Source organism: Diutina rugosa (assembly GCF_008704595.1).
Source record: "Diutina rugosa strain CBS 613 chromosome Unknown scaffold39_size132508, whole genome shotgun sequence".
Taxonomy (NCBI): domain Eukaryota; kingdom Fungi; phylum Ascomycota; class Pichiomycetes; order Serinales; family Debaryomycetaceae; genus Diutina; species Diutina rugosa.
The window spans coordinates 70,028-132,734 of NW_022995058.1; the positions used below are offsets into that span (position 1 = coordinate 70,028).

General features: G+C 48.6%; 19 protein-coding genes across 19 annotated transcripts; 4 read left to right on the plus strand and 15 right to left on the minus strand. All coding sequences in view use genetic code 12, as the record gives it.

Moving 5' to 3' along the window:
• Positions 1 to 716: 716 nt before the first annotated feature.
• DIURU_000200 (uncharacterized protein) lies at positions 717 to 2,393 on the minus strand (the record flags this gene model as incomplete). The annotated part of the gene is made up of 1 exon (XM_034154604.1): positions 717 to 2,393. One exon carries the CDS (start codon positions 2,391 to 2,393, stop codon positions 717 to 719), a length of 1,677 nt encoding a protein of 558 aa, XP_034015011.1.
• A 7,788-nt stretch (positions 2,394 to 10,181) lies between these two features.
• On the minus strand, positions 10,182 to 12,245 carry DIURU_000201 (fungal specific transcription factor domain-containing protein; the record flags this gene model as incomplete). Its single annotated transcript, XM_034154615.1, has 1 exon — positions 10,182 to 12,245. One exon carries the CDS (start codon positions 12,243 to 12,245, stop codon positions 10,182 to 10,184), a length of 2,064 nt encoding a protein of 687 aa, XP_034015012.1.
• Positions 12,246 to 15,129: 2,884 nt separating this feature from the next.
• On the minus strand, positions 15,130 to 17,643 carry DIURU_000202 (RNA-binding ribosome biosynthesis protein; the record flags this gene model as incomplete). The annotated part of the gene is made up of 1 exon (XM_034154626.1): positions 15,130 to 17,643. One exon carries the CDS (start codon positions 17,641 to 17,643, stop codon positions 15,130 to 15,132), a length of 2,514 nt encoding a protein of 837 aa, XP_034015013.1.
• Positions 17,644 to 18,239: 596 nt separating this feature from the next.
• Positions 18,240 to 18,851, minus strand: DIURU_000203 (uncharacterized protein; the record flags this gene model as incomplete). The annotated part of the gene is made up of 1 exon (XM_034154637.1): positions 18,240 to 18,851. One exon carries the CDS (start codon positions 18,849 to 18,851, stop codon positions 18,240 to 18,242), a length of 612 nt encoding a protein of 203 aa, XP_034015014.1.
• Positions 18,852 to 20,615: 1,764 nt separating this feature from the next.
• Positions 20,616 to 21,374, minus strand: DIURU_000204 (uncharacterized protein; the record flags this gene model as incomplete). The annotated part of the gene is made up of 1 exon (XM_034154648.1): positions 20,616 to 21,374. One exon carries the CDS (start codon positions 21,372 to 21,374, stop codon positions 20,616 to 20,618), a length of 759 nt encoding a protein of 252 aa, XP_034015015.1.
• A 922-nt stretch (positions 21,375 to 22,296) lies between these two features.
• COQ5 (2-hexaprenyl-6-methoxy-1,4-benzoquinone methyltransferase) lies at positions 22,297 to 23,223 on the plus strand (the record flags this gene model as incomplete). The annotated part of the gene is made up of 1 exon (XM_034154659.1): positions 22,297 to 23,223. One exon carries the CDS (start codon positions 22,297 to 22,299, stop codon positions 23,221 to 23,223), a length of 927 nt encoding a protein of 308 aa, XP_034015016.1.
• A 1,928-nt stretch (positions 23,224 to 25,151) lies between these two features.
• DIURU_000206 (PPN1 endopolyphosphatase family protein) lies at positions 25,152 to 27,248 on the minus strand (the record flags this gene model as incomplete). The annotated part of the gene is made up of 1 exon (XM_034154670.1): positions 25,152 to 27,248. One exon carries the CDS (start codon positions 27,246 to 27,248, stop codon positions 25,152 to 25,154), a length of 2,097 nt encoding a protein of 698 aa, XP_034015017.1.
• Positions 27,249 to 28,633: 1,385 nt separating this feature from the next.
• Positions 28,634 to 29,389, minus strand: RFA2 (Rfa2p; the record flags this gene model as incomplete). The annotated part of the gene is made up of 1 exon (XM_034154681.1): positions 28,634 to 29,389. The coding sequence occupies one exon, from the start codon at positions 29,387 to 29,389 to the stop codon at positions 28,634 to 28,636; it is 756 nt and encodes a 251-aa protein (XP_034015018.1).
• Positions 29,390 to 31,410: 2,021 nt separating this feature from the next.
• Positions 31,411 to 32,883, plus strand: DIURU_000208 (uncharacterized protein; the record flags this gene model as incomplete). The annotated part of the gene is made up of 1 exon (XM_034154692.1): positions 31,411 to 32,883. The coding sequence occupies one exon, from the start codon at positions 31,411 to 31,413 to the stop codon at positions 32,881 to 32,883; it is 1,473 nt and encodes a 490-aa protein (XP_034015019.1).
• A 231-nt stretch (positions 32,884 to 33,114) lies between these two features.
• DIURU_000209 (uncharacterized protein) lies at positions 33,115 to 33,636 on the minus strand (the record flags this gene model as incomplete). The annotated part of the gene is made up of 1 exon (XM_034154703.1): positions 33,115 to 33,636. The coding sequence occupies one exon, from the start codon at positions 33,634 to 33,636 to the stop codon at positions 33,115 to 33,117; it is 522 nt and encodes a 173-aa protein (XP_034015020.1).
• A 912-nt stretch (positions 33,637 to 34,548) lies between these two features.
• On the minus strand, positions 34,549 to 35,985 carry DIURU_000210 (uncharacterized protein; the record flags this gene model as incomplete). The annotated part of the gene is made up of 1 exon (XM_034154715.1): positions 34,549 to 35,985. The coding sequence occupies one exon, from the start codon at positions 35,983 to 35,985 to the stop codon at positions 34,549 to 34,551; it is 1,437 nt and encodes a 478-aa protein (XP_034015021.1).
• A 640-nt stretch (positions 35,986 to 36,625) lies between these two features.
• DIURU_000211 (glucose-induced degradation complex subunit) lies at positions 36,626 to 38,077 on the plus strand (the record flags this gene model as incomplete). Its single annotated transcript, XM_034154726.1, has 1 exon — positions 36,626 to 38,077. The coding sequence occupies one exon, from the start codon at positions 36,626 to 36,628 to the stop codon at positions 38,075 to 38,077; it is 1,452 nt and encodes a 483-aa protein (XP_034015022.1).
• Positions 38,078 to 38,082: 5 nt separating this feature from the next.
• DIURU_000212 (25S rRNA (uracil2634-N3)-methyltransferase) lies at positions 38,083 to 38,901 on the minus strand (the record flags this gene model as incomplete). Its single annotated transcript, XM_034154737.1, has 1 exon — positions 38,083 to 38,901. One exon carries the CDS (start codon positions 38,899 to 38,901, stop codon positions 38,083 to 38,085), a length of 819 nt encoding a protein of 272 aa, XP_034015023.1.
• Positions 38,902 to 41,344: 2,443 nt separating this feature from the next.
• DIURU_000213 (mitochondrial 37S ribosomal protein mS43) lies at positions 41,345 to 42,310 on the plus strand (the record flags this gene model as incomplete). The annotated part of the gene is made up of 1 exon (XM_034154748.1): positions 41,345 to 42,310. The coding sequence occupies one exon, from the start codon at positions 41,345 to 41,347 to the stop codon at positions 42,308 to 42,310; it is 966 nt and encodes a 321-aa protein (XP_034015024.1).
• Positions 42,311 to 42,810: 500 nt separating this feature from the next.
• CMD1 (calmodulin) lies at positions 42,811 to 43,324 on the minus strand (the record flags this gene model as incomplete). The annotated part of the gene is made up of 2 exons (XM_034154759.1): positions 42,811 to 43,257; positions 43,322 to 43,324. The coding sequence occupies 2 exons, from the start codon at positions 43,322 to 43,324 to the stop codon at positions 42,811 to 42,813; spliced, it is 450 nt and encodes a 149-aa protein (XP_034015025.1).
• Positions 43,325 to 44,083: 759 nt separating this feature from the next.
• Positions 44,084 to 45,922, minus strand: DIURU_000215 (apyrase; the record flags this gene model as incomplete). Its single annotated transcript, XM_034154770.1, has 1 exon — positions 44,084 to 45,922. One exon carries the CDS (start codon positions 45,920 to 45,922, stop codon positions 44,084 to 44,086), a length of 1,839 nt encoding a protein of 612 aa, XP_034015026.1.
• A 1,167-nt stretch (positions 45,923 to 47,089) lies between these two features.
• On the minus strand, positions 47,090 to 48,253 carry DIURU_000216 (uncharacterized protein; the record flags this gene model as incomplete). The annotated part of the gene is made up of 1 exon (XM_034154781.1): positions 47,090 to 48,253. The coding sequence occupies one exon, from the start codon at positions 48,251 to 48,253 to the stop codon at positions 47,090 to 47,092; it is 1,164 nt and encodes a 387-aa protein (XP_034015027.1).
• Positions 48,254 to 50,959: 2,706 nt separating this feature from the next.
• DIURU_000217 (uncharacterized protein) lies at positions 50,960 to 52,342 on the minus strand (the record flags this gene model as incomplete). The annotated part of the gene is made up of 1 exon (XM_034154792.1): positions 50,960 to 52,342. The coding sequence occupies one exon, from the start codon at positions 52,340 to 52,342 to the stop codon at positions 50,960 to 50,962; it is 1,383 nt and encodes a 460-aa protein (XP_034015028.1).
• Positions 52,343 to 53,227: 885 nt separating this feature from the next.
• MPH1 (3'-5' DNA helicase) lies at positions 53,228 to 56,179 on the minus strand (the record flags this gene model as incomplete). The annotated part of the gene is made up of 1 exon (XM_034154803.1): positions 53,228 to 56,179. The coding sequence occupies one exon, from the start codon at positions 56,177 to 56,179 to the stop codon at positions 53,228 to 53,230; it is 2,952 nt and encodes a 983-aa protein (XP_034015029.1).
• Between the last annotated feature and the right edge of the window lie 6,528 nt (positions 56,180 to 62,707).

Genomic DNA, 62,707 nt, shown 5'->3' on the forward strand with positions numbered 1-62,707 from the left:
TTTTTTTTTTTTTTTGATTTTTTGGGTCACGGCTCTTTAATCTCTCTTTTCTCTTTGATCTCTGTAACGTCTCGGGGGTCAGCTCATCGAAAGGGAAGAAGGCAGGTGAGTACGCTCTATACCCTTCGGTCAATATCTCAATATCTGGCAACGCTTCCAGCTAGTTGTAGTAACAGCCGTGTAGTAGTAGCGCTGCCGCCACGACGTGGGTTGGTGCTCGGGACACACGCTCAGCTAGTTGTAATAACAGCCGTGCAGTGTTCGCGCTGCAGCCACGGCGCGCATCTGATTGCATGGCGCCGACCCCGAAAAAATATCTCACTGTGACTCTCTTTTTTTTTTGATTTTTGAATTTGAATGGCTCTGTTGGCTCTTTTTTTTTTTTTTTTTTTGATTTTTTGGGTCACGGCTCTTTAATCTCTCTTATCTCTTTGATCTCTGTAACTTGTCGGGGGTCGGCTCATCGATAGGAAAGCAGGTGGTTCGGGTCCTCTTTACCAATCGGGTAATAGTGGGCAACGCGTTCGGCTGTTTGTAGTAACGGCCGTGTAGTAGTGGCGTCGCTGACACAGCGCGGACCGGCATTGGGCAACGCGATCGGCTAGTTGTAGTAACAGCCATGGAGTATCGCGCTGCCGACACGGTGCGCAGCTGGTCAAGGGTTGCAGTAGCTCTCGAGACTTTTACACTTGTCTGAGGCAAAAGTGCAGGCGGCTTCAGGTGGTGGCACCCCCAAGCTGGAGGGCGCGCGGCTCGAACGAGTAGTTGGTGCGGTTTCTGGCCAGGAGTCGGAACGGAATCGGCACGAACGAGTAGTCGGCGCAGGGTCTGGCCTGAAGACGGAACGGACGCGGCGCAAACGAGTAGTCGGCACGGGGTCTGGCCTGAAGGCGGAAACGGATCGGCACGAACGAGTAGTTGGTGCGGTTTCTGGCCAGGAGTCGGAACGGAATCGGCACGAACGAGTAGTCGGCGCGGGGTCTGGCCTGAAGATGGAACGGACGCGGCGCAAACGAGTAGTCGGCACGGGGTCTGGCCTGAAGGCGGAAACGGATCGGCACGAACGAGTAGTTGGTGCGGTTTCTGGCCAGGAGTCGGAACGGAATCGGCACGAACGAGTAGTCGGCGCGGGGTCTGGCCTGAAGACGGAAACGGATCGGCACGAACGAGTAGTCGGCACGGGGTCTGGCCTGAAGACGGAAACGGATCGGCACGAACGAGTAGTTGGTGCGGTTTCTGGCCAGGAGTCGGAACGGACGCGGCACAAACTCGCAGTCGATGTATCCAGCATTGGTCTGCAAGTGGAACGCGCGCGGCACAAACGAGTCATCAAAATAAACACCGATGGAAGCAAGGTACATCATCTTGGCCTGCAGCACAACTGCAAGGTACAAAATGGTCTTGAACCAGGCACTGTTGTCGTCGTCGGTCTCCACAAAGATCCCACAGTCCGCAAGCTTGGCAAAAAGCAGTTCAAAAACCTTGTACACCATCGAAGCGTCAACACCGGGGATGGGAATCTCCAGAGTACGAACCAAGTCCCAGAGTTCCCGTCCACACTGCCAAGCAACGCTGACCCTTTGGCTGTCGCCAATCACAAGGGCGTTGTCCAGTTGCACGGCACGGCGCTCAATAACACGCTGCATGAGGTTGATAGAGATGTCATACCGTACCACCCGGCAGCGTTGGCGTTCGGATTCTTCCTCTGGCTCAGCAACGTCCGCCTTGCCAAAGATCCATCTGCCAGCCGAGTAAACAAAAGGGGCAGCGATTAGAACCACCGCGTACCCAACAAAGTATCCAGTAACGTGAACAGCGGTGCCCGCGAGCTTAATCACCCACGCGGCCACCAGAACAACCGGAAGAATCATGGCCCCGATGCGGTCGAGTCCGCAAATAAGCATGGCCCACACTTGGTAGAGCCAGCCCAACAAACGCGGCGACACATAGCGGTAGCACTTGGAACCAAAGTTCGAAACAATAACAAAAGGTGGCTTCACCGTAGTGTAGATAGCCTTCACAGCCAATGCACACCCGTCCACACAGTCCTCGCAGAAGTGTCTGAGCTTGCGCTGCTGAGCACACCACTGGAAGTACCACAGGTTGATTTTCTCGTTGCGCTGAAGCCTGCGTTCAGCGTATTCGGTAAAGAGAACAGTGCAATTGTTCTGCTTCTTCATCCACCAGATCATGAGTCCATCGTACACGTCTTCAATGAAAAGATAGAAACGAAGCACGAGTTTGGGGATCACCCAGACAAGACTAACAATAGCGTAAACCACGAGTAAAAGGTAACGGAGAGAGTGCAGGAAAACGAACAACAACATGGCCCATTGCAAGAGCCCGCCCGCGGGGAGCGCTTTGTTCAAAGACGGCAAGAATTCGGAGAACATAAAGACGTCGATAGTGTGTTGACAAGGGTGCAATTTTTTGAGAAATGGGCGGGAGACCAGGGGGTGGGCGAGCGTCACGTGCCTGTAGACGACGAAGCTTCATGGGGGGGAAATATTTTTCTCTGCGAGCTAAGATCTCTCAAGCACCGCGCAACTTGCGCAGAAATTATCTGGCCAGTGCGCAGTTTTCTGCAGTTACTGAGTGCGTAGGTCTACGATAAGAGACGAGCGGAAACCCATCGCCGCTGAGGATGATAATCGCTGGGGGCGGTTTTGGATGCCATGTGTTGTGTAGTGAGCCTATATAGCCATAGATATCACTGCAAGCTGGAGTCGAAAGTAGTTGAGCCACGCCAATAACACAAGCAGCCACAACAACACCGTGGTGTACTTTGCAAGCGTAACGACCGCTGACTTGAAGCTCACTGCCTCGCACATGTTTGGTAAGGGAGAAAGCCGAGGCCGGCAGATATTGCTGAAAGAGTGCGCCCTCCAGAGAGCGACCCAGGGCTCGCCATGCCCGAAATAGCGTCGTTGGTCGACAGAACGGCGCTAGCTGAGCGGCATCCTGAGTAGTGCTCAAAGTGCAGGATGGCTTGTATCATAAGTTCACATCATTGCCACCATAAGCGTTAAATTCAGATATATGGGAACCCTTCAGTTAGGCTGTCTCGGTGAATGAAGTGGTCGTCAAATGTGGTAAAATTTGAGGTAAGCTAGAATTGCGTCTCAGAAGTCTCCTTGGTGTTTGTAGCAAAGAGTGGCATTATTTACTTCGTCTATAAGTTCCTAATCATTATCTATCACCGCTTCGGCTTGTCGCCTTTGGCCCACGACCGTGCAGTGTAGCCCAACTCCTGCTTCTCGCAAGCCACTGTTGCGGGATCGCCAGTGTTGTTGCCAATATTAACGCTGATTTTGACGGCACGGTTGCCGTTGGCTTCGCTAAGCTTAATCACAATATTCATCGGCTTCAGGTTGTTGAATTCGATAGAGAAATAGGTGCCGATTTCGAACAGTGTGAGCAACGCTGAGGAGTCGGCTTTCGTTTTGTGTTGCTTGCACTTCACCACCGTCAACGAGTCTGAAAAGCACACGGTCTTAATGCTTTCAGGGTAGCCAAGTTGCTGAAAGTGAGGGGCAATCTTTGCACGTAAAGTTCAGGGTCACCCGAGTGTTGTCTCACCCCAGTGTAGTATTCAGTATGAGGGCGAACAAACAGCTACGTAGCGGTAAGCACAAGACCGGCGTAATTGGGGCCAAATGTCTGAAGCCACAAGTCAATGGCATTGCGGTTAGTGTGGACGTTCTCTTGTGTGATGGCAGCCACTCCCATGAAACACTCGTGAGCCACTATACCGATGAAAGCAAGATCAAACATCTTCGCGAGTAGACGTCGATGAACCTCGAAGAACAGTTGTAATACTGATTGCAGTTGATTTACCCTCTTTCTTGCCAGAGCACCACTAGTCCATCAGAATGGTGGAGTATAGCAGTGCTTGATGAAAGACAAAGAGACAATCATCCCCAAGGTTCCCACTGCTGAATACAACTGTGCCAAGTTCTTGTTAAGGCTGCGGCTCTCCATTCACCTACACTGGGCGTCTCTGCCGCAATGGAAAGTAGTGCTAGCGGCAGTGCCAGCCAAGAGCCGCCATCGTCACCAAATTGTGATAGACGCTGATTATCACCACCACTGGAATCACATAGGCAGTGGTACCACCGCTGATAGCATTCGTAACTGGAGTGAGGCGTGGGGGTTAAACGCCGACGGTCAGCGAGCGAGGCTAGCGCCGCTCACGCCAAGTAAGACTGAGTATTGACGTGGTGGTACTGTAAAGAGGGTCATCGGTTGAAGCAAGCACTCCGGGGAACACCAATTAATCCATTGGACTGAGCTGTTGTGGTTGTTGTTGTGGTTGTTGTGGGGTGTGGGGTGTGCGGTGGCGGTCATCTGCGGGGCAGGTGGTGTGATACCATGTTTCAGCAGACCACAAGGGGAAATCCATAACATCTTGGAGGTAACAGAACATGTTAACGGATGGCGAAATGCCATGGTAATCGTTGGAATAGCTCTTACGATTCATTGAGGCAGTTTCTTCCGATCCAATTGAGCTTCTTGTTCGACTATTCCCATGATACCATGGTGGGTGTTTCAGAACAGGTTTCGGGTGTGTCTGGTATCAAACTGTAAGTGAAACATGATTCTACCAAGCTTACAGCGCCGGCCAACATCAACCAACACCTGCCATATCCAACAGTCTCCTATATCACATACAATGAGTCGCCTTCCGCCTTCCGCCTCAGGGCGCTCCAACACATCGGTCCCTGGAAGGCTACTGACCACAGCCGTTCGGCTATCCAAGGGGTTTACAAGGTACCAGCTTATTTGACTGCCGTTTACGTTGGAGCCTGCCTTGACACAATTTCATAACTAGGGTGAGACTGATGGACCATGATCTCAACCAAGTTATGGTGGAGTGCTTGAGGCTGTTGTCTGTCAGAATACACATCACTGTGAACGTGTCACCAGAGGGTCATACCAATTGTATGGGGGAAAGTCTTGAGTCCAAGACGAATATATCACCCACGCCTATTCCATCAGCGTCACTGATATCATATCCCACACCCAGCTGAGGTGGGGTAACTCTGGCCTACTTCAATTTCACGTGGAGGTGTGTAATGAACGTTAACTGTCGTTATATCCATCAATTTGTTTGTGGTGCCTTTGTTGAGTTGTGCCGTACGCGTGCCTTCTGGAAAACCTCAGGGCAATACTACCTCCAATGCCAACACTACTGCTGCCAAATAATAGGTCACCGATATCAGCAATTATACTAGGCTGTGAGCAATGATTATTGTCATTGTCAATTACAATAACCGCGGACTCTGGATTTTATTGCCGCCAACGGTCCTCAGTCCACTAGCGAATTAAACGAGCATATCACTATCAATCCACCCTGTCTTTGAGTAAATCAAAGCACAGAAAGATCCACATACAAAAAGAGCCTTAACTTACGCTTTCTGCGCTGTTTGCGATTAGCAATGGGAATACAAAAACTAGCGGTTACTGACATAAGCCAAACTTACGCCCAGAAATGCAAAAACAAAACAGCTGATATCATATATATATTAATAGAGTGTGGTTTTGTCTGTTTTTGAAATTTTTTCATCTAACTATATGTGTCCCATCGAAAGGTTAGGTTCTTACACTTTGAGCTGTTGGCCATGCACGTGACGTAATCACGCATATTACCATCCTGATAACCAAAGGTTTCTCCAATGAGCGATAACGCACTCTATGCAGATTATTTTTTATGGCCAGGCGTGCATGCTTCGATACATACGCATAAGCTACACTCTGTTTATTCCCTTCGTCTGGACAACCCATGCGGAAACAACACCACATTTTTCAACCCTCGTAGTGAACAAGTTTCTTGAAAACTTGCCAAAGGTCGTTATGTTCAGTTTACTTTAATGCCGTTTTGTTACCCCGCCATAATAGTTTACTTGACCGCAGACACTCAAGCAAGATCCATGCAAGATATTATCGGGCTTATCGCGGAAGAGCGATCGTCTATTTTGTACGTACAGCGCGTCCAGGGAATGTTAACCGGCGACAATCCTGAATGACCCCAAGGCGTGCCCCGTCGGGACGAGCAACGGCATCACATGAAAAGAGCACCAAACAAGGTACCAAATCAAACCCACCACCTCAGCACCCTTGCCATTGACTTGGTTGGGTTCATAGAGTCTACGTATTGAAGATAATCGCCTACTGGCCACTAAACAGTGGTTTACTATTTGCTTCGCCAATATGTCGCACCTCCTGGAGTTTTTTTCGTCTAACTACGAAAATTTTTAAGTTTACACGAGCCTACAAAGCCCCCTTAGACAATGTGTTCCGTTTTGAACTCTGGGGGAGCTTGGAAGGGCTTGGGGGGCAGGCAATCGAGGGTAATGCCCCTGTAGAAGATTATGGAATATCGATGGGGGCTCGGGGTGGTTTTCGGCCAGTGCTTCATAACAGGGACGAACGGGGAACGTTGTGAGTAACAAACAGCCCTCAATATGACGAATCGCGTTAACCTATGGGTATGATGTCATGGGGGGCCGCCAGTGCAGGGTTGACACATGTTGTTTGACACTTAACGCTGAACTTGCCGTTCATATCGTGTGCCAACATTGCTTTTGTGATATAATTTTTCCACTGGGCGCTGGCCACTCCCCTCATTTGATAACTGCACGCCCCGCCTTTGACCCGATGAATAATGACGTCGAGATTGTGTTTTCCAAGCCTAACACGCCAAAAAACGATCGAATTTTGCTGGGAAAACCGGGAGCGTATTCACCTCGACACGGAGTACATTTTGTGCCTTTCACCTGGTGCGAATACAGCCTAAACGCTTTACCTGGCTTGGAGGCGTGGGGGAGATCCTGGCTTAAGGGCGAGGTGTGGAGGAGATGCCGGCAGGGGCGATGGCTGGCTTGAAGGCAGGGGGCGGGTGTCTTCCAGGGCTCAATATCGATCTGGTTAAAAAGCCAATTTTTTCCTCACAGGTTTTTCTCCTCAACACGGGTTGGGACTAGGTGAACGACAAGACTCCGAATTGGCCTGGCTTTGCCTGGCGGTGTCATGACTACCATCTTCACGGGTGGAGCGTGTACGCATCGTGTTCGTCGAGACGGAGATCGACTTTAGTAGCTAGACCCAGGCGGGCGAAGACGCTCTGGTTTGATCAGAGTTTACTCTGGCGGTGTCATGACTACCATCTTAACGGGTGGGGCGTGTACGCATCGTGTTCTTCAGACTGGGGGGCTGCCTTCGTTCGTGTGGCGACGGTACTACCTAAGGCCAATACGGGCAGTAGATCGACGTCAATCTGTGTTCACCTTAGGTTATCACTGGATGGTTCTAGTGCTAATGTAAGGAAAACATTAAATTATAAGCAGGCACTAACCGTTGACTGTAATCTAGTATACACATATAGTTGTAGTTCATCGGTTCTAGCGCCTACGGTTCCACCACCTACGGTCCTTGGTAAATAAAATTTCCCACTTACCGCCTCGCGCAAAGCAGGTCATTTTTCCGACACTCCCGATGCCGCAACCACTTCCGCCAACTCCAGCAATTTCCGCGGTGCGATGAGGAAATTCGAGGCCTGTCGTACGATATTTAACGTGGCCCCTCTCAATTTTTGTCAGCCTTCCTCAATTAGACGAAGGGGCTTTGAAAAAATCACCCTCACAAGAACTCTGCCTTTTATAGACTCGTCAAGTCATATTCTTCGAGAGTTCCCGAGACCCAACCATAGAGAGATTGGCTATTGGTTGATCTCGAAGATCGACTCATCAAAAGAGATAATCTTTTTAAAATCGATTCGGATAAACTCCCAATTGCTCTCAGGTAGATGTATATATATGATTTCGAGTTCAATTGCCATGTCATCGACCCTCATCATATGGCTTATAATCTCTACTTATGGATAACACCATAATCCCCATGCCGGCGCCTGTAAAAACGCAACCACCAAAATCCATGGTCACTATTCATAGTAAAAACTAAATCATGAGTTATAAACCATATCTAATCTTATTTGCTTCTAATTTGTGGCTTTATGTCGTCAACTATAAGCGCCGATTTTGAAATCGCGCAAGCTTAACCCGGCAATCGACGCCAATTCCTTCAAAACAGGACAAAGTGATGTTGTTATTGGCCTTGGCAGTTGTATTAGAGCTGGCTTGGCAAGACAAGTTACCTAACAATTCGGGAACCATGATATTATCAAAGTAGCTCCCTGCTGAAAGATAAGTGAAAAAACCCCATCGACCAGTCAAGATCGAGTAGTAAATGACGTAACTTTTGCCAAAGAGCTTTTCAAAAGCCTCAGGCTTCCCCAACAAAGCCAGCACGGCTCTTACCACTAATTCGTCGCTGTTTCCACCTGAACCCGTCAGCAACACTACAGCATCGTTGAGCTTGAGTTTAACTGTCCACTAAAGCTCCAGAACCATGCTTGGTTAACAATTAAGCGTCCGATTAAAGCGCTCTTCACAGAAAACATTGAAGAGGTCCAACTATTCAACAATAGGGTAAATTTTGGTCCCAATTGCATAAACAGTTGCCAGCGAGTGTTTTGTGAACTTCAGCGACCCTTCGAGACCACGTTTTCTCAACAAAGTTTGGGCAGCTCGGATCATGGCATCTTATCGGGTACACGCTCTAGCCACAGCTCCACTATATCATCAACAAGATATTTAGCAATCCGTGGGTTCCAGTAGTCGCCTTGACCAATCAATTTAAAAATGACGCGGTTCAACAGGTAGCCCTTAAGCGTCAATGCAGTGTCGGGGCCAAGCGGTGTGTACTCCTCTTTGCGAACCATCTGTCCCATCAACTGGCGAAGCTGCCAACGACTGCAGTGTCGTCGGAGCCGCCGTTTGCGCCGTTGTTGGCGTGGTTTCTGTCATCTCCCTTACTCCTCCATTGGCCGCCAGCGGCTGAGAATGAAGAGATGCTGGACGGGGCACCAGCGGTCGCGGGCGTCGCAGACTGATGATGATATTAGTCGGAGGTCGTCTGGACAGAGGACGCGATGCTGTAGTCGAGGGATTCAGCGTAGGATTTGCAGAGCGGGCCTCCAGTGGCATTGGGCTATTCAGAGTAGTTGAGTCGGTGGTTCGTGCCCTAGCGGGTGGCGGGGTGCGGCTGGGGGTCGGGGAAACTCCAGTCCTTCCGGTTGCTTCGAGGAACGGTGGGTTGGTGCTATGTCTAGCTTGATGCTTGACCACATTGCTGTGACCTTCACATTCCACTAGACGAATGCAGTGCGTTCATCGTCCGGAAGAAGCTTAGATGGCAAGTCGTACTTTCTTAGGATCAAGGCAAAAGTTTTATCAGACATGATGTGCCGACGCATGCTGGCGAGAACGGCAGTTCCACTTTAACGGCGCAAAATTCAAATCAATGAGGACACCGCATTTTTAGGCGGATTGGCCGTTTTAAATAGCCTGCTCATCAGTGAGAGGGTGGTTGGAAACCAGACGACAGCATGGAATAATCGGGCAGTGGAGGAATCACTAAAGGTAGGAGGCTGCTCGAGGTGGCAACAAGATGGGGCACAGCTTGTTCTGGTTGGCGTCTGTCGTTCGCCAGTGTAGCCGAACGCAAACTTTTCACACGGGTTTCCACCAATTAGAAAGTTTGAAGGCTGTCAATGGTTGGTTTACACCCAAGACAGCTAGTTGATTTCTCGATTTGAAGTGTGGTAGGGAAAGATGTTACTCTCGCACTTTTCCTCGAGGATCACTACACTATGAATGCCAGTGCTACCCAGTGCTACAAATATGAGTTGTACTAGTGGGGAATGAATCAAACTGGACGATGTGTCTAGTTTGGGTTAAACTGGCTGTTATTCATTTGACGCTGAAAAATTTAAATATTAAGCATAGCGTTACTCTCCACTTTTAGCAATGTTATTCGCAATCACCTCAGCAATCTTGCTAACGAGGCAAGGCGACGAGCATCATTTGGCCAACCCCAGTTTACCGATAACTGTACCTACAATGGCCCATAGAATTAGGTTGAAGCATAAAGTAAGACCGCTCAAAACATTTCGCCCGAATAATTTGATTTGTCTATGTATTAACTCTGAAGAAACTTATAATCAAATGGTGCCGTATGACTTCGTCACGGCCCATTTCCATACTCGTTAGTCCCACCAGTTATCTCTTCGACAATGGTTTCAAAATCATAGGTCATCTATCAATGCCACCAGCTAATTTCCTTCAGAGCCCCCCGTTGTAAAAGAAGGGCCCGCCCAACGGGCCCAGAGTATCGTACAACAAGCTCAACAACATGTTCTGGTCCATCTCCTTCTGCTGGCCGCTTGTCGTCGCCATCCCCACCTTCTCGCCCATCACTTCAAGCACGCGGATACACTTCTCGGCGCTCTGGCTGTGGCGGCGGTAGCGGTCGAGAAGGTCAAGCCCCATGTTCCACGCCTCGTCGAGCTCCTCCGAGCTCACCGTAGCCATTATCCCCGGCTGGAGCTTCGCTGCCAAAAGTACGGTGTTTGCCGTGTACACGTAGAAGATGTTATACCAGTGGGCCGGAAGCAGCGACGCCCCGTTATCGGCGTCATTAACGTGGCCGCCAATATATTTAACCACGCGAATAGCGGTGATCACACACTGACCCGCTACCGCCGTTTGCGCCAGTCCCAATAAGTCGTTCAGCACCAGCTTCGCTGGCACGAGCACTGACCGGTAAAGCATCATTTTCAAGTGTAAGTAGCGGAGACGAAGCACGTTAGCCTGGCGGGCCCAGCGGGGCTCGATCATCGCCGCATCGGGTCTGATGAACTCAGGCACGCCGTCGCGGAACCGGTTCAATTTCTTCTCAAACTCAAACACTTGCACTAATATATCGTCGATCAGCAGCGGGGCAGTGGCGGTGTAAAACGTCTGGAGCACTTCCCCTAAGATGTGGTACAATTTGATCGTCTGCTCAAAGAAACAGAGCTCCAGGCGGTGTTGTTCTTGGGGGACATTAATCCCTTCATCGGTAACATACTCGTCATCAACAGGCTCGACTTCTGTAGGCAGCCAGTCAGTAACCATAAGCGGACGGCCAAACGTCAACAGCACGATCCTGTCCATCACCACACAGCCGGCCCAAACTCTCCGCCTCATCTCCCGGTAGATGCACAGCAGTTTGTGTTTCCCCATTGGCAGCGTTGGCTGTGGCTTATCCAGCAGCAGCGGCAGGCGGGGGCACGGTTCCTGGTCGTGTAGGCCCAATCCCTGAGCCATACGGATCGCTAAACCAATATAGTTCCAGCACCCGGCTGATTGAGGCGTCGCCTGTAAGTACTGGCCCGTTAGGAGTAATGCCTGGACTCCTAATAACGAGCCTTGATCCATCATATCCACTCTTAAAAGGTGTTGGCTGCGGCGAAAGAACACTTGCGAAGTGGCCATCTTCTCGTCTAAGTCCACCAGCGGCAGTAAAAGCGAGCCAATGGCCATAGTCAAGTTCAAAATGCAATAAAACAACGTGTTTTGAACCCCGTGCCCGTCCCAAATCTTTCTATAGGTAGCCATAAATGTGGGGCGGTGAACAAACGGGTATAACGTCCATGCGTAGGTGAAATAGTCGTCGACAAATTTTTCCGCCACTGCCGGCGCCGGAAGTGCGACATCGTCCAAATTGTCGCTGCCATAACCCATCAGGTACACCTCCAGTTCGGGCTCAAAGGGCACGGCGTTGGCGGGGATCTCGCCGTCGACTTGGGCGGATAATTGGTTCAAAAACAGCGCCACCGCCAGCCGCCCGTAGTAGTCGTCGGGGCGCCCCGCGCCCATGCCGTCGGTGTCGGCGCCGGTAGTGCCGGAGTTTGCCGGCAGCGCCGTTATCGGCACCGCGACCGGCGCCAGCGCCGCCAGCGCCATCAGCGCCAGGGTGACGAGGGGCGCCGCCGTCGCGCTGGCACTGGCAAGCGCCCGGAGTCCGCCAGCGGAGTGAGTCGAGTGGACGCTGCCGCGCCCGCTGTCGTGGCCGCTGCCGTTAGGGAGCGGGAGCGGGAGCGGCTCGGTGGGGGGAGCGCTCATCGGCACGCCCGTGGTGGTGTTATCCGCAGTGGTAGTGGCGGCGGCGCCGTTGCCAGCGCCCACCGTCGCGCTGGGCGCCACCGCCGCCGTCGCCGCGGCGCTCAGGGCGCCGAGGATCGGGTCGAACCCCACGGTGGGCGTCAACGGGTCCGTCCACGCTGGCGCTGGCAGCGGCGGCCGCGGCTCTTGGTCATCGTCGCGCCCGTCGTCGCGCCCGTCGTCGTCGTCGTCGCCCGCCATCGCCTCCAGCGGGCGCCGGCGGCGGTCGATGCCCAACTTCGCTTCCAACTGGCGCACGTAGTCCTCACTGACGTGGCTGCGCGAGTAGCGCTTGCCGTAGACACACTCGGCGCCCCGCGCTGAGCACGAACCGCACTCGGGGCGGGCGCCGTCGCACTTTTGTTTGCGGCGGCGACAGCGGTCGCAGGCGGCGTCGATGCGGGCGCGCTTGGTGGTGGGTTTGGTTGGGGTCGGCATCGCCTCGCGAAACCACGTCGGAGCTACTGGCCATATATATATCATCGGAGTGCGGTTCCGACGCGCGCGAATTTGTGGGGTAACTACGATCACGGTGCGGTTCAAGGTGGTGATGAGATCAGGGCTCGAAATTGGTAACAATGATCAACAAAGCCAAGCACAAATTACCAAGAAAATTAGCAATCAACTAATACTTTTGTAAATATCATTACTTTTATTGTCAATGTATGCTTTTTTTTGCCCTTGAAAGAGCTGGTAGCGCTGTTTCCAAAGGGAAATAATGTCCGGACTTATGAGCCCCGGCACGGTGCAATTTGTGTCCGAGTGACGGTGTGACGAGCACTCTCCGAGACGGGTAATTTCGCCTCTCACGCAAAAAAAAACGACCGCATTCGCTTATCCGAAACAATACCCGCCCCACCATGGTTTCATAAATTATTGGTTTGTGAGTAGGGTTAACCCTTGCCCACCCTCACTGACGACGAATACGATCCTTCATCTCAATGATCTCCACCAGACTACTCTCTTCATCAGTCAATTGGTTGTCACAAGTTGACTTTGAAACCTGAGGTGAAACATTGGCTGGAACGGGTATCACCTGATGGTCAACCAAACCAAAATAATTCGGACGACAGTGAACCTGATCGAAGCTCACCTATCCAGTGGAATCCGACTATCTACGCCAGCCAATTGGAATTTGACTCGCTTGCTAGTGTATCAACTTGATGTGTTGTTCTGTACAGGAAAAGGCTGTCTCCTAATTAGTTTGATCTTTATCTCCTTGATTAATTTCTCCATTGGCAAATACCACTGTTACGGTTTTACATACTGTCATACTATCACCCCAAATTCCTTTAATAATTGACTACTCGTTTGCTGGTTGACTTCTGTACGTGACATGATTGCTGTTTTGAGACTCCGTTACAATTATATCGCTTCCCGATGATTGAGCAATTACTGCGCCCAGAAATTAACTATTACTGAGCCATTGCTATGTTGTTTGAAGTCGAGTATTCATTAAAAACTGCCACTCCATGTGAAGGTAATCCACGTCGTATCTTGTCAGATTACTCATTGCCATCGCTATTCCGCTGGTTCCTTTGAAAACACTATGTAATGAGCCATGTCTGCCTTTAATGCCCTTCGTCGACAATTTTCAAGAGGATAGCCTCGTGTGGCTACTATTTGAAACAGAAGACGTAATATCAACGTTATATGGGGAACTGAACAAGGAATTTTGCCCATATGTTTTTGCTGTTATCAACAATACGAATATGTTGCGCAAGTTCCGTTACTCTTTAATTTCATCGTCTTGGGAGATTTGCTGATTATAATATTCCCCCAGTGGGTTATTAATTATTGAACAGTAAAAACAACTTAGTGATGCTGGTTCGGTTGTTAAGGCACTTCTTAGTCAACGCCTGCGACTATGAATGAGGTAATGCTCCGCCTACTAATGAAGGAGAATATTATACCACCACAACGGCCACAATACTCCTCGACAATTCGTTGTTATTTCCATCTCAATTTTCAAGTGCTGCTACTTCTAAGTCTATTAATTCGTTGTGACTGCCTCCCATTCGCTCGGTGGAGGGCTGAGCTCTTGGGTACAAAGACGCTGGCCACATTGATGTTCAAGACTTTTGAAAGAGCTACTTGTTTCATGATGTGTTTGTCTGATATGCTACATCCACCATGGACATTCAACTTGATGCAGACGTTCCTCAGACTTAATTGCTGTCCAATTTCTACGCGAGTTCAAATCGAATTCGTCGAGTCGGTATTCGTCGATAACAACTATACTGCTAATATTGGTGATGAGCTTCTAGACGGCCGGACGCTTAAGTTTTGATTACACCAAGGTATTAATAGCTACCAAGTGCCACCGGCGCAATATATATTACCAAACGGTTCCACCATCAGGCACTGGCTACAGTCTTTTACCAACTATTTGCTGTGACCGTTGTGTGTGAACGCGTTGTTGTTTGTAAGAGACTGGGAATAATCACCCTGGCAATTGTTACCATGAGAATTTTAACTTTGAGCATTATCACCGTGAGAAACTATACCATGAGGTTATTACATCTTGATTGAAGTCCATCATCTATATCAATCCAAGTCTGTCACGCTGTGAACATACTCGTAGCTACCAAATAGTGTATAGTAAGAGATTGAGACCTCCATACTTGAAACCCAAGGCAATGAGAAAGATTTGTGGAATCAGGCATTTTCGAACTCTTCGTTGAGTGTCATCAGTCTTGATCACCTAAAGACGACACCGATGTTTGTGGTTGGAGATGGCATGCCTACAACCATTAACTAATGGGGTTTCCTACATTCACCTTCGGGACTTATTTGTCTTGCCATTTTGAGGGGATGGAAGTAGCCCCACCGTATCGCCATAAACGGAAGTCAAAGGGGATAGCCTCTTCCAACTTGAAGCACCAGTGGAAGCAAGCAAAGATATGGAAGAAACAGCCAAGAAGTCATTCTCATATGAGTAAACACTTGCTTGATTTTATTATGGGCTTCAAATGTGACGGTATTTCCCAATCATCGTGATATCTTTATGTCGCAGCTAAAAGAGGCAGTCTAGAGAGTACCATAATTTGAATGCATTACCTTATAAATATAAATACTCATAAACCTAGGCGAGTTCGTCGTCGTTATCTTCTTCCAACTGGGTCTTCCCTTTACCCATCCCTCTCATTTCTGCCAATTGTCTTGTCCCTTGTTGCTTCTGTGCTTTAGCCATCATCTTCTCGATTTCCTCTTCCGGATTAGCCAGGTCAGCTTCGGCATATTGCATCACTAATCTCCGCCCTAACAAGTGGACCCCCTTCAATTGGTCCATCGCTGCTTCAGCTTCTTTAGCCAAAGCAAATTCCACGAAAGCAAACCCTCTCGCCAGCTTATCAAACTTCTTAGGCACTCTACACAGCTTCAATTGGCCAAAAGCACCCAAAAGCTCAACCACGTCCTTACGTGTCGCCTCAAACGGTAAGTTCTTAATGATGATTTTAGCCGACCCCTTTTTCTTCAGTTTCAGCTTAGTTTCATCGTTTGTGTCAGTTTGAGTTCCAGGGCGGTGGGAGAGTTTCAATTGGATACGGTGTCCCTGAAGCACGTACCCGTCCAATGTTTTAATCGCGGTTTCAGCCTGGTCCTTAGTACGGAACTCAACGAAACCATACCCCATCAGTAACGGTTTTGACGTATCTTTAGGGTTAGGCTTGGTTTTAACCACACCGACAACAAACCCAGGAAGACCATCAAACACGGCGCTAAGCTGAGCCAGCGTTGTTTCAAAGTTTAAGTTCTTTACAAATACTGAAACCGTAGGGCCTGAAACAACATCATCGTCGTCATCAATCTCATTGGTTTCGATGGCATCTTCAGCAGTGGTCTTAGCTTCGACGACGGGCTCGGACGACACAGCGCCAGCGGCCTGTTTTTCAGCATCGGTTGCAGCACGAGTGAAGATCCCCTTGGGACCCTTTTCAAGGTACAAGATCCCCTGTTTAAACTTCCGATACAGTAACTTTGAAAACGCCAGTCGCGCCAGTGGCGCGTCGCGGAATTCCACAATGGCGATGGTGGCGGCCTGGGGAGGCATTAGAATCCGGTCAATAGCACCGTAAGGAGCGAATAACTCACCAATCTCGGATGAGGACGTGCCGTGGGGGAAGTTCTTCACTAAGATGATACGGTCATCTTTTTCCTTAGCCGTTTCAAACAGGACAAGGTCGACGCCGTGGCTCTCAAAATAGCGTCTCACTTCGCCGATGACGTCGGCCTCAGCCAAGGCCTGTTTCACCGCCAGCAGCGACAGCGTCGGGTCAAGCAACTCGCGTTTGGAAACCCCCAACTTCTGCGCTACCAGTTCGAGCACGGCGTCTTGACTCATGTATAATGAGTTCCACTGGAACTGTTGTTTCGCCGCCAGCTGTTTCCGTTTCAATTCACGCTGTTTCTTTAACGGCATGTTTTTCAAATCAAACTCGTCCAACGTGTGGTCTTTTTTGGCTTTAGCTGGTAAAATGTGAAGCAATCTCCCTTGGAAGATGGTTTTATCGAGGGCCTGAAACAGTTTCACCGCGTTCTCCGGGTTTGAGAATTGAATGTAAACAAACCCCTTCAGCTTACCGGTACGGGTGTCGACAGCCACGTGTACTTCTTCAAGGTCGCCAAACTTTTCGAATAGTTTACGGAAATCGTCTTCGGTAGCGGTATAAAGGATATTGCGGATGAAAAGACGTCCCGTAGCGCGGATGGTATCCTCGGGTGTGGGTTCAGGTTCCACCGGTGGTTGTTTCAGTACTGGTTTCAGCTGTTGTTTCAGTTGTTGTTTCAGATTATCATCATCATCATTTGTTTGTTTATCTTCTTCATTCTCGTCATTATTGGCTTCGGCCATACGCTTACGCCGCTGGATCAACCAGTCCAAATCAGAAACGTTCTCGTCCCGAGCAAGCCCATCGTCCTCAACCTTCTCTTCAACATTGTCCTCATTGGTTTCATCATTATTGGTCAATGGGATCATCATTTCCTCGTCTTCTTCATCCTCCTGGTTTTTAGCGCCAAAGTCCTGGTATTCGTTATCCAGATCATTTTCCTCAATTCTGGCGGTTTCAGCTTCCTGTTCAGCCATTTTCCGCTCAAATTCAGCCGCCAGCGGAGCCCCCAGCCCGTCGGCGTGGTCGTTATCCGCCCACAGCCGCTTATCGTTCAAGGCGTTAATGTACTCCTTTAACTCCGGGTTGGCGTTAATTTCGTCGTCAATCGTATGTTTCCTCGCCCGTTTCAGCTCCTGGTAACGTGCTTCTCTCGCGGCGAGTCTCTGTTCCTTTTCCTCAAGCATTTGCCGTTTCCGTTTCTGACGTTCTTTCATCGAAAGCGGGACGTTTTCGTCACCAAACAGTTTGGCAATCTCAACCGAAATTCGGGCAGTGTCGATAAACGACATATTGAAATATTTGACCGCAGCAGCGGCGTCGTCGTCGGAACGGAACCCCACAAACCCGAAGCGGCGGGACTCGCCCAGCCGTTTCCGCATGAGTTTCACGTCGGTGACGGCGTAGGCGCCGTCGTGGGCAAAGTGCAGCCGGAGCTTGGCCTCGTCGAAGTAGGGAGGAAGCCCCTTGACGATGACACGAGACATGGTGGGTATGCTAGTAAGATGCTAGTTAAGGGTGATGCGATGAGCCGCGTTATCGCATCGGTCACGTGAGGGGTTAAGGGGATGAGATGGGGAAGGAAGCTTTACCACGAAAAGGAAACTACCATCAAAGTTGAAAAAAAATGAATTGATTATGGATTTGAATTCTTTGGTGAAATTGACTACCATGATTTGGATGTCGGCGCTACCATCTGAGGTCTGATTGAATACAACCTGAACTGATCGGTCATGTGTGCCACAATCACTGAAATCAGTTGTTGGTCAAGGGATTTTGCGTTTACTGTCCCACCATCAATTGATGTTTATTGATTTCTTCGACAATGATCCCACCATCAATTACTGGTTACGCCATGGCTATGAGAATAATACCAACCATGATCAAAGTGCTACTAAAGTGTTACCAATTATGTTTCGACAACATCAACCATGATTTTCAATGCTGATACCTTTGATTAATCCCTTTGGTTGATCCTACGTTGGTGTTGCTCTAGTGTCAGCGCTACCATCAAAGCTCTATTCACGAACTAACCAATGGTGTTCCCGTTTGTGTATCCTGCTATAAAGCTAACCCATACCAATTACTTAACCCAGGTGTTGATTGCTAGCGCAAGCACCGTGGCCCGTTGCCGTTCATCCAGAAGCGAATCGTCAATGATGAGCATGTTACCGCTGAATTTAGCCATTTCCACGCCCTCAACTGTCACTACGCCGCGATCACTGGTGCCAAACACCAGGTTAATCATGCGTACCCAGTGGTTTGGGTCTCGGATCCGCGTCAGCAACTGCCAACCTGATATCCTCCGTTTCGCTTTACCTAACCGTTTAAGCACTAGAGCATCGGCTAGATCATAACCAGGTAAACTTATGGCAACTTCCCGCCCCATCGACCGCTCAATATAGCCAATGGCCTCGTTATGGCGTACAAGCTTCAAGTTCGGAGTTACCTTGACCGGAGTCATTATCGCCAGCGGCTCCGCCACCTCCACCGTTGCCAAAACCTGGCCGTCATCATTAACTATCAGCTTGGACAGTGAATCCCAGTGGATTACCGCTTCGTCAATCACATCAAGCAACTCCTCAACAAAATAAAAACCCGTCAGTGGGCGGCTATAGCACTGCTGGTGGACGACGGTGGCGTCCAATTTGTCAGTGGCAGCAGTATCGTCAGCGCAATGGGTGTATTCAATCATCTATGCTAAGAAAAAAAAGGTGGGCGTGGTTGCTCTTTTATGGCCCTCAGCCCCCGTCATGCTTGAGGAATATTATGTGGAGGCTTTGATGTTCCAGGCACTTTCGGGAGTGAAAGGCAAGGGATCATAATCGGCAGTGACTCACTGCAATCCATCGCTGCAAACATCGCTGCAAACATCTTTTCGGTTATGAGCGGCAGATCTCTTGAATCCAGCATTAAGCATCGTTTACAAGGTAAAGAGCGTGGGGCATTATGACTGACTTAATTGAGGCTCCCAGTGAGACCAATGGTTGCAAGAGAAATGCGATAATTGATCGAATCTATGAATTGTTGATTGGCTTCGTTGGCGTCTTGGCAATGGAAGCAAAAATACGTTTTGTCAATGAGTTTTGCCGCATATACGTTGAGTATAAACAGGCGCTGCGATGAGGGGGGTGACACTCCGAAGCGGCACCTACTTAATCTGGTAACCGTAAGGCGATTACGTCAGCAAAACATCTAACGGTGAATCCGATGATCGGAGTATCACCAAATATTACCGACAAAATGTTTCACAAATGTCACTGACGTCGAAACCGTTAAGGTGGTGAAGCTATTGTTATCGCCAAAATTGCCAACCTTGATCGCCCTCGTGGGTATATTGCGCTGGGAGCGGAAGTTGGTCGGCATCTACCAAATGCGGTAACCGTTTATCGCTTACGTACGCAACCATCTTCGAGCTTTGCCTCCACTAAGGGAACGCTTAATACGGTAACCGTTTCTCGCTTACGTAAAGCGTACCATGTCGTCGCTCAATAATGGAATCAGTTAGTCGCTTACGTATGCTCTTTACCCCTACTCCATCGAGTAAACGTTGGTCGATTACGTACGCAGACTATCACTGCCAGCTCAATCAATTAGCACTCTCAATCAGGTTGAGGTCATGGAGAAAGTCTTGGCTCGGGAACGGCCGAGATTCAAGCCAAACTAGCCCCGATCTCGTAAATGATCACAAAGGGGGTATATTCTTGGTGAACTCGATTTTCTTGGTCAATGCTACGTATACACTGAGAGAATGGGTGAACCAAACTTTGACGGAGACTGACTATTTTACGCTAATGAGGAGAAATGTCACTGAAAATCCACGTGATGCGAGCTCTCACCAAACCCTCCTTGAATGCTCAAGAAGTCAACATTGGCCTCAGTCAACTTCATCTTCGAAAACTTCAGAAAATTCCCTACTTTAATCACCAGTGAGACTCATCCTGACTCTACAACACGTGGATTCATTCGTCACATTTCACTGATATTTACAATACTAAATTAGTCACCACCAGCCGCACATAAAGAGAGCTACCTGTGACTCGGGTTGGCCTTGTGGTTGACTCTGAAGACCCACGTATACCATCGATAGTCTATATCGATTACGGTGAGGACACGACACCTACCATCGACGATGCCCTAGTTCCGTTTATCCGCGTTTGTGACTCGACACCCCCCCAGGTCTCGCTTAAGCTCCTTTGTATTTGACTCTCGCCTCCCACGCGATGCAATGCACATAATCTTATGTCCTCCCCGGACGGCAGGTGGACACGAGATGACCTTCCAGCCACTCACATTCCACACGTGCTGCCGGCTATTTAAGGTTCCAACAATCCCCCCCTGCGAGTAATTTGCCCCTTCCTGGCGATATGATTTGCAGACGATCTCTACAGCATTCCATCCTCTACTACGACCATGTCACGAGTACTCTCTATTGTCTATAAACTTCACGGTGTCAAAACTAGGCATTTCTGGGGTCCAAGTAGTCGATGTTCAAGCAGGCGGCAGTCGCCACCAAAATCACCCTGTGGTCGGGCGTGAGTCTCTGGTCGAACCAGAGCACCGATGAGTGCTTTAACGGTACTCCCAGCGGCGCCGCGTCGACCCAGGCGACGTCGTCACCGACACCGTACCTCCGAGTAGCGCTGGATACGGTAAACCGCTGTTGGCGTGGGGTGGCCAGCACCTCACCAAACAGATGGTACTTGAGCAATTTGCGGTCTTCAAGCGTTGCAAGTTGATATTGTCGATGAATATAGGAGAAGGACTGAGTACAGTGGCCCAATTCCAAGTATTTTCGCTTATTGGTCAGAGAACACCAACCTGGAAGGTACACTTTCGTCTCACCATTTATAAGATGGCGGGGCCGTTTGATCACAAGCATGACGTCGTCAGTCTGTGGATGGCGTACCTCAATCCGAAACAGACGGTCGACTCCGGTATCGTCATTATCCATAGTTTCCGGACTTTGGTCATGAATGGTGGCAAGCACTATCCCCTGGCCATCGAGCAATTGGCCTGAAACCAGCCTTCTATGGAGCTTACGCCAAATGACAAGGTCTCTATCCACAAGGCTAAAGATCTCATAATTGTATTGCGTCTTGGTGGTGATGGTTGTCGTTGAAGCCGACACTTCCGTGGCCTCGGTGGCCTGGGTTTCCTGGGACTCTCGACTCAGACGTGACGAGTGGGACAGTCTCAGGAGCCGTTTCATCAGCATTAGCAGGATCCGTCTTGATTTTGAGGGCAGGGACTGAGAGGAAGTCATTGTGGGAGGTGTATTGGCAGTGGCAGGGATGGCTTCCCCCACAGGGGATAATAAAGTAGGCGACGACAAAACGAGGATGGTAGCAACAAAAGTGGCAGGGATTGGGGACGGGTAACCTTTATATTGAAGGGCCAAATATTTTTTCAAATGCCAGACACCGAGATGCTGTCACGGGGAGGGGGGTGGACGCCTATCTTTATGGGCAGCAAACGGAGATTGTTAAGCATATTATTTCGCAGCTCAGGGGCAGGGTGCGTAGCGCATGGCGGGAGACACCCACAGTTGCGTGCGCCGGGCTTTGGCTACTAGGGTGCCAGCAAGGGCGGGCCAAAGCAAGCCAGCAGCTCGACCCGAGACGGCGAGAGTCGAGTGAGAAGTCTAGAATTAGCCAGCACGGTCGTAGCTCTTTGATAGCATTAGAGGATGGTTTATCGTCGTTTGGGATGGCAATGAGGGGAAGGCATCAATGGCCATTATCAGTTGTCAACGCGAACCACACTATAAATTGCCATCAAAAGGAGACTGTTAGGAGATGAACTTTAACGGATAAGATACCAAACAGACGCTTGGACGTTTTAGTCTACTCTGGGGAAAAAACGTATGTTCTATTTAGTCACAGCTCGGTGTCAGTTCCTACTAATACCAGCACCGCGCTTTACCCTACTCTCAATTGTCTTGTCAACGGTTAGGTCTCGGCATTCTTGTCACCACACAATAAACACCAAATAGCACCCCGCTACTCCACCACTACTCCAATCACCTAAACACAATGTGAAACAATTGAAACAATTGAAACAATTTCCAATTTATCATCTCCTCAAGGACTCTAAGCTTCCTTGAGCCTTCATTGCTACGCGCGCACAATTTTCATCCAATGATCAAGACCCAGGCGCCCGTGCTCCGCCGAGCCGCCATGGGGCTCAGACACTACTCTGAGCCTCCCAAGCCGGCCTCGCTGACACCAATCCCCCTGGCTTCCAGCCAAGCCCCTCCCACCATCGGCGAAACCACCCACTTCGGCTACCAGACCGTCAACAAGAGCGAAAAGGAAAAGCTCGTCGGCGGCGTGTTCTCGTCGGTGGCCCGCTCCTACGACGTCATGAACGACGTCATGCTGATGGGCGTCCATCGCTTGTGGAAGCACCACTTCATCAACCGCCTCGACGCCGGGATGAGACCCGGCGCCTCGAGACCGTTGGACTTCTTGGACGTCGCTGGCGGTACCGGCGACATCGCTTTCGGCCTCATTGACCATGCTGCGGAGAAGTTTGGCGACTATAAGCTGACAATGACCGTGGCCGACATCAATCCCGATATGTTACGTGAAGGGGAGCGCCGGTTTAATGAAACGAAGTGGGCGGCCGACCCCGAACAAAGAAAGAGATTCTCGTTCAAAGTGCAGAATGGCGAAGTGATGGATGAGATCGAGGACTCGTCTAAAGATGTGTACACCATCGCCTTTGGTATCCGTAACTTCACCGATATCCAGGCGGGGCTCAACACTGCCTACCGTGTTTTACGTCCCGGTGGTGTGTTTGCCTGTCTCGAGTTCTCGCAAGTGGAAAACCCTGTGATTGACATGGGCTACCAGGCGTACTCGTTCGGGTTGCTCCCGTTGATGGGGCAGCTCATCGCCAACGACCGCGACCTGTACCAGTACCTTGTCGAGCTGATCCGCAAGTTCCCTCCTCAAGAACAGTTTAAGCTGATGATTCAAAAGGCCGGTTTCTTCGTCCCCGAACCGGGCTACGAAAACTTGACCTTCGGCGTCGCCGCCATCCACTTGGGCGTCAAGCTCTAATGTATATAATAGAGAAATAGATAGATCGAAAACACGTCATAGGTTAATGATGCCGTTTGAAGCTGACATCGACTCGAGGTAATGCGATGATTGTAGGCTAAGTTTGGGTGATTGATTAACTTCAGAGTAATACCCTCTTCTCGTGTGAGATTAGGGTTTAAGGCTAGCCTCTATCGTATGACGTTTATCATAAGACCCTGAAGCGCTTGTTTCAATCAGAGCCAAGCTAATCAGGCTAACAGAGGAAATCGATTATAAGCTATAACTACCTCCCAAATAAAAGATATGGATGAATCGTTTAACAGTCAAGATATAATACTCAACCATAGACGGTTCCCCGGGGTCTCCCCTTGGCGTCGCCACCACCTGCCTCGGCCTCCTAAAGTTTATAGCCTAAGCCCGACGGCGCTGGCGCCCCTGCGAGCCTCGATGCTCACGTTTTTAGGTTCATAAAGAACACCCGCCACAAAGCGCTTAGCGAGGCCGGAATTTTCGTAGTCTAGCAGCAGTAATTAATTACTGCTTTGAAACATGACTACTATATATGTTTCAGAGGTGGTTGGTGGGGGCTGGTTGCCAGTTGCGGTGGGGGGTGGGACCTACATCGTATCTTATCGTTCCTCACAGTGGCCGGCGGCGGTCGCTCGCCCTCGATTTTGGAAAGCGCCTTTCTCGGAGCGCGTTACCAGCTGCTGCCTGGTGCGCTATCAAGGCGCCCACAAGCGCCAGCAGATTACCGGCCAGCCATCACGTAGTCCATGGTCAATAGGCCTATTTCACACTAAAAACGCACGCAATTTAGTAAGTTGACACCGGCTGGACTCTGGGCTCGGCCCGGGACTCATCGCCGTTGGGCGTCGCTGGCCGCCCCATATTACCCGCTCAGTGACGGCGCCTCGTTACCGCGACTCGGCACTATACCTACTAATTAAGAAATCGTTCGATTGGGCCCAAAATAGCAGTACTGCGTCGATACTACCTAATTTCCAACACTACCTACCTTGCCTAAGACCTAGAATTAGGCCATAATATCTGGTAGAGGTCGTGGTACGGGGTGCGGGGAGTAGACGACATACCCTTCCAGCCGCACGCGATGGTGCGACACCAGTAGACGACGATATTTAATGGCGACGCGTCTAAGTCCTATTGTAGCCACTTTTGCTGAACAAATCAACCTTCAAAACTAGATCAAACGCTTATCAATGTAGAGATAGACCTAGAAATGGGTTTTCCCACGATTCGGCACCCTCGGGGGGCGTCGTGTCTGCCTACCAACCCTAGACACTGAGCGCGTTTGTGGGCGTGGCGCGCGCGCGCCCTTTGCGCTGATGGCTACTACCGGGAAAAGGAGTGTGTACTGTGTTAGTGGAGTACCCCCTCCGCCATCGCGCTAACACTAGCCTCCTAGCATATAAACCACCCATTTCTCCACAAAACCAAAACCAGACCAAAACCATCCAAACTCAAACACCGAATTGGTTTGTTCTTCTGGCTTGCGATGAACTCGCTCCACGATATCCAGCGCAGCCGAGGCCAGTACCCCGTGGCGACGACGGTGGCCGACGTCCCCGACCGGGTCGAGGTCCAACATTATTCCACCCACTTGTTGTTTACCGTGCAAACGACTCAATAACGAAGAGGTTTTACGATGTTTTAATGATTTGATGACTACATTTTGCTTGGGCCCAAGCTAGAGACGATGATATTTGGATGCCATTTGACATGGCCCTGTGAGACGACTGCATAGTTAATGAACAATTTACTACTGATACTTGAGGAAATGGTGAATCTGTAGGCTAATTCAAGTTGTTGGTGGGTGGCACTGGGTTGTTCTGCAACATCGCCAAGATGGTCTACTTTGGTGAGGACGCCAAGTGAGGGTGTGGTAATAAACTACAAAATTTACAAAAAAACGAGGACAATATTATCTACTTTTTGATAGCATCGAGACACTTTTGGCGCAAGTCCAGGTTGAACGTCGACACCACGCACCAGTTCTCTTCCAAGCACGTCTTGGTCAAGTTCCCCTTCTTAGAGAGACACTTTGGGGCAAACGGCGAGTACCGGTACTGCAAGTCGATGTATTCCTGGTTGAAGGCGATCGCCAGGGTGTCGTTGATGGGCTTGACGACGTTTCGGTGCCAGAAAGTGGCGTTGAGGGGAGCGTCGGCCGGCCACTGGTGCTTGGGGTCGTACAAGTCACGTGACAGGTACTCGTACTTATACTGGGGCAAGTCACCGTTGTTATTCAACGTTTCGTTCAAGGCGAGGTAGTAGTGGTGGGCGTTAACAATGTTGAACAGCTCGTCCTCCACCTCGTAGTAACGCCAGCCAGGGTTGTTATTGGTGCCGGGGGTGATCAGCGGGGCCACCAAGGCGAACGCCGCCGGCTGGTCGTTTTGGTAACTGACAAACACCTGGTCTCTGTGGGTGTGGCCGTAGAAGATCCCGGCGATGGTGTAGGGTGAGAATCTCTGGACGATCTTCTCAAAGATCTGCGATTGGTAGGCCTTGGCGTCGTTGTCGTTGGGAGGGATGTGGGCGGCAATCCACACTCTTTGGTCGCAGGCTTCCAGCGCCACGAGCTCGGAGACAAGCCACTTCCAGGTGCCAAACAAGTCGGGGTCGGAAGTACAGTTGATGTAGCCCCACAAGTTCTTCTGGTAGTAAGTGTTCAGGTTGAGGATGATCACTTTAAGCCCTCTTTCAGTGACGTAGGAGAACCCCAGCAGGTGCGATTTGAGGTCCTCCCGCTTGGCCCCGTTGACCCAGCCGTTGTTGATCCACAACTCGGCCATGGCATCGTCGTCCCAAGTATAGTTTTGGTTGTGTTCAAGCTGAGGCGGCGCCACCTGCCCGTAGGGGAAAGTGTCGTGGTTACCGAGCGCAGGAAGCACGGGGATGTTTTCAAAGTACTCCTTCATCAATTGGAACGAGCGAGTCTCCTCTTGCAAAGTGGTCTCAGGGGACGAAAGCTCTTTGATGTGGTCGACCAAGTCACCGGTAAAGAGACAGAAATCGTACTTGTTCTTCTTTTGCGTTTGGCCAATCTGGGCGAGGGAAATGTTAAGCAATACTTCGGGCAGATCGCAGAGGTAGTGACCAAAAGGAGTGGCGGGAGTCAGCACGTAGTCCCATCCGTTCTCGGCAATGTAGTCGACATAGTCACCCTTGTTGTAGGTACCGTCCTTGAGGTAAGTGACATTAGGGTAGAAGCTGAAATCACGAGGAGTGATGCCAATGGCTTCGTAGTAGTCGGAAAGGTTATAGTTTTTGATCAGGGGCAAGTCCTTGTTGTACGAGTTGACGGCACAGCAAGTACCGGTGGTACAGTTGGCTTCCGTACCCACACGGTAACTGAGCTGCAAGTGGAAGTCACTGATGTGGAGCACGTTGAAGTGCTTGCGGGCATGCTTGTTCTTGTGCTTGTACTGAGGCTCCCGGTGGTGCTTGTCCTGCTTAGCCGGCCACCACTGGTCGATGCCAAACTTGTTGATATCGATCTTGGGAAGATCGCACACGGAGTGCTTGTAGTAGCAGTAGTACAGCAAGTCGTCGTCGTTGTTGATGTCGAAGTGCTTGAGCATCTGCAAGAAGTCGTTGTCCCAGAAGTTGATACTCAGATTCAGCGCCTTATCCTTCTTGGTCCAGTTGTCGTAGTCGGTAGTGACGAAGAAATCGACGGTGTTACACTTGGACGGTTTCTTTTGCAGCTGGATACATTTCTTGAAAAGCATAAGACTGATCAAGTGCTGGTGGTCGGCGTCAGAGTCGTACAACTCCCGACTGAACTTGATGGTGTGCTTGCACACGTCGCAGTCCAGCCCGTTGTACTGGGCCAATTCCAGCAATCTGTCGTCGATCCACTGGTTGTCGGCCTGGTCCAAGTTCCCCAACACGCCGGCGACGGAGAAGTCCTTGTTGGCCTGAGCGTCAAGCTGCTGAGCCCGGATCAGGTGGCGGCCATTGATGACATGGGCGGAGGCCCACGATGCCACGTAGAGTAACGGCAACAACACCTTCATCTGCTGGTTATGGTTATCCTCTGGCGTTGATCACAAACTCATCGGTTAAATACTACTCATCGCCGAGTCTACCACGTGGACGGTTAACAATGGGGGGGGTTTAAACGCAGAGCAGAAATGCTTCAGCCTCGGCGCCGCACCCCTCGTGGCAGGGCGCTTCCCCCTTCCCCGGTGACAATCGACTGCATTACAGTGTGTTTACATTCACCATGTTGCCGAAGCGTTCCCGACATGACAGTACTGTGCCCTAAACGCTCTCTGTTAGCTCACCATATCTATCACCGCCAATATTCTATCATCACCAATTTGCACCCCCCCATTAGACTTCCCACCCCGTATTCCGATACATCTCTCTCTGGCGGGGATCTGTTGCTATCGCCAATCAAATTAACGCAGTTCTCCTTTCTTCATTGGCAACCGATAAACGTCCTGCGTGTAGCACGCCCTGAGTAAATGTACCTGTAGCCCGACACACGTTTTTGCTAGGCCCGCAGCCAAGCCGACTTTTTTTTCCCCTACTATCGAGGGGTGGAAATTGTGTCAAAAGCGACTGAAGAGTGCCCTATATACTACAGCATCCGCCGATAAACAATATACCGTAGTGGTACCGGCTGCACCGCTTATTGTAGAATGCGGAGATCGCTCGCGTGAGGGGTTTGTCGAGGTTATTGTGGTAATATAACCCCCGCCACACGTGCATCGCGACGCGAGGCATGTGTGTAGGGTTGCTGGTGCCTGTTATCAGCATGCTAGCAACGGGCCCCCCTGAGCGTTGACAATGGAACGTCCCACAGGAGCCCCTATTTCATGTAGTCATAGCAGACGAAACGCTCATTTTGCAACTTTTCGATTGTGTTGACGATGAGTCGATAGTTGTCGGCCTCTCAAAACCAGGGCTTAGTGCCCCCACACGTGGTGGTTACAATTGTCCAGTGTATATGTGCTGTTATCAAAATTATTATAGTATCTATTTACACGCTAACCTTCTTCTTCTTTCTCGTCAAGCTCGTCAAACTCCTTCTTCCAGACAAGGTTGCCCTTGGCCTTGGTCACCGTGGGGAACAAGTTGTCGAACACCTCCTGGTACCATTCCACGGGGATGAATTTAACACCCTCCTTCACTTCTTCGGGGATCTCGTTGGCGATGTCCTTGGGGAAGATGATGGCCCCCAAGATCTTTTCACGCAACGCGCCGACGGGTAACACGATATGTTAGCCATCTTTGGAGTTTACTCAGTAATCAACCTCTAAGATTGTTGAGATGAGTCTTACTCACAAAACTACAATCCCTTGACTTTTAATCATTATACAGTCCCAATCTGGTGTCGTTTTCCTCTGTTTTAATACATGTCATTACATACAAACCATTCATTAACCGTCTTGCCTTAGTACTGCTCGACGAGCATCCAGGTGTTGTCGTCGGTGCCGTTATACAAGATCCCATCGTCACGCAACAATTCTGCTTCCGCTTCCACCACGTCAAACGCCACCCCCATCAGTTCGGCGATATACCGAGTAGGTACACCCTCAGCCATCAGCGGGGCGTTCGCTCTAAGGAAGTCCAACAACCGGTTGCGGAACTGGCCCGACCCCGGGCCCGCCAGGTCGTCGTTCTCACTGACAAACAACAGCTTTTGACCACCGCTGCCGCCGTTGGCCGTCAACCCCTGGGCGTCGGCGTAGACGGCGATCGCCCGCAAAAAGTGGTTCGTCACCTGGTTATAGTTGGCGACAAGCTTGATTCTGGGGTTAGTGATGGTTTTCCGGTCCTGGAACATCTTGATTGAGCCACACACACGGACCCACTTCTCCGCCATCGCGCTATAGTGCTCGACCACCTCCTGGTGGGGCTGGGCCAGATCGGTCCATTTCTTAAACACAAGCAGCCCCGTGCCGTCCTCAATCGTTAAATCAATAGATGATTCTCTTTCTCCATCGACACGACGGATAACCCCCACGAACTCCACTTGGGCGATGTCGACGCCGTTGATGCTGAACTCGTTGTCGTTGTTGGCCAGCACCGAGTCGTTGATTTGTTTGATGGTGACTGGTTTGAGACAGTTCTCTCTAAACACCCGTTGCAGACTATTTTGGTCTTGGTGGTCGTCGGCGTGGAACCCGCCTTCTCCGTAGTTAGACATGAGCTGAGTGTAAGACGCGTCGCGCGCGCCGTTAATGGTGGCGACCAGCGAAGGGAAGCGAGCCAAGCGAGCGAGCGAAAAGCTGAGAAACCAGGTAAGAAATCTATGAATTTGAGATCATTTGCTATAAACTTGTGTGGATTGTAGCTAGGTAACACAGAAATTTGAGATATCACTTTGCCGAATGAAGACATGGTTGGTTTTAGGAAAACTTAAGGTAAGTATGTTGAATTCTGATGTGGAATTATCGAATGGTTATTTTGTCGTCTTAGTAACTCAAGCGTGGATGGCTTTCATGGGCCAAGGTACACTATGATTGGGAATATAGGTGGTTTAGGGTGAGTAATCGCGGGTATGGGACTCAATATCCATCACACGAAGTTATTGTTGCCACCTAGTAGTTTTCTAGATGTCTATTTGATCATGTCAACTTTGAGAATTGAAATTTCTAGGGCCAGCTATGGATTTCGGGGGATGGGGATGCGAGTAGTATAAACGACACTAACTTGAACTATGTACTTTCAAAATTGACTTCAATATGCTTATTACAATCTCTGCATCAAGATCTAAACATCGGAACCGTAAAATTATCAGAAATTTGCCAAATGGCGATAGCTTGGTAATTCCTCTAGTAAATGTCGAAAAACCCGAAATTTTACAAATTTCAGAAGTCTTTGGTAGTATAACGGTTAGTATTTCCGCTTGTCACGCGGGAGATCGGGGTTCGATTCCCCGCCAAAGAGATTTTTTTGGATCTTAGGGAGAACATAGGCTTATGATTAAGATAGCCATTACTCCATTCAACCAACAGTGTCTTTCGGTTGAGTTTGTATTCGGTACCTCGGTCGCAGGGTGCCACGTCAGCGGCAGTGATACACGCCCACCCGCGAACCTTAATCGGGCCATTGATACCACCAGTTGGATCTAGCACAATGGCGCCTCACCCCGATTTAGACCTGAGGCGAAACCCCGACGATATATCGGTATGTTCCACGCGTCACCGCCCCAGGGGCCCCATTCGCATTAGTCAAGTGGAAATAAACCTCAAAATGGAGCCTCAGGGAGCCTCAAGGAGGTCGCCATCATTACTTGACTACACAGTTTCACTACCCCACCACCGCCGTTTCACTAACCACGTGAAGCAAGCCAGCTGATCGTAAACAGTACTAGACTACGCGTTACGCGTAAACTAACATTCAGGTACGTGTTGTTGTCGTCTAATTTCTGGTTTCACTGGGAAATGTCTCAGTTAGTCTCGACAATCGCATTTGCACCGATCCTCACTCCCTCGCTCCTAATAGGGAACCACACCTCCAATTTTTTTTGTGCCTCTGCGCGACCTCCCACCACGTTTCGTGGTGAAACTGTCGTCAAGTAGTACTGGGTAAAGCCTCGAGCAACTCCCCGCACCACCAGATCCCACCCACTTGTGTCTTTACAATACCTCAACAAAAGTGCTAGCTCCACCCCATCTCTCATGACCCCTTTTTTTGACACTACTGTATCTCCTACGATTTTGTTGTGTCTGGCGGCTTCCATACCTAGAGGCGCAGGGCGCCATAGTGATTTTTTCCAGTGAGGCTGATCGCCCTGCTGCGACAAACAATAATGCCCGCAGCACCATAGCGAAAAAACCCACTACGAAAACATTGCGAACCCAGCAGACAGCAACATGTCTTAAATCAGGGCAATATCACCAGTCTCTCTCTCCTGATGGACAAGCCCAACTCACTAGCCGTTATACTCGTTCTAACAGTCACTGCCGACCCCTTACCCTGTGTGTGGTATGCTCGGTTCCATGCTTTTGGTGGTGGGTCTTCGGTGGGCTCGACCATGCATGCGCACGCTCAGCACCGCACCACCCCATATTGGGAGAAACATAAATACATAGGAACGCCCGGCAGCGGGCCACCCTCCCCAGCGATTGTTCGGCGCCCCTACCCATTGCTACCACCTACACCATCCCTCTTATTCCCAAACTCCCCCGATAAGCCGGTTTATTTTACTCCTCCAGTTGCCGGATGTTGTGGCTCCTCGACGTGGTGGCTGCCCTCATGGAGGTGTCCCTCGGGGCGCTTTCGGTGGCGGTGCACGTCAATAACCCCTTCAACGGGCTGATCGCGACGATGGCGGCGGCGCTGTGGTTGCTAGCCGTGGTGCTGTTGCTGCTGTTGGTGCTCAAATACGTGGCTCGCCCCCGCTCCCCCTGGTGGAGCCAGGCGGTGCTTGTGTGCCAGTTAGTGGCTTTCGCCTTCTTTGTCATTGGTGGCATTGTCATGAATGCCACCGTCTTAACGGCGTGGCGCATCGACCATCTCCACTATAATAAGATCTTCCTGGTGTTCTTTACTTTAATCGTCGTCATTGTCGGTTACACGACTTTGCCGTTACCAAAACACATGTTAACCACAATGTCAGCTTCAGACCAATCGTCGTCAGATGATAGTGATAAGCTCAGCCTTGCTATTACTCCCGACCTCGAAAAACAACACCAACAACAAAAGCATTCCCGCCAGCATCAACAGCACCAAAACCACCAGACTCGCATGGCGCTGGCGGCTACCCAATTACGCCAGCCAGTACCCATTCCCCTGCCGCCAACGACTAATCCCTTAGGCAGCAATTACAACAATATTGACGACTACGAAGTTGAACCGGGATTCGATATCTATCTCCCGCTGGACCGGCGCCACGCTTCGGGAGATACCGACTACGACCGCTACAACTCGCTCTTCGACCTGGGCATCCCCGACCGCCACAGCCCTCATCATACACTGCCTGGTCAACAACGCCAGGCTCGTCCCACTACCAATTTGGCAGCGCTGCCGATGCTGCCCCACAATTGGAGCTTACCACTGTCCAACACCAGTCCCATGCTGTTACCTCCCAGCAGCAATCTGAGCCACCTGCCCATCCGCAAGATGCTTTCGCATACGGCCAAACACGGTCACCTGAACCTGGTGCTGACACTCAAAGGTTATTTGACGGGTAAAACGAAACACCATAAGAAGCTGAGCCTGGTACCGACTACACACTCATACAACTCGTTTGGCTCGCTGTTGACTCTGTACGGTGGTATTAGTGGTGTAGGTGGTGGTGGTGGCCATATAGGGAAGAAGGCGCCGGCGCCACCCTTACCATTAGCGGTATTGGCCCCTCCCGGAGGCATCAGCTACCACCATATGGTCCACCACTCCGACAGCACTACTTCCAGAGGGACGACGCTGGCGTCGGACCTGATCGAGTTCTGGGACGACGACAATCTCCCGCTGCCGCTCCTGTCGCACCTGCCGGTGCCGCTGGAGCTTCAGTGGGCTCCTGGTGGCAATAACGACTCGCTGCGGATTCTGCTGTTGCCATCACAGGTGATTGGCGAGTACGATAAAGAGAAGTGGGACACGATCAAAGCGTTAAACGGGGCGGCGGCGGTTGCTCGACTGAGTCTGAAGCAACTCCGCCCCGTGCTCACCAACGCGAGCCGCAACTCTACGTGATGAAAACCTTTTTAACGACGACACATACATTATTTAGCAATCGACACATTGCATTGATTCCATTGCCTTAATTCAATTTGCCTTTAGGCCTCATCGCAGTATGTTATTATCATAACAAAAACATTGGTGTATGCACGACGCCAAATCGCGCGATGCGTGTGTGCTAAAGCCGTCCCCGAAATCAAATACACCAATTTACCCCTGCGTGGGGTACTTCAGGTCCCGGGCTTCTTAACCACCAGTAGAACCAATACGACCATTAACTTCATGTTCCACGGCTTGTTCAAATTTCAGCGCTGCCATCACTGAGCGAAGTACAGACATCGCCGTCTGGGCGCGGTCGCTGTTTAACACCACAAGCATAAGCATCTGACACACCCGCTCCACTTCCATTTCGTTATTAGTGGCGACATCGAGCCAATTGATCGCCAACGTCAAGTGAGGCTTTGCTGCCACAAACGCCGCCAACGTCTCGTGAATAGCTCGATAAAAGACAAGCGTATTTAACGGGATGGTCAACGCTTGTTGCGACACGTGAGGGGCTCCCGGATTGGCAGTAGCAGAAGCAGAAGCAGAAGCGGCGGTGGCGGCGTTAGGACGGTTTTGCACCGGTAGCGGCTTTACGTACTGGTCGGGGACAATCTCGGCGACAATGAGGTAGAGGGCAAACGGGTCGGCAAATACGCGTGTAGTAATGGGTACGGGTAAATGGGGGAGCTTCTGGAGCCACTTAAAGCTCGGCAGCAGCAGCATATTAGTGGAGTGTTGTTGTTTTTTGGTGGCGAATGTCGACTTATATAGGGTGGGGTCGTCGGTTGTCGCAGCAGGTGTTTTACATCATGTAGGGTGGGGTGGGTGCCCCCTCCCCCTGTATCAGCCAACCACCTGAACCAACACCAAGTATAAAAGCACTCGTCGAGTCTTATTTAATCTATAATAGACTGTGTTGGTTATGACAGTGAAAACACGAGTCATTGAGGTGTCAAACATCAATTTATACAATTATTCTCGGGATATTCGCGATTGCCTAAAGCGGCTCAGTGTGGTGCGGGGCCAAGTGGTGGAGACCACGAGGAGATTAGAGGTCACTACCGATACCGACGAGCTTAACCGGTACTCGACGTTATTAGCGTCACAAAGGCAATGGGTGGGTAAAGTGAAGTGTTTCAGTGACACTTGTCTCAGGCTTGACCAGCAGCTGTGGCATTTACAACATTTGACTCACCTGACGAGAAGGAAATACCATACGCTAGCGATGAAAGCAAGGTGGACGTTTTGTAAGTGTTATGAATTGGAAACGCTTTTAAATGAGGCGTTAGATGAAATGGGAAGGGCTCTTTCCAGGAGTCTCAATGATTCGGCATTGGTACCTTTAGCTAAGCCTATAACTACTACCCCGTGATTGGAAAAGCTTAAATATCATATACCAAGTCTAATCTGATTCCTCTTAGAGTTGAGAGTTCACAAAATACATGGCTTACAATTATATGGCTTACAATTATATCGATTAAAATAGACTCCATCTCATCATCGATTCCAAAACAATATAATCACCTGATTCACGTCTCAAGTTTAGTCGCAAATAACTCATAAAAGTTATCAAACTACACTATTTCATATGGGTATCGCGATTACTAACTACTCATAAAATCAAAAGAAAAAGCACTAAGAATTACTCACTTTCTGGAGCCAGTTGACTGCCGCCCTCAAACCCCTCCGGGTTTCCGCCTTCACTTGTTTCCACGTCGCCTCTAACGCCGGCCACCGGGCATGAACGTACACTAACGCCGCCCGCCGCCGTTTCCACCCGCTGATAATGCGGTGCGCCTGGTACGTCAACCACACGCGCGTTTCCGCCCGGTGCGCCTCCCACTGATGGCACTGGTGGGAGACTTGGTGGAGTAGGCGGTGGGCGCCCACTTGACTCCGATTAAGTAACTGAGTCACATTGCTTCGTAATTGCTTAGTAAGCGGAACCACTTGGCCATGGTAAATTTGGCATAAAGTAGCCTTAGCGGTGGGGAGCTCCTCGTCCCGGTACACTTGCCATTGGCCTTGAAGCCATTGAGTAGTGGTGGTGATTGCCCGAGTCAGTTTGCGACGGAACCGGTTAACCGCTACCACCGACTGGTTTTGAGCCCGGGCCACCACTGAGCGCCAAGAGACCTGATTTAACTGGGCCATCCACTGGTCCACCCGTTTCACCTTCGCCGGCGGCGCCAGCGCCGGCGCGTGGCCAAGCCGCACCATCTGCTCCCACACCCGCCGCGCAGGCAGCGCCGGCGCCGGCGCCGGCACGTAGATGACGTCATCGAAGATCCGCTCCACCTTCTCCCACCCACCGGGGGCCACCGGCGCCGGCTGGGGACATAAGTGGTGCTGCAATATCGGCATCGTCACCATCGTCGCCGCCACCACCACCCCCAAAATCACCGCCCCCGCCAAAAGCGTGAAAATCATGAAATTGTCGTAGGCGGTGACCAAGTAGTACCAGCGCGACCACGGGCGCCGGCGGCGCTGCTTGGCGCCGTGATCCAGCCCCGTTTCATGGTCCAGATCGTCGTCGGGGACGACCATAAGCTTACTGGCGTAGGCCGAACGGCAATTAGCGCAACGCGTGGTGGCGATAGAGGGTCTGGCGGGGGCGTTAGTGGTGGTCTTCATGGCGGTTTCATTATCGTCGCTGTCGCTATTAGCGCTCAGCGACGGCGTCAGGGCATCGGCGCTTGCGTCAGCGCTTGCATCATCGCCAGCGCCGGCACTAGCACTAGCGCCGCTGGCGCTGTGGCCAAGCGATTCAAAGTACTGGATCTGGGACGCCACCGGCGGTGAGCCGCTGCCACCACTGCCAGCGCTGCCAATGCTCTGGGATAAGGTGCTGACGCTGGTTTCGCCGGGCAGCAGTGGTAACACGTACAGCGCCAGCACCAGCAGCAGGGTTTGGTGGGAAGAGGCGGCGGCGCTGTTGGCGCTGTTGGCGCTGGCGCTGGCGCCGTCGCTCAGGGCGCCCTCGGCGCCCGTGGCGCCGTCCTCATGGTCGCTAGCGGTGCTGTCCAGCGAGGAGAACACCACCCAGTCGTCGTCGTTGTCGAATGATGACATGAAACCTGTTTCAAATTAAGTAGTGATAAAACTTGGGTCAGGTTTGTACCTGAGTGGGTGGTTTCGGGTGGGTTGGTTTTGTTCGTGGCTGTTTGCTCGTGATTTTGACCGGTTTAATAGGGGGGGCACTAGCTCATAACAGGGGGGCAAAAAAAGGTGATCTCCCGGGTGGCAACCGCAGCATCGTCTCAGGCAACGGAGCGAGGGGGAGGGGGGGCACGAGGCTGAGGGGAAGGCGTGTAAGCAACTGCTACAATGGGCTTGTTTATGGGGCTACAAATCGGGGGTGGTTTCATATCGTGTGTCAGGTAGCGTTTCACGAGGGGTTGTTTCATCGGGCGTTTAGGATATGCCGGTTGTCGTGGCCACGGACCACTGTAGATATCGATGATCACTCATTTATTTGAGGCAAGGAGGCGAGTGTGGCCCGGGGAGGCTAGGGAGACAGAGGGAAAAATTAGATAAAGGTGATCGCAGGGGACCTGGGCTGCGTAACCGGCGTGAACATTCACGGATAGCGTCGGAGTGCGGACGGTCTGCCACCAAAACTCCGACAACTATTGCCTATTTTACAAAGTGAACGCCACTGGCCGCGCGCGCTACCATTTACCCCCCCACTAATTAATAGTCACCATCCACCATGGACGTTTCCGTCAATTTCCACGTGGCGCTGAGACAACTGCAGTTTCGGGTGCCGCTGGAGCTTATCCGCATCAACTTCAAACACGTCCAGCGGCTCATTGAGAAGCAGCGGTTGGCGGTGGACGCCGAAGTGGCAAAAATTAAAGCCGCCGACTTATCGCCGCCAGAACGGCTAGCGGCACTCAGAAAGACCATACGGGGGTTTGAAACGTTTCAAAAGAAGCTCAGACAGGCGTTGGATAAAGACCGAGACTACCACGCCCGTCTAGAAGCGAGAAGAGCCCATCTATGCCAACTTGCTCAATGGGCCAAACCGAGCCCCGACGGCGATATGGTGCTTAATTTACACAACCCCAACTTGATCCAGTGGTACCGGGCCGAGCACATGGCTCTAATTGTCGATTATTTGATTAAATCGTACGTTCCGCCGCTGCCCCTGCTGACTTCTGGAAAACGGTTTAAGAGCGATTCCGAGAACCTGGGCCTCAAATTATTGGCCTCCATCAAAGATAACTACCCGGGCTTGGATAAGCTCATTGACCACGATATATTTGCTCTATTTAACCGGATATTTGTCCTGATTGTCCAAGAACACGATTTGGATTTGGTTGTGGCCTGGTTCAACGATAACAAATCGTTTCTCAAAAAGAACCATTCGAACCTTGAATTCGAAATAAACTACTGTAAGTTTTTGCTGTTGATTGACCAAGGAGAAGTGAAACAGGCCATTGTCTACAGCCAGACCCATTTGCTGGTATACCTGAACCGCGACCACTATGGCGACGGGGGTCAGGCGATGTACGAAGCCAACCTGGCGAAATTGAAACACATCGGTGGTTTATTGGTCTACGTGCTGATGAAAGAGGAACCGCTGGGGGAGAAAGTGGCGCTCATGCCCCGCTACCGCCAGTACCAGCAATTGCTCAGCAACGAGCGGTGGGTGCTGCTTTCCCAGTGCTTCATGGATAACTTTAATCAGCTCTATGGTATCCCCCATCATTTCCCGTTATACACTTACCTTTCTGCCGGGCTTGTGACCCTCAAGACAAAACTGTGCTATCATAACCACACCAATACCATTTTCGGCAATCAAGCCAATGGTAGTGGCCACAACACACCCGCTCATGACGTGTGGGGGATGGTTGACCGCAAATTCAGGGGCCCCAACCACTACTACCACGCGCTTAAGAAAATAAACCATTGCCCCGTGTGTCTGCCGGAATTGTTCCAACTCGCTCGTGGATTACCCTACGCTCAGCTCATTACCAACGTGTTCAACAATCCGTTTAAGCTTCCCAACGGCAATATCTATCCGTTTGATAAGCTCTTGGCTCCACTGGATAACCACTTGGACGAGAAGAGTATCTTGCTCCGAAAGAATAGCATCAAGGATCCGTTGACCCACCAAGTGTACAACATCAGCGACTGCGTCAGGGTATATCCAGCCTAGTCCGTTTAGTCCTTTTGGTCGTTTTTATCGTCTTTTGGTTCTCTAGGGACAAACACATAGGTGCGGGCCAGGCGCTCTTCTGCTGGTTTAGTGGTATCCCTCATTGAATTAGTACGACGGTGGTGATAGCCAGGGTATAATGACCAGCCAAATTTAACCAGACGGTCCACTTGGAGCCCCAAATCGCGGGCAAGCCGTTTCAGTTGCCAGGAGTCATACGGTTCTCCGTCAAACAACGAAAGCATGATCCGCCAGTTCTTAACGAAATAACCACTCGACTCAGGAGCAGCAGTGAGCAATTCCCGAGCGCTTTTGAAGTATTCCAGCACGAGGATCTGATGGTCGCGGATATTACGCGCTTGGTCCTTAATCCCTTTACCGGTATGAGGGAAGTTGAACACCACGACATTAACGTCTAAGGGTTTCTTCTTAATCTGCAACAGCTGGCTAAGCTTGGTGGCATCGATATTGTGCAATACCTTCACCCCCAGCAGAATAAGTTCGGCCACCGTGGCCTCAGCCCCGGCGTATTTCGCCACCACGTCCTCGTAAGAGTCGTACGAGGTTGCCACAAGATTGGTGGGCACGACAAACCCTTGTTTGACCACGCTGAGAGCAAAGGAGAAGTCCCCCTCGCCCACTAATAAAACTTGGTCGTCTTGGTGCCAAGGGCAAGTGGGGGCCTGGGACGCCTGGACACGCTGCGGTTTGGTCTTTTTCCCTTTCTCCGGCACCACTTTCGCCGCCTGCTTCTTCATCATCCGCTCCTGGGCCACGTGGCGGGCCAACGCTCCCTTGAGCCCTTTGCCCTTACCCTTAGCCATCGCGATGAGCCTCCCCCGCGCCCTGCGGCTCAAGTGTAGTAGGAGGAGGAATTTGATGATAATAACGATAAATAGCCAAATACGATATAAAAGTTTAAATTAGTCAATCTAGAGTTTCAATCACATTCATTGAGATGATGTTTGAATGGCACAATTGCTGTTTTGCCCTAGGTTTATAAACTGAGACTTCGTGGGCAATGACACTGGCTAAGGGAGTTGTTGAAGAACTAGATGAGAACTGGTGCTCATCTTCAAAGACAATTCATAATTGAACCTCTGGAAAAATCTTGAATAGATTGAAATTGGCGATGTGGAGTTGGTTGAGATTGACCATAGTGTTCTTTAAGGGTGCGAATGGCTAATCAAGACTCTAAGTATGGTAAACAAGCAAGTTACAATTCAGATTTTACTTTAAAAAAACCCAAGATTTGAACAATAGAAACCATGACTATCTTTCAAAAAAAAAAATTAGTCTAGGCTCTACTAGGATGATTGAATCCTGAGTACAGAATGGAGGGTATCCTAATCCAACAATCCAACAAGTTGCAAAGATTATATTTATTTTATCGTAATCAAAGTTGAAGTTAATCAGAGCTTATACATTTGTTCAAGTAGTTTCAGTTAGGTTATTCATGCTTCAGTCAGCTCCCCAGTGTATGAACTTCCATCGAAAAGGTGACCCATCATTACTATCACCTTTGGGATGTCTAGACAGCCGATAGTAACTAATCGATCGCTTGAAAACTGTCTCTTACGGGTCGATCAGATATCGGATACCGCCTATGATGAACTCCGCCGTGTGGAGAGCCGCAAATGTGGTGTAGTCAACCCTCCATGCTACGATGATGGTCTGGGGACCTGGCTGCACCATGACAATCGCTTGAACATGAAAGAAACCGTGGTGTAACAGCAAACAGTAGTGTAAACAGTAGAACAGCAAATCCATGGCCCAATAGTTGCAATTTTGGTGGGATCCAGGGTATTCAGCAAGTCGCGGGCAACTTATCATAATAGTAGGGTACTTGCCTCGCAATAGCAATCAATGAGCGTCGTCGTCAATCCATACCAACTCGATGTTGTTGATCGTGTCGTTGGCTGGTGGTGAACTTCAATTAGAGGAGCGTTGATTTCAGTAATCAAGTAATTGCTCAACTCATAAATGAGAAGCTTCCAGTCAAGTTTTGATGATGAAAACAAAAGGAAATTAGTCGCCCTTTTATAGACCAAAATGGTGATGAGAGGATATTACCCAAAATGCACACCGTCGGCAATGGGACAAGGAATACAATGAAGAGCATTGTCCCCCCATCCCCCAACCATTCTCTTAATCCGCGTCCATAGGATGTTGTCTTTGATGCGGAACACAAGACGTAACAAATATCCTAGAGCTTTCTTGTATGTTTGACCCTCCAACGACAAGTGCCAATCGTATTTGTCCGCCTTCACGTATCAGTCAAAAGGTAGCAATTCAAGGATAACAAGCAAAAGGGAGTAATCACAATAGGGGGCAATGCCTTGTTGTCAACAATTTGTTGAGAGCAGTTTGTTCCCGTTGAAGCAATGCACGAAACAGTTACACACGGTGTCCATCAGGCAGTCAAATAAAGACGACCAAACAGACGCCTCCATCAAGTTTCCTTAATGCCTCACTCTGTGGTTCGTTTTCAGCTCAGATTTCTCGGTTTTGCCAAATATATCGCCACCACGCTCGTACCATGGCTTCCGCCGTTTCAGGTGATTCAACCATCAAGAGTCCATCTCATAAAAGGCCGTCCATTGAAACAGCTCATCAATCAACCATCAAAACCTTTTTGTCAAAATTTTCATTGATGTAATTTTTGACCTTGGCTGGGTTCGGAGTTGCGAGGTTGAGTAAGCCGCGCGGTGGGCGAGAGTTGGCTACCCAATGTAGTAGATCTCGATTGAAAATCGAAAAAATGTAAATTCAATTCTTCCTAGACTGATTTGAAGTACGTTTCAAGTCTGTAGGCAAACACTTCTTTTGTCTTACAAATTTTTCATCTAGACTTGATTCGTACTATGAAAGCTTATTCTTCTTAGAAATCTGATTCAGCCCGAACAACCATATTCGATTATGAGTTTCTAAGGCGATTTCCTTGACATATATGTAAAACACTTGTCTGGGGATGAAAACGATAAATCAGCTACGAAACTTCTTCAGGGACAAATTGATTTTGCAATCACGTTCATCTACCCGTTCACCACAAATTAAGTATGCTCATTAAGTATGAGTCTCATCAAAATCTTGAAACTTCACACAACTTCAAACAAGTCATTCATTCGAAAACAAAACCTTTACAAATCAGTAACAAAATTTCACCCACCGACTCAATCTCCAAAATCCACCTCCTTTACTTCAACCAACGTCCCCCACCAAAGCTTACCACAACGGTGCGAAATTTTCACATCGCACACCACCAAGATGTTGAAGACGAGCGTCCGGGGATTACACTACCGGCTCCCGCAGCTCGGCAGCGTCAAGCTGGCCGAACGGGGTTTGCCGGGTCTCTTTCTGCCTGCCACGGTGTCCCAGTTGTGGTTCGACCGCTCCCAGCAGGTGCTTTCCCGGTTAAACCGCGCCCTCGAAGATACGGCGCTGACGACGAAGGACGACATGCCGTTGCCGGAATTAATCGAAGACACGATGAAACACGCCGGCCACCGCGACGTCAACGTCCACGCCACTTTATTATACAACTCGCAGTTCTTCTTTGACTCCCTCCGCCCGCAACCGGACCAACCCGTGAAAAAGGCTCCCTATGCGGCGCTTTTTGAAACTCCCACCGTCGAATTTACCAACCAGCCGACGGAACCGAGCCTTGTTAAATGGATTAACGACTCTTTCGGTTCGGTAACCGAGTTACGGACGCTTTTGCTTAATCTGGCTCAAGCTATCAATGGTGACGGCTACGCGTGGCTTGTGGCTGTCCCCCAAGTGAAGATGGGTACCGGTGCTACTACTTACCTGGAGCTTGCGGTGATGAACACTTACGGTGCCGGCTACGTCGACGACGCCGTGCGGGGCGAGCGCCTCGATAAGATGGCGATGGCCCGCGCCCAAGTGGAGGCTGAACGCCGCCAAAAGCAAGCCGAACGGAAACAGCAGAACGAGTTTGACGACGATGTGGTCGCCCCCGTCCCCGAGCTGTTGCTGGAAGGCGACCGCCGCCAGCTCGGCACCCAGCACGAGGCCGAGTCCGCCATCGGCGCCTTTGCTGGCCGCCGGGTGCTCCCCTTGGTGGCGCTCGACGCGCTGCCGCGGGCGTACCTCGGCGACTACGGGGTGTTTGGCAAGCACCACTACTTGAAGAACGCCTGGGAATGCATCGACTGGGACGTGGTGGCGCTGCGGGCGCCGGTGCGGGTGCTGACGGCAGTCATGCACTGATCTTGTATATATTAATGGCCAGCAATGGTCAATACACACTCATACGGACGAGCAATGGACTATTCCAGCATTGGTGGACTCTTAACTGTCTACTCCATCATCCAATGGACACGATGAACTATCAATTAATGGATTATTCCAAATCTGAATTCAATGAATATCAAATGTAGTCTTTGAAGTAAACTATTGTGAATATAATTGAAGCTCATATGATTCTATCGCTCAGACGTTTAATCATTTCGTGTTGTAAGTGATAGAGGTCAAAGTTAACTATATTCCAATTTTACACTACAATTCCAGTTGACGGTTAACAGATACCTGTTTGCAACCTGTTTGCCACTGTTTCATCTCATTACCATATATTTAGAAGCAAAGTATAATTGGCGTATACCTTAGGAGATAAGCGTAAATCATAACAAGCTATGTTACCATCCTAAGCGACGTCAAAATTTCTGACGGTAAATGCCTACAGTTGGTTGATTCACTCGTTATTCGTATCATTACTTAGCGGCCAACAACATGGTGAATTCCTGGATGTCAATCTCGCCGTCGTTGTTGGTGTCGGCCTCCTTGATCATCTGGTCGACGTCGGCGTCGGAAAGCTTCTCGCCAATCAGCGTGAGCACGTGTCTGAGTTCAGCAGCAGAGATCTTGCCGTCGCCGTTACGGTCAAACACCTTGAACGCCTCAGCGATCTCGGCCTCCAGGTCGGTGTCCTTCATCTTGCGCGCCATCATCGTCAAGAACTCCGGGAAGTCAATCAGGCCGTCGTTGTCCATGTCGACCTCGTTGATCATGTCGGTGAGCTCCAGCTCCAGCGGCGTCTGCCCCAACGAGCGCATCACCGTCCCCAACTCCTTCAGCGTGATCTTGCCGTCCAGGTCCTGGTCGAAAAGCTGGAACACGTCCTTGAATTCCTTGATTTGTTCGTCAGAAAGCTTGTCAGACTAGTCGTTAGTGGTTGCTCCTTAGTGAGATATCCTCCTGGGGAAGGTGGTCGTCGTTACTTACCATTGATTGCGGTGTTGACGTGTTGCTAGAAGAATTTGCGAATATCGTCTTTGGTGATCTCTCCTGCAGACAAGCCACGGGTCCTTGTTGGCACACCCGTCACGAGAATGACCCGGCTAAGCCTTGCTGAGAATTTCACCCGGCGAGGCAACTAAAGCAGGAACACGGGGCAAAATAGAATAGGGTGATTAAATCTATTTTTAGGAAACAAAACTTCGGCAAACACTCATCCACCTTATCCTACATAATCTCTTGAAAATTTACTCGAGGATCAGGGTGACAATTATTAGCTCGGTGTCGACATAACCGGCGCGCACGCGTGTTCTTTTAACCACGAGTGTCGCCGACGTTTTTTTTACGAAAAATGAGTGGTAAGTTTCTCTATCATTCTTCTATGTTTAGCAGCCACACTTGTGCTAAAGCCTAAATTTAAATGGGACGAGTTAGGGCTCTTTTTCTTGGGAAAATCACAACCGTAATCCTCAATTAATAATGGCGCTAAAAGACGTCGATCATACGATCCGTGACACAAAACCAGAGGGAGCGGTGGATCACAAAGCCCCGGTTTCGTTTAGTCCGAGGTGGTAACTGACCTTTGAAGTGGTGAGAATGACATACGCGTTGTTTTGAGGTCGTGTCCCACCCAGGTTGGGCTAGACTAGTATAGTTTGAAGACTATGTATAACTAATTACATTAAAGTACATAACTCGTATCGTCAATCACATGTAGTTAATGTCAATGTCTAGAATGTTTGTAACCGTTTAGTCGTGATGGATATCCTCTTTGGAGGCATTATTGGATGTGAACAGTCTCATGGGGAACGGACGCAGAAGGAACGCTGCCAGTGCCAGACGAGGAAGGGGAACTTCCTCAGCCAAACTGATGGTCAGCCGCGTCCGAAGGAATTGCAGTTGAGGCCCAAGCATCGGCAGCAGCCGGACCAGCGGCAGCGACGAGTGCGGCGGCACCAACCCTTCCTCCAAATTGATCGCCGCCGACTCGTACTGTTGGTACGCCAGCTGGGCTTTGAAGAGGCGGCGGAACTTATCGCCAAACCGTTTCCCTTTAGTCATCACCCGCTTTACGGCTTGAGGACGACGATGCCAAATAACTCCTAAAATCACCACTAGCATAATTAAAGGGATTAACGAGATGCTGTGACTTTTCGTGGGATTGGGTAAACCACGGACCATTTCTCCACCACCACCGATAAACCGTTTACCGCTAATTGATGCCGGATAAATCCCAACTGCCAGCTCATTATCCACATTAGGCTGGTCTTCAGCCGAGGGCGGCACTTGCAGCGACGCAAACAATACCATCTTCCCCAAAGTCCACGAGATCTCGTCGCCGTCGACGTCCAGAGCCAGCAGAAACGCCAGCGGCACTTTCTCGTGGGTGACGGCATCGTCGGCGTGGCCAGCGACGTCTTCGCTGATGTCGATGCCTAACCGAGGCAACAGGAACCCTTCGTGGAGCACTGATAACACCCACAGCGCTTTGAAACAGGCTTTAGATAGGAACTTTTCCGGGTCTAACCCGTTATAGCCTCCAGCTTCATGGTTGGCAATAATCTCTTTCCACTCACTTTCACAATACTGTTTCACCTTCTCGTTAAACACGTGGTAGTTATATTCGCCTCCCAGGCCAAACACGTCGTTGGCAGTGTACCAGTACTCACTAACCCCGACAAACTTATCCTTATCAAAATCAAGTTTAGGGGCATGGATCCCGTTAAATAAACACGGCTCTTCCTTACACGGAATGTGCTTATTAAGTAACGGGTAGATGGTACGCATACACGCGTCGTAGTTACCCACACCCGCCACCGTTACCCCGTTATGAGTGGTGGAAGCGCCGCGAGGCATACACGCATCGTACACCGTGGTAGCACCAGTATCGGGACGCAGCGACTGAACCAATTGATTCAAGTAGGTTTCACGAGCGACGTTGGCACCAAAGCCGAGCCACGTCTCCACGAATACTCGCCATTTAGATAACAGGCCATCAGTATTGCGAAGCACCACCGTCGATATATCTTCATTATGGCGTTCCACTTCCTCAGGATTGCTTGGAGCAAACGCCACTTGTGTCAGAGCCCCGCCCATATCCATAAACCCCACCGTCAGGCTATTATTGCTTCCATCTAAACCGTTCATCAAATAGTTAAGGGCGAGCCACCCGTAGGTCCCTTCAGTCTCTCCGTCAATCACCTGGACAAAATCATCACACTCTCCGACGTGAAACAGTGTGTGTTGCTTTAACGATGAGCAAATGGTCGATGTCAACTTGTTTCTCTTATCTTCGGGTAAAAGCCTCATACCGGCCGTAGCAAGCACAAATACGGGAGTTTCAGCGTGGGCCGCCAGCGGGATCCTGGCAGCAGCAAACTCCATCAACTGCTGGTAGTGCTGGCTCCATACTTTTCCTGGGGAGTCAGCAAACGACAGCACCCCGGGGGAGATCTTTATGTGCCAATCCAGCTCGTGGGTGATGCGGGGCGGATGGGGAGGGCCTTCGTCGTTGTCTAGGTGCCACTGGTAGATCTGGAGCCGCAGGCCCAGCGACCCCAGGTCGACAACAATGCCGTACTGGGTCATGACCAACGTGGCCTTCAAACGCGACCCGCGCCCCGATGACGTAGTGGGTGGGGAACCCGAGATGAGATTAAATTTGAGGAAATTTTGCAGTTTCGAATCAGTTGGTGGTGTCGATTGAGGACTATTGAAGCTTTTGGTTGTTTTTTGATTTTATTTTCGGTAATTCAGTTAGTCTTGACTCGCGTCTCATAGATCACATATTTGAAATTGGTAAAAGGGTACAGCGTGAAATTAAACGTATACGATTCGGTTCTGTAATGATAACAGTTATAGGACGTAGTGATGAAAGTTTTAGGTATTATCCCTTTGAACTCGTCGAGTAATAAACCTTTCTTCGCGATGGTGATCTGACGAACGGCTAAAACCGACTTCGAAATTAGTGGTATAGCTGAAATTTGTAATCCGTTATCAACTCCGTGATTGTGAAAATTGCTAGACGATTCGTATATGTTGCAAACGTTCGTGGTTCGTGTCGATTTGAATACTTGTATCAAAGTTGACGAAACATTTTGGAGAACAAATAAGTGAAATGTTGACTGACGTAAAGTCTTATATGACGTCCAAATTCGAACCTATATTGTATAGTTGAAATCACATCAATTTATGAAGTTTCGTTGTTAAAATCTTATTGTCCTGAATTTAATAGACGAATTGATAACCACTGTCAAATCTCAATTTTTGTAAAGTGTGCAACATTAATCCATAAACCTGTACTAAGAGTTGAACAACTTTCTCGCTTACAAAACTTCAACTTTGAGAACAGAATCAAATTTCTAAATCTGAGATATAATTTCTTAGCATTCAAAAGTTTGCTACTTCACAAATGAATTTACTGTTATTGAAATTCGAGTGATTCCAAATTTTCTATTTCGAACTATTTTACAGTCGGAATCATCCTTATCATTGACTGGGATTGAAAACTTGTAAAATCCAGGTTTGTGCAAAAATGTTCATTTTCATAATCTGTATTTCGTGGATTGGGATTGCAAACTTACAGAATTGAGGTTATGCGAATTGATAAACCAATTCTATAATTTTATTAACTGGGAACGAAAACTTGGATAATTCGAAATCTACAAACGGTTTGAAATTCTCTATATGTAAATGAGGTCTATTGCTTAGTTTATTGCTGTATGTTTCGTTTATCATGGTCATCGTCAATGTTTATCATGGGGTTGGTTTAGGCTCAGAAATTTTGGAGAAGAACTCCTTAACGTTATCTGCCGTCACCACTTCGCCGTTAGTAGCAAACGGAGTCAAAAAGCTTTTGAGTTTCTCTCTCATTGTGGCGTATGCCTCCAACCCTTTAAGTGCTTGTTCCTTGGGGAGTGATTGTAATGCTTCGGTACCCATATCCACCACGTCGCCCTCATCGTCATCATTAGGCGGTTCATAAACCGGATCAGCCTCAAACAAATGGCGTCTGATTTTGAGGAATTTTGCTAATCCTGTATCAGGTTTAGTTTCCACCACCTTTTCAAGTTCACTTCGAAATCCTGGTTTAAGAAAGAAGTTTACGTCGTCATTCCGCTTGCGACGTTTACCGCTGACGTCACCTTCACCGAGCCATTCCAGAACCAGCTGAGCAGGGCGATGGGGTTTTTCAAACGCTAGAGCCACGTCACGAAGCTCGAGAAGCAGGGGGAAGGCAGCCACACACTTCCAACAAATGAACGCGTCAAAATCACTGTACTTGGGGAAATGGGGAACTTGACTAACATCATCATCGTCTTCAGTATTAGCATTTTTAGATTTCAGTTGTCGGAAAAGGCCCTGTTTAAACCCCAAAATACACTCTTCGTGGTACCAGTCTTCGCCACACTCTTCGCCACAAAAACACTGGATCATATTGCCATCATCGGGATCATAAGGTTGTCGACAGTCACAAAAGGTACCACTAAAATTATGGTTATATTGGTTTGACAGAGCCGGAACGTCTTCTCCGGCCCCAATCTCCACCTCCCGAAACGGTTTGCTCAGTGTAGAAGCGTCGATTGACCCCGTACGAGGCCGCAACACTTGTTCCCCAGTGTCCTTCCCTCGTTGGCGAAGAACACACGCCTTCGGAGTCTTTGTCGTTCCACAGTCACACACAAACTGCCGTTTAGCGAATAACTCGACGATTTCGTGGTCAGCGTGGCACTGAATCGAGCACAGATAGCATACACCCACGGGAGTATCGTCAGAACCACAGGTGACACAGGCAAACACTGGCTGTCTCAACTGACCTTTGGCAAACGTACACTCGTCGGGAGCATAGGGCATGAGCTCCTTGGCCTGCCGTTCCAAATCCTCCTGGGTTCGGATATAGTCGACGGCGGTGATCGACATGGCCTGGGGGTAAAGGAGATAGAGTGGTGGCGCGCGCCTTGGTGAGTCGCGTCTAGAACGGACCTCTCCGACATTCCCGGCGTCGCTAGTGACGGAAGTGTCGGAAATTGATGATTTTAAAGTTCGACAAATCTACTTAAGTAAAATGATCGAACTGTGGTGTTCATTGTTAAGTATTCCCGTTATACGTGGTACATTTGGCTTTTAGTTTTTGGTGGTTATGAGAACCTGAACCTTCGCATGAACTTTCAAAATTCAAATTTTCAAACTTTGGATTCAAAATTCAAATTCGATTTTCAAAAACCAAATCGAAAGTTACGAATTTTCAAAACTAGCCTCAAATATGGGTTATTTTTGATAATCGAAAGAGTTTTTCGAATAGTTTTACTTAGTGTTTTTAAGCCAATTGGATTTGAATTTTACACTTAACCAGTTATATTATTGCTGTAGGGTTCAGTAGAAGATCACTAGATATTAGTTTTACTAAATTAAGAACCTGATTTTAAATCTTTCAAATTTGATTTGAACTCGCTTCACTTAAAGGTGCTATGCGTTTGTGAGAGAAAATTGTGGAGTAGAGAGCGCACACGCGAATAACTATCAAACTTCACCTGTTTTCTATGAACACAGTTTGATCCCAATTACAAACTACACCTGATGACTTGACCTTGTTGACATTATCCCATATTGAACCTGAATCTCAAAAATGAATCCCTGGCACATTTGCCATTACTTGCTCTCATGAGTAATACCGTCCGGGTATTAAAGCGTTTGTTCAAAAACCATTGGTTTCCAAAGCTTTAAGCAAAGCTTTCGAAATGGTTTGCAATGTGAAACTTCATGAAAGCATTTTCGAAAGGAAAGCTTATCTATAATGAAGGTTTTGGTAACGTTTTGCAAACCTACAATGGTGGCCGTATCTTCAGGGGCGGGTTTGGTGGAAGCGGTATACAATGTTGCAAATGATACCATCCAATGTCCATATGGATACTCTCCACATCTATTTTGCCTACAACTTGAAGACTCAAAATCTGATGCTTTAAGTTTATCAGCATTGTGGTGCCAGATCGTTTGGAAAATATACTGATGTCGATGAAAATATCAACAAGACTTACAAAGGAATCACTGCTTTTGTGTTGCAAAACATAAGTCAATTGAACTTGGCTGTATTCTCTTTGACGTACACGGTGTACGTGAAACAGAGGTTATGAAAGCCAACAGAATCAAATGAGTAGGTCCATTAATCTCAAAAGCAAGTCAGTTCTTATAAGGCCTTGTATTTTGGATGAAGACATCTGGCTACCATACTTATGTTGGCTATACTTCGAAATGAATTTCGGGAAGTTTCGTTTCGTCGTATTGTACAAGAATATCGATGATTGCGAGTGCAATATGTTTAAGACTGTCTACCTTTCGGATTCTCATCCTGTTCGAAACGTCCATCAAGATTTGATGAACTTTTGTAAGTTTGAGCTTGAGTCAAGGAAAATAATCATCACGGAGTTGATATCTTTGAAAACATCTTCGTAATGATTTTCTTTGACTACTTGATATATCCAACTGTTGTGAACCTGTTCAAGCAACCCCGAACCGAAAATACCCGTTAATCTTTTCTTTGGGTAAGTTTGTGGCGTGTTTGGAATGAATGCTTGACTAATCATAATTGCTCAAAAGACCTTGTATCATTTTGTATTCAATGCGCCGAAGCTCATACTCTATGGACTCATGCAAAAGCTTTACCTTGTGGCCTTTACGTTTTGAATCTATACCATTCACGATTGTTTAAGAAATGTTTGTGATCCTTTTGAATTGGGGTCTTATTCTAAACGCCTTGGCCGTAAAACACTATGGCAGTGAGTCTTACGGTCATTGGTGTTGTCTAATGATTTCAGTGATCTTGCATGATTGTGGAACAAAGCCATAACTTTTGTTACGACATGTCCATCGCTCTCCAATTGCAACATTCCGATTTAATGAAGCTGAAGCAAGACCCATTTCATTTCATACGCTGCTGGTTTTTAATGAATTGGTCATACTCCACAAATCCTGATAAATCTCCTCATGTTTCAGAAGTTTCAAATTGCCTTGATACTTTTGGCAAAATTTGCCACTCACGGCGCGATTGAGATGATGTCTGTGAACATCTTCTCGTGTTTCGAAAGTTTCAACTTCCCTCGATACCTTTGACGAAGTTTTGAAAAATACGGGGTTCAAAATGATGTGGACGTGTTTTGAGCTCTTTGTTGGTTATTGAACGCCAGGCATTTTATGAGTTGATGATGGATGCTTTTTCGGTGCTAAACAAAACTCTAGAGGTTCATGGTTGGGTGCCGATAAACTTTGCGTCGAATTCAAAGTTCAGGGGGAGGTTTTCAGTCAATGATCTTACACAAACATAGTGAATCACTACATGACTGATAATTCAAATTATTCCTTAACAATTCAAACTTTTCGTCGTGTAAGACTTTAATTCCGATTTCATCTTCATGAATATAGCAAACGGGTTAGATGTAATACATGATTGACTTGTCATAAGACAATCTCTTTCTGAACGTAAGAGTCGGAAAGTGTATTGTTTGGATTCTGCTTTCAATAAATGACGACAACAGTCATTCCAATGCTCTCACCAAGAATCTTAGTTCCAAAAGACCATACGCTACAATTTGAATTTTGGTCGTCAACATTACATTAACGTAATCTATTAGTCTATATCATCATCATCACGGCGGCGAGCGATGCTACCCACCCGGCGGACCTCACCGAGGCTCCATTCATTAGGTTCCCAATCGTACGGGGCGGCTTGGCTTCCAGCGCCAGCAGCAGCACCGTATAGATTTGACCGACGGCAGCGTAATCTGAAGCGATAAGCGCTCCAGGTAATCGCAGCAGATGGTCGTCAACTTCCACGACATTAGTCTCTGGAGTATACATGATTGGCGCCACTGAAATCTCAAACTTCTCGTGGTCGTATACAACAAACGCGTGGCGAAGCACGTTATCCCCAAGGATGATGCTGGGATCATCGTGAGGCAATATCGCAAGCTGACACTCGCTTGACGAGGTGGTCAGCGGCTGAATCAAATCATTTAACGGCATATCAAGCTCAGCTCCACCGCCAAAGGTAAACTTAATACGGATAGTACCGTCGACTTCACAAGGTACGGTAAGCTCGGTACGGTTCTTCAAGTTAATCACCTCGAGAAGCGAGTTGTGGAGGGAACGAGGAAGCCAAGTATACCGCTGGCCCAGATCGAAAATCGCCGGATAATTGTGGGAAGAGGCGGGGTAAGGGTCTTTCTTGAGGGTGGTAATATCGAGGCGAGTAAGCGTCACTTGAAACTGGGTGGGAGATCCAAACGTAGCGCTGGTGTCAGTCATGATCATCGGAAGCGTGGTTAAGTTACCCTGGAACTTTTTCGTATCAACAGCACCGAATAAAATGGACCTTACTTCGGTATCAATTTGCGACCGAAACACTGAATATAGTTGGCGTTTGATTGTCCCCAGCTGTTTCATTCGAGCGAGAAACAGTGGTGTATTAGCCTGGGTTTCAGGAGCCAGCAGTAGTCCTAACCCTAAACGTCCCTGGTCCACTTCCAGACGGTTAGCCACGCCAAATACAAACAGCAGGATCAGTATGTTGTTGTTATCGTTAGTGTTGAGGGACCAGGTATCGATGCCGTATCGTCCTGTAACCAGCTGAGTACCGGTAGTTGCCGAAGTGTAAGTAACGGCGAAATCAGTGCCGTTGTCCTTAAACGAAGACAGTTTCTGGGAGTCAAACACCGTAGTGGCATCACACGAGCCCCACTGAGGCTGTTGCGGGTGTGTTTGGCCGTTAATTTGGCTGATTAACTGGTCATCGCTTTGACTATTCACGGCACACTGGGCTTGCGAGGACGGGAGCCACAGTACGCTCAGGCCAAAGTCGATAGCCACATTAACCGTTTGCGGTCGTCGCTGGCCAATTTGGAATCGTCCCGTGAATAACAGCAGCGTGTTTCCCTGAGGAGATTGACGAGGGTCACTAAAGGTGAGGCTGCCAGGGCCTGGGGCAAACGTCCACACGACGCCGGCGGCCAGAGCCATGGACACCACCTGAGACACAGCGAGCATCATCAACCACCACGGACACATTGCTGGTGACGGCGACAGCAACAGCGGCGGGCCGTTTTGTCGTCGTCGCTAGCCTTAGGCTCGGCGCCAGGGGTCTGCGGTCTAGACCCCCGCGTCGACCTTTTCCTAGCCGAACCATGCAGGGGACCTCCCATTGAGGAAATCAAAAACAGTCGACTCAAGACAAACACAGTGAAGACACAGAAAGTAGTGTTTCAGGATGGTGTTGTTTGAGGTTCCAGTAGTGTACTGGTGGTATAGCATTCTCCAATAATTGGGCTATGGGTTGGCCATCACTAGCCACGGATGGGGCGGCGCTTCCCAATGAGGATGGCGGCGCCACCGATTAAAGCGAGAAGACAAAAAGGGTCGCACAGGCGCGCGGGCTCGAAATGGTGCGATTGCTACCATCAGAGAGTTCATAAACAAACAACGTAAACATACAACAAACACGAAGAGAATGATGAAAACGATTTTGATTTATTAAGTTCTGACAAGTTGTTTATTGTAGATTTATTTGGTATTCGTTTGTAAAATCTCGAAGGAGATTATCGTCTATCGTGTTTTGTGGCTTTGGTGAAGGTGGACGCGACCGAGGCTGGCCACAGCATATAGTCGCCAAGCGATGGCGGCGACCGTCGCCCCGCGATGGCCTAAACGGAGGGTTAGCGTCCCATCGCAATATAGCCTAAACGGGGATATTAATAGAATTAGGTTCAGGCTGGGAAAGTTCATCACGGAGGATATGACTGAAGGAATAATCCCTGTCACCACCACCAGCGTCCTCGTCTATCGAACCAAGCGTTTCCAGCGGTGAGGGCCGATCTCGTTTGTGTGGGGGACATGAGGCGGCAGCGATTATTCGGGCGGGGCGGACCAGTGCTTGCCAAGGTCGATAAGCCCTTGGACAATTGACGAGTGGCCCATATGCAGCGGTACGTCGAGGCCGTCCATCGGGTCTATCCGTTTCGGGTCGATAATACGTGGTGGCTTCGATTGTAGCACTGATGTTTGCCTCAGAGGCGCTGGAGGTGGAGGCTGGACAGATGGAGGTGGCTTGGATACCAGACTACCAATTTGACTAAGTAAATCATCAAGACCGTCGTCGAATACATCGTCATCGTCATCACTCAGCTCATCTCTGGTGGGTCTGGGCTCATCACGTGTCCTGATAAGCGCTGGGCGCGGTGGGAGCGAACGCGTCTTCGTCGACGTGGTGGGGGGTGCTGGCGGTTTGTCAAATGAGGAAAGACGCGCTAGCGGGGTATCATCAGTGGAGGCGACGGGGGTGGCCAGCCGGAGTCGAATGAGCGGCATATCATCCTCTCTTTGGTCTCGAAGCGAGCTTAATGGGACATCAGAATCGTCATCAGAGTCGTTAATGTTTTGATTGGTAGTGATCAGTGGCTGGTGGCGGAAGGAATTTAAGGGAAGATCGTCGTCGGAATCAGCCTGAGTGGCTAATGGTTGAGTGCTAGTTTGACTCTTGGGTTGACTTTTCGGTTGACTTTTCGGTTGACTTTTGGGTTGACCGCTGCCTTGGCTAGTATTGGCGCTAACCTGACTTTTAGTTTGACTTTTGGGCAGAGACTTGACGACGATATACTGAGGTAATTCGTCGTCACTAATCTCAAATAACTTAGCTCGTTTTGGCAGTGGTTCCCAAGAAGTAGACGGTTCCGGTTTGACCAGTATCGACGACTGTTGGATAGGCGACATCAGCACTGGAGGAGCTACTGGTTTTACCGGAGGCTTCACGGGAGGGGATGCAGCAGCAAATGTAGTTTGGGCAGTAGTATCGTGAGAACTAGCTTTTCTCGGAGTACCTTTAAGCATATCGGTAACGCTTTGAAACCCTTTAGGAACGCCATCAGGATACAAAAACTGCTTCTTTTTCTTATCGGACTTCTTCGCTGGCTTCACTCCTCGACTCAGATAGGCACTAGCAAGGCGGATAATCTCGTCGTCGTCGTCTTCTTGTTCGATCACTCGGTTCTCACCATCAATCTCAATAAACTCTCGGCGAATCTCGGGTTGATACCCCGGCGGGATCATTCGCACCGGCGGTGATAACGCCACCAAATCCGGATTCGTCTCAAGCTTACCTTGGATGACATCGTACTGAGTCAACGCCCGATCAAACTTAGCCTCCTCGTTGCCAGAGAATAATAGGACAACTTTACCAGCACGTTTACGCCCCGTACGCCCCATTCTCTGGATATTTTTGATTGGCAGCAGTGTCAGGTCATAGCATATAATCAAATCGACTTCACCGATATCAAGCCCTTCTTCACCAATGGAAGTGGCTACCAACACATTATGTTTACCCAGCTTGAACTCGGAAATGATTCGCTTTTGCACTGTCTGAGACATCCCCCGAGCGTGTACATGCTTGGACGAGTCAACAGCGTTATCAAACTCAATTTGTTTGCCTCTAGTCCGAGGATTGGCCGCATTGTCAGAGGCTACTACCTGCGCGTCTTTAGCTCCTGCTTGACCAATGAAAATATGTGGTCGTGCTCCCTTACACTCAGCGATTGCCAGTACCAACTCAAGCGCCAGCGCTCGAAGTTCAGTGAAGATAATCACCCGCAGCAGGTCGTCGGCTTCGGCAAAGAAGATTTCAAGTTCGTCGAGAGCAGCAGTAGTTTTTGGATGCCCCACTGCCTTTGGGTTTTCCGCCACTTCCTTAGCAAGTTGTCTTACTTCATCGATGTTAGGATGGTCCCAAAACTCGCGCATCATCTTCCCCTTAGACTTCTTTTGTTCGGCGTCTTTAGCTTCAAACCACTGCCAAAAATGTTTGATCCCGTAAATCTTAAGCTTAGACATTGCATCACCCACCATCAGAAGCACTTTAAGCATCGGTGCTGCTGAGAACCGTGCTGGTCCCATAGAAGTATCCATTTGCATCTTCCTCAGCGCTTCAACACACGCCATTTTCAGAAGGTATAACGGGTTGAACACGTTTAAGATGCCGCGGGCATTAGCCTGGTCCAATATCGGTTTCACCGCATCCGCTAAAAGCAGCATGATCTGGCTGATTTCATTCAGGGGCCCGATACGTCGTCGGATAAGCGGTTTTTCTTGTAGATAGGGTACGATATCGTCCAGTTTGTCTGTACGCACCGCAAGCTTGGAAATCTTCAAGTTTGTAACGAGTTCCTGGACGCCTTCCAACGTGGTGGCGGGAGTAGCTGTAAGCGCCAATACGCGACACTGAGTGCCCAAACGAGCCATAAACTGCGCCACATTATTATAGGCATAGTTGCCTTTAGCGCGATGGGCTTCGTCCATCACTAGGAGACACATCAGCTCGCCCAGCACCACCTGGTTGCGGAGATCATTATCCACCACTTGCGGCGTCGAAAAGAACACCCGGTGCTTATCCCAAAGCGCCTGTCTCATTGCCTTTGGCTTCTCAATGAGCACAGCCATTTCCAGAGCCGGGATCCCCGTGATCAGCGCACACGCCTTGATTTGCTGGGCCACAAGGGGACGTGTCGGCGCCATAAACACGATTTTCAGGTCGGGAAACCACCGGTAGTAATTGAGCATCACCGTGGCAGCTATGAACGTTTTTCCCAACCCTGTAGGAAGGGCAACAAGGGTGTTTTCAAACATGGCGGCGGCGATAATGACGCGTTGGTACACGCGTTCGTCCATATTTGACGGGTACACGTAGTGCAGAAGGGCATTGTAGTTGACCCTATGGGTACTTGATAGTTTCAGGGAACCGGAGGCAATGGCATCGAGCTCGGGGTCGTCGCTGAACTCGAAGGAGTCGTCGTCATCGGCGTCGGACCCCATGCGATGGGTGCGCGTGTGGCAATGGTGCGCGTAGGCAAATATGGCTGATGGTGGCAAATCAGTAGAAATGAATGATGTAAAGACTTATGGATTGAATTTGATTTCTTTTGGGCGTAGTAACAGTAGGGGAAGTGAAATATTTTTGACTGGGTGAGTAAGCGTGTAAATGTAGGTATTTCGAGACGATATGAGCGACTACGAGAGCTACGGTCAAATTGAAAGGTATTAATAGCATGGTGATTTGGTAGCTATAATGAAGCACCTCAAAGCAATTTATTTGTGTTGCAAACGACTTGGTGCTTATTCGTTCAATAAATCTCAGTTGGATGCCTCGCGATACGTTTTGTGGGGTAGCGAGATGGCTCATACTTTACACTGACACTTCAAATATGAAGTTCATACACTTGAATTTAAAAGTGTTCAATTTTTATAATCATTTACTGTGCTCGACAGTAAAAGCAGAAAATGAAATATTTCTGTGATTTTTCTTCAATGCTGAAGTAAGTGATATATTTCGCAATCACCATATTATGAAGTAGAGTGCGAGCAGCATTTAAAGAATTGGTGAGAGGTTCGAAAACAGCACACAGATTTTCACTCGATGAATGCAATTGATTGATCAGATTGCTTGTGATAGTGTAGAGTCATGAAAACTACCATTTTCAATTCGTAAACTAAATTCTTCGACGACTTGTTAGACTAATCTGTCACAAACTCACCCAGTGCAACTAACCTTTGATCTACAGTGCGAGACTGATTGAATGTCTGCAAAAAGAAGAACAGGCATAAAAATTTGGTAAAATACAAAAAAAGGCAAAAAATAATGGCTTTCTTTAGCCCTACGCGGGGGTCGAACCCGCAACCTTGGGATTAAAAGTCCCACGCTCTAGCCATTGAGCTAGCAAGGCGGAAAGAAAGTAAGCCCTACGCGGGGGTCGAACCCGCAACCTTGGGATTAAAAGTCCCACGCTCTAGCCATTGAGCTAGCAAGGCTTGCTGATGCTAACGGTTTTCGTCAGTTACACATATCAGCCAGATACAAAACATCGGGTTGGCATATTTGCCTTGGAGTATCTGTTTGAATACGTGCCGAGAATGCTGTGAGTTGAAGAATGGTAACCACACCCTCATGATCGTTGTGGCATAGCGGGATGAGAACTTATAAGCTTGTAAAGATAACCTCGATTGGGCATAAATTAGGGTAGAGGCTCCCAGGTTAATTCTGGGTGTTAAGAGATGTTAAATCTATCGATTCATGTGGTCTATTACCACCAAACCCTAATTTTTTCATATCACAATGACTTTCAAATAAAGCTATTTTGCCATAGTATTGAGCAATACGAGTACAGAAGTTTAAAAATTGAACCCATAACATCCATATTTCGGCGATTTTTATGTAAAGTTTTCAATTTCGATTGTATAATTGGGACAATTCAAGATTTCATTTGTGAGCGCGGGTAAACCGAAATTACAATCTAAGGCCTGCGCACTAGCAAAGATTTTAGTTCTGTTTATAAGGTTGACAAACTATAAGAGGTGAAAGATGGAAATATATGGGTCAAATTTGAAGTTTCAGTCGGTTTTTCATTACATGAGCTACTTATTTATAAGATGGCATCCGAAAGCAGTAAACAATCGGTGGAGTTTACTTTGTTGAATCATTATCTTCTTATGCTCAGTATGGAAGCAAAACCATGATTTTTCTTTCAGGTCAAGTTGATTATTGAAATTTGTTGGTCTGTTCAAGATGAAACCAAACATATTATCCAATTTTCCGAAATCATAATTTTTGGTATGGCTCAGTCATTGTTTGATAGCTTTGAGTCGAGTCGCGCGGCTATGCCTTAAGCTCACCATGCGAAACTCCGCCCACGTCAAAACTGTGTCCCAACGCCCCAGCAGTATAATCAATCAGGTCCCAAATCACTCGCCAAGTGATTGTATCGATCCGTGGAATCTCATTCATTGGTGGAAGTCACTGAAAGTTATCTTTCCACGATAGCTAATGACTACCACACTATGAGTTTGAGAAGGTGGCAATTCTGATTTGTGCTAAGTTTGAAAGAAACTTGGTGGACCCAACGACAATTCAAATCCATTGGATAGTGCTTACGGCGCTCTATTGCTATTACAGGTTACAATCCCAGTTTCACATTACAAATGGACACTAACAAATTGACCATGAAATGGACAAAGCTGGTATGTCCAGCTTTTCTTCCTTGCCACCACCTGCTACCTACTACAATCATCGACTTTATTTTGATAGTCAAAATTCGTTTGTCAGACTTGAATTCGCTCTTTACCGGTTGTGTTGCCCTTTATAACCCCAATATTAAGCCCAAGCCAAGCGATTGATGGCCCTGAAGCCACCACTGCTTAAATATGATAAATGAAACACTCGCCGTGAAGTCTTTGCTGAAAAATACTCTGAATCTACTGCGATTGTTGTACTTGATATCGCAAGGGAAACTTCACCCACTGCAACCAATTTCACAGAAACACAAAGAGAGTTGCTGCACCCCACGATTTTAACCCAATCGAGCAAGCGACATTCTCTCCCGTGGACTTATTGTCATTCGCTCAATGACGTCAAAACGTCTAATTGATTGATTTGCTGAACAATGAGCCAATGGCTTTCGGCTAAGCCGCCATGGTGACTTCGGCCATTGTTAACAATGTGTCGTACCAATTAGCTAGCGCTTTACCGATACATTGCCGACTAAACAACAGGACTTTATCGTCTTCGGCGGAACTGGAATTGAAACTTGTGCTTCTGTATTCGGTGAAACTGCAGTTGTTATTGGATCAGGACATAGTTGTTTTGGAGCATGGTCTTGTGCCAAATTCCTAATGGAATTTTTGGTTGTCTCTGGTGCTACATTCATCGTAAGAAACACGGAACTTATCTTGAAGCTACGAAGGCTGTGACTTTGATTGGATACATGTTAAGGGTCTTATTTCAAGCCAATTGTCACTTGATTGCCATATTGGGCGTGACAATCGGATTCCTTCCCATTGTGACTACCAATTAGCTAACCCACATCGCAAACACTATTATGAAAGTTTGTTTCCGACATTAAGTTGAAACATCTCCGTACAGTTACAGTCGAATTGTTCATCATTATCTGCTTAATTTTTCATTCCAAGAGCGGCGTGCAGGTAAGAGAGCTTATGAATTTTCCACGATTAGCATGCACAAGTTGTCTGGCAACATGGATGACTGGTAGGTAAGCTACGATCAATGTCAGGCTAATATCGCTATGTTAAGAAATGTTGTTAAATTAAGCCAGCATTTCTTCAATTTGTATTAACTACAAATCTTGAACGAATCGGTTAATATATTGCTTGGTTGCAGGAAATGTCTATCATGGTGAATAACCTCAATTGGAGCTCCTCGAATTGTCTTCAAGCTTTATATACACGCTTACATTGACGGTCATTGTGTAAGGTACGTGCGCCTGCTATGACAGGGTTTGCCAGGTTTGGCTATCCTACCGTGACATTCCATTGTGTTAGGTACCAGGCTACATAATATGCGTAGGTAAATAGTCAAGATATATGTGATTATACGGTTACTTCAAGTATGTATCATATTCACATCAGTAATCTGTAGATATCAGGGACCCCCTTCTTCAAGGTGGAGCTTGATGACAGTTATTCGAAACCGACCCGCACTAGTTGGTACAAAACCCTTTGACTGTAGAGTGACGTAGTAGGTGGGGGTACAAAGACAGAAAGCACATACTAAGTCAAAAACGTGTTCAGTGCAAAGGGTTGTTTTTGATGAGAGTCGGTCCAATAGACATTTTCTCCAGAAGCAATCATCCTGGTAAGCTAGCGATGAGCACGAGATATGCCGTTCACCTTCAAAACGCAGTTAGTTTTTAGTGAGAGCAGGGAATCACAGCAACTCCGAAGTGACACAACTAACGGCATAAAAATGAACAGTAACAATTGCATTCGTCAATGAACTCAGCTTAGAGCCAAAAGACACCTCCAGTGTGTAATGTGTGTGGCGTTGATAACAATTCCAGGTGTGGGGACGAGTCGTCGGATTGATTCACAAGCAGAGCGTGGTTATGGTGAACGCTGATACAATCCAAAGAGTAACAATGACAATCACAAACCATGACCATGGGTAAACAGAAGATACGCCGTAGGGAAATCAATGTGTAATGCCCACTCGCTTTCTCTGGTAAGTATTATTTCAGGAACAACAGCATACGAATGGGAATGATGTTTCCAATGTGTCGATCCTCAACAGACAAGGGTATACGTATGCTATTGACTTGTCCTCATCTTCGCCATAGCCAGTCAGTTGCGAATTGATGGAGAATTATGATGAGGGGGGCTAACACAGAACTTCATGATTCATAAGCGGCGTCATATTGTTTTTGTTTCAAGTATGCTTTGAATTGAATGTATCAACAGCGTCACATTGTTGTTGTTTCAGGTTTGGTTTGAATCAAATGTATCAGTAGCGTTATGTTGTTGTTTCAAGTCTGTTTCAAATCAAGTTCATCAGCAGCGTCATATTGTTGTTGTTTCACGTTTAGTTTGAGTCAAATGTATCGGCGGCGTCATATTGTTATTGTTTCAGACTTGGTTTCAGCGGTAGAAAAAGTACAGAGGTCAACAATAACACGAGAGGAGACATTAAGATATAAATTTCTTCATCCCTCACTGGAGTCCTCACAAAAGCTGATTGTTCGATCACAGCAGATACTCGTTCTCCAGCAATGAGCGCCCAAGCACATTGAGGACAACTGTTGAAACGAAGCAGTGGTATACTTCCTTCAACCGAGTGCCAGTGAATAAAGTGGCGAGTTTTGCCGTTCGTGATTCCTGTTCCATTTCCATATGAAGTTTTTGATCACCGTCTTGCCTCACCATCCGACGACACTGAAAGCAACTTGCCAATGATCAAATCACCGAAAATGACAAATTCTGAGTTGGGATCCGTAATCAGAAAAAGAATCAGACCCAAACTAACAAATAGCAACACCGCTTCACCAGCTCACCAGCAAAACAAGACCACTTGGAAAAGTCACAGGATAATAGCCCATCTGTTGATACCGCCACTTTAGTCTGCGACGCTCTGCCCAAACCACCGCAATATGCCAACAATGGCAACAAACTCCCACTATACCTCACCTTGACGCTGCTGTTATCCATATGGTCAACCCCTCAAATGATGGTGAACCTGGCTCGTAAAGCTTGAGATTCACCTCCAGCGACGGTCTCTCAAAAATGTGGGTAGGTAAATGCTTAAATACTTTGTGAGCTTTGGCGAACCGCTTGTAGAACGAGATGATCGACAAAATCAACGGCTGTTACGACTTTGACTTCAAACTCACCGATGAGGTGATCCAAGCAGCTCACTTTCTCCAGTGGTGTATTTTCAGCCTTCGATAAGTTCGCAAACCTTTTGACCTCGTTTGTACCAGAACCACTTCATTTGGATCGTATTCAACTAGTCGACCTTTTACAGTTGATGACCAGTCTTGGTGTCGTACACAGCCCACGATGGAGAAACGAAGCTTTTTTAGCCTTCACTTAGTGATAGGGGTTGTAGCCGGTTTGAACGGGGAAAGCTTCTGGTAAATGGTGACTTTGGCATTGACGGACTGGATTTGGCTTTCGAGGAGTAGCGACAACGAGGGGCATGTGTTGATGGAGCCAGTTAAGTAGGGAAGATACTGTTATTGTAGGGGCAAGTCCAGAAAGCCAACGATGCCGCAATTACTGCTGATAACCAGCATCCACATCAGCTTCGTGAAATCCAGCCACTGTGGTTTTGTGTCAGTAGTAAAGACTTGGTGTATACTTGCTTTGGCTCTAGGAGGCCACCTATAACCACTGCAAGCGAGGTTCTGACATCAACGAAGCGTGAAACTGGTACTTCCAACCTTTCCTTCGTTGAGGCAAAGCCAGTAGTTGAAACCTTCAACTTCGATATCCTGAAAGTGACGTCCGAAATACTGGGGTTCCCTGCACAAGCTGCTCATCCTTTTGGAATAATTCGAAATTGTAAGCGTAGCGATAATCTTGTGTTAGCTTTTAAGGCACTTTAGATAAACGTTAAAGCAGTAAATAGCCACCACCTTCGTCCTCAACGATGATTTCGAAAACACTCACGTCACACCTTGCCTCTCTGAGATCGTTATTAAGCTTCTCAATCACACCTCAATGACCATGTGAAGACGGTTTATTCATATTCCACGCCTCGTTGACTTTATAAAAGCCTCCTGGTCTCGATTAGGTAGGCTGAGGAATGTTGGGAGAGGCCAATTCATGCTGTTTCTTGTACATAAAGTCTCGCATTTTTTCTATGATTGCAATGTGAAAGGCCGCGGAAGTGGTTACGGCATCGGAAGTGTCGGAAAAATCACCTGCTTTGCGCGAGGCGGTAAGTGGAAAAGCCCATCTACCAAGGACCGTAGTGATGGGAACGTAGGCGCTAGTACCGATGAACTACAACTATATGTGTATACTAGATTACAGTCAACGGTTAGTGCCTGCTTATAA